Here is a 72,038-nt window from a genome sequence, read left to right as displayed (position 1 = left end):
CATTATGGTGGTGGTGGTGGTGGTGGTGGTGGTGGCGAAAATAACGGAAATTAAATTAATGTACTTATTTACGCATTTACCTCACGTGTCAAGATTAGGACCATTAGCTACAAGTAACGAATGTGCATAAAACGAAAAGGTCGTTTCACTTTAAAGCACCTCCCTAGCATGGCATCAATGAGAAAATCATTTTTATACGGTATACTAGACCTAGCTTAAACACACGCATATGAACACATTCTCTCTCACTCTCTCACTCTCTCTCTCACTCACTCACTCACACACAAACACACACACACACACACACACACACACACACACACACACACACGTGCGCGCGCGCGCGCCAGTAATACCTAAGTGCATTCAGTTAACTATAAACAAACACTGAATGTAAACTGAACATATATGAAAATGATAGTTATAACATCGCGCATCGTGATCTTTGGTGTAAGATGTATTACAGGGCAGACTAAATGCTTGCATTCATAAAAACTCAATACTTCAAGTCGATGTTCCTATACATTGGATATATACATATCATGTGGGGGTCAGAAAAGTTACTGACCAACAATTAGAGTGAAATATTTATTACATAAAAAAGTGAATGTGTGTCACATATCTTGGTAACTACTTCACTCTGTTTGCCTGTATTTTTTTATTCACACTGTGTATATATTACCAATTAATGGACTCATAAAGCTCCAGTGTTCACTTATGTCCACTGTCAAGGCATGAGAGAATTTTATTCCGGAATTTAATGTATCTGTTATATAAGGTCGTGATTTGACACAGTGTAATAACTACCCCCCTCGTGCTCTTAGTACTTATGTTCAGTGTTTGCTCACAGTAGAAACAAATGCACTTAAATACTGTGTGTGTGTGTGTAGGCGTGGGTGTGTGTGAGTAGGTGTGTGCGTGTGTGTGTGTGTGTGTGTGTGTGTGTGTGTGTGTGTGTGTGTGTGTGTGTGTATGTGTGTGTGTGTAGGCGTGGGTGGGTGTGAGTAGGTGTGTGCGTGTGTGTGTGTGTGTGTGTGTGTGTGTGTGTGTGTGTGTTTGTGTGTGCATGCGTGGGTTTGTGTGTGTGCATGGGTGTGTGTGCGTGTGTGGGTGTGTGTTTGTGTGGATGTGCATGCATGTGTGTGTGTGTGTGTGTGTGTGTGTGTGTGTGTGTGTGTGTGTGCATGTGTGTGCATGCGCACATGCGTTTGCTAAAATGTACATTTTCGAAATGAATTTCTAGTGTATGTGCCATGCGATGCAAGCATCATAAAACATTGGGATATTTTCATTTGATACATGCTCGTGTTTCGTTAATTTTGAGTAAGCACTACAACCCTATGTCTAGCTGCACATAGCTCAGAAAATAATATTCCTGCAACATCTCCATCTGATGATGAGTCCGCTATAGCTTGATAAGTAATTAATATTACAATGCAAACTATCAGTGACTAAAATTCCATATCATAGCTACACATACCACTGTTGCACCACCAGACCTTTACCTTAACGGTCTGGGTAGATACAAACTCTAGTCACTTTATTTTAACAAGTAGATTTGATTTTACAAAAGACTCCACATTCAAACACAGCAACATTTAAAGACTGCGTAATGTTTTCACCCATTATTTTTTTAATGGTAGTAGTAAATTTCAACAGTTGCTTAAATCTTGCACGTAATGGGTCACCTAAAACATACAACATATAGAACCTTTCTTAAGATTAAGCATTTCTTTAGTAACAAATGTGAACAACTTCTAGCCAGTTAACATCTCTCGGTTCACGACTCGGTTGAAAGAGATTAGATATAAAGCTGAGCAGTTCATTAACACTTTACAAAAAGCATTAGTAATGTATTGCAATTGAGTAACAAATTGATCAGCTGAACAGAACCGCTGCGAATTCTGTTCTCTGGTGCTACTTCAGCGCAGTGTTCCCTCGACTAAATACTTCTTAAACATCAAATCGGAAATTCGGCTTCTTTGGCCTTACAATGCTTGCATTAGCAAAGTGAACGAACAGTTCTTTCTCACATAAATGTAGACGCCTTAAGGCATGGCGGCATATGCACAAATTTTTAGTTGCAGCGTATGCATTAAAAATCAATATGCAGAAATGGAGCATGTACCAGTAAGGTTTCTTCAAGGAGCAACATTTATATTAACTCAAATGCACTTCTATACTTGCCACTTTCAACATTTCTTGTAACTAACAGATAAGTGTCCAGAAGGCATGTTCAACGTGTACAGATGCTTGCAGTAAGGGACCAGAATTCCCATACAACGAAGAAGTGGAACGAAAATTGCCTCCTAACTGGGTATGTACTGTACTGATATAACGAGTTTCAAACTAATCACTAAAAAGTACAACACGTGATAACAAAGGGCCCGTGTCAACTATAACTTAGAGAGCGCCTCGAAACGACGCATCTGTACTAGTGAAGAACATTTATTGTTTACCTAGCTTAACATCACTTAAGCTGCTTAATGAAAGTACTCACCCACGAGTATGCCATTCTGTATTCAGCAGCATATATTAAAATCAATTCTGTATTCAGCTCCATATATTACACTCCCCACTTGTTGCAGTGTCATTGACAGAGACAGTATGACACCAAAAAGTCTATGGAGTTATCACTAACTGGCATCAAGTACAAATGACCTTGCAATTTATGCTGCTGTGAGTCTCTTTAGCAAACTGTCTCTCGTAGACAGAGGTGCTGATCCGATTATGTCTATACAATTTAGCGCTCCGTTGCACAGGTTACAGTTAATACTTCACACGCCACAATCACAGTATTCAAGGGCGCTTACTCCGGCAGACCGCCGAGAACCACCTTCCTGGCCTTAACCAGTGGCCACTATATCCCGAGTCAAGACGAGACAATTTAATTCACTTATCCTTCATCTTTGAGTTAGTGGTCATGAAAAGTGTGATAGCGCAAGCCTTGGATCAAGATAGTAAAGAGAGGATATGATGATACGAGGGAAGAAAGTGGCAGTGAATTTATTGCACGTATTCAGTTGGACAGTAATTATACCTTGCAGACAGGTGTCTGAACAATATACGCACATGTCATTTAAGAGATGGCGTGTAATTGGGTTCAAAGAAGCCAGTCTCAGTAATCGGCGAATTGCTCGACATTTCAATAGGAGTGATGCCACTGTTCGACGATGTTGGCAGGAATGAGTGAACCAATGTTGGCAGGAATGGGTGAACCACGGTCGAACACAGTCTCAAGAAGGAAGCGGTCGACATAAAGAGAGCAGAAAGAACGTGATAACTTTTGAGCATTAGAGACAGGGCCCTCCAATGGCAAAATATCTGTCAGGACAAAAGTGAAACTCTTTTCATAAAGACTTAGAGGTGGCCCAACGTATTATTCACTTGCTCAATCTGAGATGCTCTTCCTCTTCAAAAATCATCCAGAGTCTCTGAAATTACAATCTTTTGTTTCTTTGTACCTGTACATCACCTACCGATTTGCGTGCCACTCTCACAAAGCCTTCATGTGCGTTGTCTTTCTCTTTTCTCTACAATGTGTATATACACTCTAAGAGAAAAAATACGACGCAGCGCATAGGCTTTGTAGTACATTTATGTGTCTTCAGGTTAATTTATTAATATGTAAACTTTTATATATATTTATATACGGATGCACGTGTATGTGCAAGTATACATGAGTGTATGCATTGAAGACCCAATGAAATTGGTACATCTGCCTAATATTATGTAGGGCCCCCGCGAGCAGACAAAGTGCCTCAACACGATGTGCCATGGACTCCAGTAATGGCTGAAGTAGTGCTGGAGGGAAATTACACCACGAATCCTGCAGGGCTGTCCATAAATCCGCAAGAGTACGAGGGGGTGGAGAACAGCACGTTACAAAGTATTCCAGATATACTCAATAATGCTCATATCTGGGGAGTTTGATGGCCAGTGGAAGTGTTTAACGTCAGAAGAGTGTTCTTGAACCACTTTGTAGCAATTCTGGACGTGTGGGATGTCGCATTGTCCTGCTGGAACTGCCCAAGTCCGTCGGAATGCACAATGGGCATGAATGGATGCAGGTGATCAGACAGGATGCTAAGGTATGGGTCACCTGTCAGAGTAGTATCTAGACGAATCAGGGGACCCATATCACTCCAACTTTACACGCCCCATACCATTACAGAGCCTCCACCAGCTTGACCAGATCCCTACTAATATGCTGGGGCCATGGATACACGACAGAATTTGAAACGCGACCAGGCAGCATGTTTCCAGTCATCAACAGTCTAATATTGGTGTTGACGGGCTCAGGCGAGTCGTAAAGCTTTGTGTCGAGCAGTCATCAATGGTAGAAGAGAGGGCCTTCGGCTCCGAAAGCCCATATCCATGATGTTTCGTTGAATGGTTCACACGCTGACAATTGTTGATGTTATCCGCAGCAGTTTACGGAAGGGTTCCACTTTTGCCACGCCGAACGATTCTCTTCAGTAGTTGTTGGTCCCTTTCTTGCAGGATCCTTTTCCGGTGTCAGCGATGTGGGAGATCTGAAGTTTTAGCTGATTCTGATATTCACGGTACACTTGTGAAATGGTCGTACGGGAAAATAGCCACTTCATCGCTACCTCGGAGATGGTGTGTTCCATCGCTCGAGCGCTGACTATAACACCACGTGCAAACTCACTTAAATCTTGATAACCTGCTATTGTGGCAGCAGTAACCGATGTAACAACTGTCTCAGATACCTGCTATCTTACACGGATGTTGTCGACCGTACCACCGTATTCTGCCTGTTTACGTATCTCCGTATTTGAATCGCATGCATGTGCCAATTTCTTTGACGCTTCAGTTTATATATATATATATATATATATATATATATATATATATTGCCTATTAGCTAATAAGTTGTCCTTCTCTGTGATATAAAATTAAATATAGAGAACAGAAAACCAGTGAAGATAAGAGAGAAGCAAGGCAGTACACATTTCTTCAATCCTTAGGTTCCAGCACTTTTTTCTCTTTAATCTTGCTACGGATTTACAAGGTGTGATTTCCTATCTGCGAATGAATCTATAGCATTATGAACGTTCGTCAAACGTTTTGCTAGACGAAAAATCAAAGTGTTGTCTACTAACGTTATCTAACACGAGTAGCGCTCAAGACTGGTGGGGTTTCTCGATTTCATTGCGTCTGTCTTGTCACTGTCTGATAGATAAAAGGAAATAGCTCCTTCCAATATTGCAGCAGTTGTAACACACATCAAAAAGGCGGGACTGTTTTGGCACAAATGGTCATTTTATGTACCTCTTTACCTAAATAACACGACAGTATATAATTCATGAAGTACCAATATCAAATGGACTACCAACATACCAGGGTCCTGGCACAGACATCTAAATACTGGGACAGCGACGTTAGAGAGGCTATCGAAATTCGTACCAGGGACACACACATCAACCGAGATTGGGGCTGCAACCTTAGCAGAGCATGGGGACCAGCATTAAAAAGACGCTCAGCAAAGGAAACGAACGAGCGACTAAGACGGACGAGGCAATTACACCGACGCCACGACAGACGCCGACGCCAGCGTCTGACCGACCGCTGGCGCGCGAGCTAGGACCGCAGGGAGAAAGCCTCGCTTGGGGAGGGGATTTAAGACAGCCACCCACCCTCAGGAGCACCTGCGCTGTGGCTACCGATGCGTGAGGACGCTCTGTGCTGACGCTACCGTGGCTAACCCTTCGCTCGTGATTTTGTAGCGACCGGTCGCGCGGGTTCACGCAGTCGGCTACTCGTCTAGCGTGTTCTCGCTCACCAGCGTCCTTCCAGAATTGACATCAGCCTGCAAGGGCCTTTAGGGACTCGGATGGCAAAATGCTCGTGGCGTGACCCCCCTATCAAAGAAAGGAAAGATTTTCGTCGCTTTGTCAGCCGGGGTGGCCGAGCGGTTCTAGGTGCTACAGTCTGGCACCGCGCGTCCGCTACGGTCGCAGGTTCGAATCCTGCCTCGGGCATAGATGTGCGTGGTGTCCTTGGGTTAGTTAGGTTTAAGTAGTTCTAAGTTCTAGGGGACTGATGACCTCAGCAGTGAAGTCCCATAGTGCTCAGAGCCATGTGAACCATTTTTTGGAGACGACGCATCGAACCGCCGATCCCCCCTCACAAAGGAGGAAATTGCCCCCGCCGTCGCCAGGCTGACCCCCGAGGAGAGTCGCATCTACATGCAACGTTTGGTCATGGGTAAAGATAAGTGCAGGGAGGGGGTACTCTCGAGGCTCCGGTCCTTGGTGCCCGTGGGTCACGACATCCAAGCGCATGTCGCAGCCGTCACGACAGCTGCCGTGCCCTTAATCGCACCAGCCGACTACAGAAACAGCCACGCCCTCACCAACGTCCAATCTGACTACACTGGACAAGCCTGCAGAGGTCGAGCAAACCTCACGGAAGCGCCCAGCCGCGGCCGTAGAGGACACTCTCTCCCCCCAGGCAAGTTCCGGTAGCGCCAGGCGGAAGAAGAGGAGGGTGCGTCGCAGGAAACCCGATAAAGAAGGCTTCATCGCGCCCTCCCGGCGCCACACAGCGAGAGCCAGGGCGTTCGAACTGGTGACGCCGGAACAGGTCAAGGCTGCAAACCGGTATGCAGATCTGCCGGGAGTAGCCGAGACTGACGGGGAGGACCACATCGACCACGGCGACGAAACCGCTCCGCCGCCCGCCTCTGATCACCATCCAGTGGCGCGAGGGCCCTGGTGAGCTGAGGGAGAAGCTCTACTCAGTCGTAAAACTGCGAAAGATGATGGCGGGGACCGACACGTACAAGGTTAGAGCAGAATGCATAGAGCATAGTGCAGCTCTGAGAAGTGGAACCACTTCACGCAGAACAAAATGTTCAAATGTGTGTGAAATCTTATGGGACATAACTGCTGAGGTCATCAATTTCTAAGCTTACACACTACTTAACCTAAATTATCCTAAGAACAAACACACACACCTATGCCTGAGGGAGGACTCGAACCTCCGCCATGGCCAGCCGCCACGCAGAGCACTGAACGGCTGAAGCAGCTGAAGGTCGTCTTTCACCACCTGCCACTGAAGATGGAACCGGCGTTCCTACAGCGGCAGCTGGAGGAAATCGGCTTCCAGACTCGGCACGTCGGCGTGATGACGTCGTCCAGGACCCGCAGGGACATGCCCTTGTTCATAGTGGTATTGGCTGACTACCGGAAAATTTTTCAGGTTGACAACATTGCCGATTTCGACGTAAAAGTCGAACAACTCCGTGAGAAAGGCAAACGAGCCCAGTGCTTCGTCAGCGCATGGATCACGTGGCAAAATATTGCAGGATGCCTGAGCGCTGCTGCAAGTGCGCCGAGGAGCACCAGTCGCGGGACTGCCCCAAGAAGAACTGCAGCGGGGACCACGTCGCCTGTTATCGAGGATGCGCCGCATTCAAGCACGGGAAGCGCGCCAGCCGCGTAAACCCCAGTCGCAGCTTCGCGGACGTCGCTAATCGGAGGCAGCACCGGCACCGCAGCCATCGCAGCTGCCTTCGCCGGCGGCGTCGCCTGCAGTTGAGGTATCCGGCTTGCCGGCGCCCGCGGCTGCAAGGAGGGTTGCCGCACGCGTAGGTCGTTCCCAGCACGCCGCTCTGCTGCCGACTACGGGAAACGTCGCGATGGGGTCAAACCTTCCCGAAACAGCGAAGGAAGACACCACCGAGCTGGTCGCGCTTCTGCGGTCACTCAGCCAGCTGATGACTCAGCTACCGGTGCTCGTGGAAGCAGTGACGGCGGCCCTCCACGCCACCGCCGAGAGAAGCCAGCCTTACAATGGATAACGACCATATTTACGGGTTAACCATTTGCACGTTCAACGCCAGGGAACTCCACATCCGGCAGGGCGAATTTCGCCAATTCCTACAGGACGAGACGGTCGACATCTGCCTTTCGCAAGAGACCTTCCTCAAACCAGGGGTAGACGTGCGGGCAGCAAATTTTTGATGCTACCGATATGACAGAGCCACCCACGGGGCCGGCACTGCCATCTACGTGAAGTCACTGCGCCACCACCGGGTTCAACTGCCGGCGCTTAATGCACTGGAAGCAACAGGATTGGCCGTCAACACCACCGCCGGAAAGATTCTTTTCGTGTCGATGTACCGCGAGCCTAGACGAAGCTGACTGCGACGCCCTGCTGTCGTTGGAGGGTCGAGCTTTCATTGCCCGGGATTTGAGTGCGAAACACACCGAATGGAACTCGCGAAATGTCAACCGCAGCGGGCGTCGCCTCTCTCGCGCTGTTCACCGTGGGGCCGTGTGACCCCACGATCTTCCTTGTACGGGGACAACCGGACGTGCTCGATATTGCTCTTCTCAAGGGCATCAGGCAAATCACGATCGCCGCGACGCGAAACTTGTCCTCTCAACATGTACCGGTCATTTTTGTCCTCGAAGTGGTCGGTGCTTCTCTTCCAGAGAGCCATCCGAGCTGCCGCAGGCTGGACGCCAAGCGCTTTCGGACGAAAGCCTTCGAACTGCTCGAGGACGCGCGAAACCCCGTAGAGGTAGGGGCAAACGCCGCCCTAGCATTCTTCACCCGAAGAATACTCCGAGCAGCAGATGAAGCCAGGCCGAAACATCACCAAGGGCCACGAGACTTTTCGCGACAGCTACCGTGCCCTATTCTGGACGCGATCACCGAGAAGAACCGACTGTTTCGTGAATGGCATCTCACTCGCCAACCAACACGAAGGGCCGCTTAATCCGCATGAGACGGAAATTAAGGCAGCAGTCGATCAACAACGGAACCAGGAATGGGCAGACCTTGTGTCTACCCTCAATCCTGAGGATGGTAGTGCATGGAGGGTGGTAAGAACCTTCCTACGCCGGAGACAGCGAATACGGCCCTTACAGGTCGGGATCGACTTCGCCAGCAATCCGGACGCGAAACCAGCGTTCTGTCTGACGTATTCGCAGCAAACTTCACATTGGTTGCCGACGTCATCGACGTGGAGCACATACGGTAGGTCCACGAACAACTACCAACCTTCCGCGCCGCAAGGGAGGAAGGCGACGTTATCGAGCAGATAACGGAGGAAGAACTTGCTGTGCAGCTTCACTCGCTGAACCCCAGGAAGGCTGGAGGCAGCGATGGCGTCACAAACATCCTGCTGATCAACCTTCCACCGGGATTACACCGGCAACTTGTCGATGTTTTCAACGAGATCCTCCGCTCAGGTGTCTACCCCTCTGCGTGGAAACACGCGGAGTTTGTGGCCATTCTGAAATCCGGCAAGGACCCACGCCAGGCAACCAGATACCGACCCATCAGCCTGTTCCCGACCCTCTCGAAGATTTTCGAGAGGCTGTACGCAAGAAGACTGATGGGCACGTCGCCCAGGAGGGCATCATCCAGGACGAGCTGTTCGAGTTTCGAGAAGAACATGCCACTTCCCATCAGCTCCTGCGGGTGGTAGAACCGGCAATTAGGGCACTGGAAACAAGGGAATACCTTGGGGCAGCATTCTTCGACGTCTCCCGAGCGTTTGACACGGTGTGCTACAACGGTTTCGAGTTCAAACTTTCTGAACAAGGGATACCGACGTCCCACGTGACGCCACTGCGTTCGTACCTGTCTGAACGAACCTGCCACGTGAGGGCCGACGACGGTACGTCCACAGACCGGCAGATACGTGCAGGAGTTTATTTCAGCCAATAGGACATTTTGTGCCCGCTCCTGACGCCTGAAAGCCACACGCGAACATCATGAGCGTACCACGAGCATTTCACCTGATCAACTGCATCGCTGGTCTTTTTGTATCCATCTGGAAATCCCCCAATGCTGTTTTCTAAAGAATTTCTCCATCGCAAGCAGCGCTGGCCTGCTACCTACTCTCCTCGACGTATTGCCTGGTGCCTTCGTTGCCCTCTCGCTGTGGTTCACGAATCTCTTTTTAGAAGCATTCCGTTGTACTCGGGCCGTGACGGCACAGCTCACGCCTGCCCCAAACTAAAACATTTCCTCCAGCAGCTTTTCCACCTTTTTTCTCATTGACATGCAGGATACAGGTCCAGTTTGTTAATACCGTCAAATTGAGTGTCATCCCCTTGCAGTACATACTGTACATTTTGATAGGCGTATCTGCTCATTATCACCAAAATATGCCAGGTGACATATTCAGCTACTTGTTACGATTTGTATAAATCTCTCGTGTGAGGTGCGAAACTGATATTTATTCAAGCTGCCACCTTACAACTTATTCTGGTTATTTTGTGCCTTGTTCCGTTGTGAAGAGACACTGATGCCTGTAGTACCCCAAGGATTCTTTAACTGATGTGCCATTACTACATTTTATTATTTTTTAGGAAAATTCTATGAAAATGGATAAAAACTCATTAAGAAATATGATGAATTTAATTAGCATTAGGTTCATTGTAAAATTCACCCAAATTAACAATTTTTAAGCTTTCTTTAAGTCTTCAATAGTTAGCGTCATTGTTTTCTTAGTGTGTCTCCAAACTGTGTATGTCACTAAGTTGTATAATGTGACTAACTATGCCCCATGACCTGACAAAGTGTTTACCACTGGATAGGACCATGTCTCTTAACTTCTGCTTGTTGAACAAATACGGTAACTGTAGTGATATTAATATCATGAGTAACTCGGGTAGGAAAATTTATGACACACCAAATCATAAGTGGATAAAAGCACCTCTAAATCAGCTTAATTCGAAAAATGTACACTAAAATGGCCACCGATTAATAATTCCTTCCTCCTGTCTGAAATGTAGCACAAAAATTCATCAAAGCTTCTCATGCAAATTTCCCAACTACCCTGTGGAAACCTGTATACTGTATCAATCACAAATACTACACTTTCCTAAAGCATCTTATAAGCACATGCTTGTATGTCCTAAACTATACAGAATGTATGTATCCCTACATTTTTGTATTTATATGCCTTTTCTATAAATCTAACACCACAGTCATTCAGATTGTCTCTACAAGAATAAGCAGCTAACTTATAACCACATACATTAAGATTTTCTATCCCTGTGTTTATCTGGCGTTCAGAAAGACAAATGACATCAGTTTATTTCCAGCTGCTAAGCTCTTTCAAACAAATTAATTACTCATTTACTCTACTTTTAACCTCCATAATATTCTGATGAAGCAACTGATTTCATTTTCCCTCAGTTATTATAAAATGAATTAGGGTCTCTCTCACTCGTTTCGTGATTCTCTGAAATCTGTATTTGTCCTTATGTCAGAGTCTCCCATGGCCATTTTAACCACAAGGATTTTCCTTTATGTGGCTGTAGCCTGCTTTCTGTTTTTTCTGCATTCAGGTATAGGCTGCGAGGAATATATGACTACCTTCTACAGCAATCACTGGAACAGCACCATTGTGAGACTTTGCATCCATCTAAAGGAGCCGACACAGCTCTGTGTTTACTCGCTCTACAGCAGAGTTAAGCTAGGATTGGCCATAGTACCACAGAAATTCCATAAAACCAACATTATGAGCTGCATAGCTGCTCCTATTTCGTCCATGTCAACCCTAGTATTGTATTTTTCGATTCTTGCCAGGCTGTCTCCAGCTCCTCCAACTATCAGTACCTCACCTTCTTTTTTAAAATCCCTGCAAATTTGTGTTAGGTTTTCTATTATGTAGCTAAGGCTAGCACTTCGTTTCAGAAGTTTGCGACCTCGAACTCTGCTACTAAGTTTTCCTATAGCTGCTGGTCTACACCCCTCCAATGGTTGCTACCTAGCAGCAGAACTCTTTTTTCCTGTTTTGTTTTCATCCGACTTGTCTATTAGATTCTTAGCATTGTTCTATTGTGCCCTAACTTTCTCCACATCTGCGAGGGCCCCTTCCTTACCTAATTCTGAAAGGAAGTGAAGTCCATTGCTTAATGAGTTTCGAATATGCTAACAAAATTTTCCCCCGTTCACCCTCTGTTTGCTGCCTTTCCCCAGCATCATGTCTCTTTTTCGTCCTTCAGGTGTGATAGTTAAATTTTCGTGGTTTCTAACTCTAGCTGAAGGACACAAATGTTCACGTGCCTTTCCTCCGTTTCTGGAATAATCTCAAATTCCATGGATGAGCCACATCGATCACCTCATATTCTTCCCCACTACAACTGCTCCAGTGAAATCCTACCATGCAATGTCCGCTGCAAATTACCTGTTTAACTAATCTAAGACATCATCTACACTTATCACAGAAGGGTTGTTGATTTCATCGCTGGATACTATGACACAACTGATAAACGAATTTTTGTTACTCTTTTCGTACGATTCTCGCGCATGAGTATAGACCTAAAATTAAGACTGTAGATGCAGAAATAAAAATACTTTTTTTCACCGTTTCACTCTGCTTTTCACGACAATAACACTTACGCCAATGTAATTACGCTTCAATATATATACAACAACTAGAAATGTGTATTGGTAGTTTATAATCTATCATTTACGTAATCATTTATGACACTGGAGTGCCCAACGAGCTTGCGGGCGCACTACTGCCAACTCACGCATGAAGTTTATTCGGTGATTTTCGTTTTTGTTAATCAGGTGAAACACCTCTATTAGTCTGAATACAATTCATGAGCCACACAGCATGGATACATATAATGGATGAGATCTAAACGTAATGTAAGCGAACATGTTCGTCTGTTACAGAACAGGAACTTATTTCTGTACCTTATTGCACAGGACATGGGTTCCAGTGCTGAATGTGTGGTGCTGTTGCTGCTGACAGCTCTGGTGGCGGACGAGGTTCAGGCAGTCACCCGCCAGGACGTGCGTGACTTCTTGGGTAACCGCGCTTTTATGAGTAGTTTATTTTCCTGTCTCATGAATTACGGGCGATGCAGCTACATCACACAGAAAATAAAAGGTAAAGGTATACCCAACTGGTAGATTTGTAGATTGATCCGCAATACATCGCACGCACACGCGCACTAGCATGAAAATATAAGTATCACAAGCAGTCCATCAGCTTCGCCTGTACCAAGAAACATCGACGTCTAGTTTTTGTATCAGTTGCCGGAGAGTAGCTCACGGCATATAGACAGTTTTTGCATTATACACTGTTGTCCAAATTAAAGCAACAAACGGATATTTTGTAAGGTCACGTTTATTTTGCTACAAACCAGCATAAAGAGGTGATAGTAAAGTGGAAATAATGTAGAGAATACAGAACGTAAACAACTGCAACATGCATAGAGGTACACAATCACGTTCCTCGTTTTTTCCAACTTGTCAGATTTGCACACACGTTCTGACATCTGGTTAATGTGTTGTTCAGTATGGGGTGTGACCATCTAATAACGACGTGGTGTACTGGAAACGATGTCTTCAGTCTCGTGTTGAGGCAATAACGCCCGTTCTCACTTCAGAGCAGCTCGCAACTCGTGGAGAGTGGTTGGTGGATGGTGATGTGGTGCAACCCGTCTCCCAAGCGCATCCCGATTCAAATCGGGAGAGCGAGCAGGCCACGCCGTACGTCAAATATGTCCAGTTTCCAAGGAAACATCAAACACCCGTGCTTTATGTGGTCGAGCATTATCTTTCATCAGTGCGAAGTCTGGGCTCACAGCTCCTCGCAACAACCACACGTTACGTTCCAAGATCTCGTCACTATGCCTGACAGCAGTTAAACCTTGCTGATTCACCCATACAATTTCATAAAGAGATGTTCGACTGGTCAACTTAATTCCTGCCCACACCATTACGGATCCTCCTCGATATCACTCTTTCCACAATGTTTGGGCCCGGAAATTGTGTTCCATGTTCATTCCAGACAAAATCTGGATTCATCTGTGTCAAGAATATTGGCCCACTGTTCGACCGTCCAGATGGCGTGTTGACGACTCCGCTCGAGACGTTCTCTTCAGTGAAGACGCGTCAGAAGTACACATACAGCACGTCTCCAACAATGAACACTACTCTGACGACGCCTTCTGTGCACCGTTTGCCTCGATGCAACACGTCCAGTGGAGGCTGCAAGGTCAGATGCCCGTTGCTGTGTAGTACTAAGGCGGTACCGTCGTGCCCTTACAGAAAAAACCGGTCCTCTCTTTTTATGTCACACGTGTCGGCCCTGCCCTGGTCTTTGGGGTACAGTTTCGGTCTTTATGAAATGCCGCCACGTCCGAGAAACAACATTACGATTCACATTAAGCCATCGGGCTTCCATTCTTCCTATGGCCCTCCACCGCAGGAAGTCTGGTAGGCGTGTTCTCTGTGCAATACTGCACCGTCTGTGGCTGTATACACGGCGATTGTGGATGTGGGACTACCCGGCAATCACTACCGCGTTTGAGAGATGCCCTGAAGCAACCGTTGGCGTGGTTGTCCGTTGACATGAATGCTACCTTCCGTGCAGAACACAATCGTACGGACATCTGTTCACAATTTGTGTGGTTATATCGTGAATTACATACCGGACGGGGAAATAGAAGTTTGTTGCTCTAATTTTGGACGCCAGTGTACATTATACTGTGAAGATTCTACCACAATGGATTAGCACAAATATTTAAGAATATGGAATTTTAAGCGGTAGATTCCTACAAAAAATGGCACGCCAAATTCACTGCAAGACATTCGCCACGTCCTGCCAGCCAATTCTGCAGAACGTAGGACGTTTTCACTGTTACGACATTCTCTCGCTTGGTTTACCAGTGATGCTTTCAATACTGTTAAAAGGCCAATGCGCTCCGTTTTGATGACGTCGCTGCATATCTTCATAGTGTCATCATTCTTGTATTACTTAGTTTACTGTACTTCCTGCTTACCGTTTGTGGGCAAGAAATAGCTCCACAGGTACTAAAATATTACTAATTGTAAATATGTACGCCCTGTATAGCGCAATTGTCCTGCTACCTGTATAATTACCGTTTCAAGAAAACAGTTCCAACATGACTATTGTACTGTGTTGTTAGGACCTCACTCTAGCTCAAGTACTGTTCCTGTTTGGCTTCCCTAAAGCAGACTGCTGGAATCAAGTAGTTTTACGGTCAACTATTTGCTTCTAAGCAAATGCTACCTCAGTGAATATTGCGTACCAGAACAGCTGTCAATAAATACCGTTACTACTCTGTTTTCGTGAAAGTAATCGACGTACAATATATGTTCCTCACAGAGTATGCTGATACAATAGCTCCGTATTAACAATTATATACAACCGCTCGCTCACAGAAAGATCCCTACCTAAAGACTGGAAAATTGCTCAAGTTACATCAATACCCTACATTAGCGCTGAATTACACGCCCATATCACTAACGGCGATTTGCGGTAGGGTTTTGGAAGATATAGTGTATTCGAACATTATGAAGTACCTCGAAGAAAACGATTTATTGACACAGTCAGCACGGATTCAGAAAATATTCTTGCGAAACACAACTAGCTCTTTATACTCACAAAGTAATGAGTGCTATCGACAGGGGATGTCAAACTGATTGCATATTTTTAGATTTCCAGAAGGCTTTAGACATCGTTCCTCACAAGTGTCTTCTAACCAAACTGCGTGCCTATGGAATATCGCCTCAGTTGTGCGGCTGGATTCGTGATTTCAGTCATAAATGTCACAGTTCGTAATAATAGACGGAAAGTCATCGAGTAAACCAGAAGTAATATCCCGCGTTCGCCAAGGAAGTGTTATAGGCCCTCTGTTGTTTCTGATCTATATTAACGACACAAGAGACAATCTGAGCAGCCGTCTTAGATTGTTTGCATATGATGCTGTCATTTACCGTCTCGTAAAGTCATCAGATGACCAAAACTAATTGCAAAATGATTTAGGTAAGATATCTGTATGGTGCGAAAAGTGGCAATTGGCCCTAAATAGAGAAAAGTGTGAAGGTATTCACATGAGTACTAAAAGAAATCCTCTAAATTTCCATTACGCGAGAAGTCACACGAATTTTAAGGCTGTAAATTCAACTAAATGCTTCAGGAATACAATTACAAATAACCTAAATTGGCATGATCACATAGATAATGTTGTGGGTAGACCAAACCAAAAACTGCGATTCATTGGTAGAAGGAGCAACCGGTCTACTAAAGAAACTGCTTACACCACGCTTGTCCACCCTCTTCTGGAGTATTGCTGTGCGGTGTGGGACCTGCATCAAGTGGGGCTGCCGAATCACATCGAGAAAGTACAAAGAAGTTCAGCTCGTTTTGTATTATCGCGAAATAGGGGAGATAGTGCCAGAGACATGATACGTAGATTGGAGTGGCAATCATCAAAACAAAAGCGTTTTTCGTTGCGACGAGATCTTCCCATGAAATTTCAGTCACCAGTTTTCTCCTCCGATTCCGAAAACATTCTGTTGGCACCCACCTGCATAGAGAGAAATGATCGTCACCATAAAATAAGAGAAATCGGGACTCGCACAGAAAAATTTAAGTGCCCGGTTTTCCCGTGCGCCGTTGGAAAGTGCAATATCAGAGAGACAAATCACAGGCCGTTCATTGAACCCTCTGCCAGAGTAATCACGTAGATGTAGGCGAACATTCATAAACAATCTTTCTTTAAATAGCAAATTGTACTGTTTTGCAGAGAAACACGCGCACTCAGTCAATCCCACGCACAATTACAGTTGCGTCCGACTTCTTGGACACTGAGGTGGTCAGCAATAAAACAGTAAAGTAGATCGCTCTGAATAAGTAACACTTTATTAATTACGGCAAAACTTATCTTTTCTCGCCAGGCTGGGCTGTAGCTATGAAACTACATACGCGGAAGTAGGGATCAGAACACACTAAATGATCTTCGATTACTGAGGGGGGAACTGATACAAGTTCAGAATGGACGTGCTGCTGCTTCAGTACAGTCACTAGAAAACAAAGTTCGCAGACACTTGTTGATACAATTCTGATAGCGCTAGCGCCTAGGTACACTTCAGAGGAGACGAAGTCTCTTCACTCCCCGGCGGTGGACGCAGGCTGCGTCACAGCTAGTAGCTAGCAGAACGACGTTATTGCGACACGAAGTTCCTGGAAGTGGGCAGGATGCGACCTCGAACAGAACTGCCTTCTTGGCCTCTGGTGATACTATTTCGGGCCAGAGGCGCGGAGGAAGCGCCTCGGAACTACGGGAGGGACGGCTTCGTCCTGGCATTTCATTGGCGCCTCGTGATACCGCTTTGCTGTGCAGTATCTCTTGCAGTGGTCCATACTTCTTGAGCCTCTCGCGATACCAGACAATACATTTACAAAGCCAGGGGAACATAAAATAAACAGTAAAGGATTCCAGTGGTAACGATAATAATCACAACAATAGATAAATGGCAGTCTGCGCCTGTACATATTAAGCCAGCCTATAGCAAAGGCTGAGCATTCTCTTGCAATATCACCTACGCTTTGAGAACAATTGACACTAATAGAATCTGGCGATCCGCTTCAATCCTGTATAAAAAAAATATCATTTGAACAACTCCTCTTACGAATGAACGGTGATTCCTTTGCACTTCTGAGTATGAGCAGAATGGTTACTACATCCATAAATGACGCGAGCTGGCATATTTTATCTCAACACTTCCACGACTATCTAATGTTTGGGGAAACTGACATGGCTAACGTCGGCTTAAAGTTGGTGAAAACATTAAACTTCCCATAGACTTTTATATCTCCATATACAGACCTTCCTAATATCACATCGCTGGTACCCAAATCAAAATAAACAGACATCTAGTGCACAGTGATATCAAAGCGGTTAGAATATTCTATCCTCCTGAGTTATACGAACACTTTAAATTTGCAAAGGTAATTTCAACCAGGTTAATGAAAACATTCTGATAGCCAAATTTGAAAGGCAGTGAACAGCTTATCAGTATTCGTGTGCTACAGTATACACAAAACTTTCCGATCACAGCTAGTTTTACAATCTTGCTGTAAATTAGCTTATATTACGCAGGGTTACTTATGAGAACAAACTTTAATTACGGATTTTTCTTTGTTGTCAGTTTACAGTTACATTAGTTAAAAACTGTACCTGAAATGCGAGTAATTAACTACTGCATATACAATGTCGTATGAAAATCGCAACACCAAAAAGTAATTAATGTTGGGTGATGAAATTTCGGAACACATTTGTTTGGGTAACACATTTAAGTGATTGACATTACAAGAGCACAGGTTAATGTAAGAGCGTGATAAGCCATTGCACATGTGAAATACTGGTACACTAATAACCGGTATAGCCTCCAGAATTTTAGTCCAACCGCGCAAACGTTCATGTGTTGTACGGGTGCCAGATGTCACTTTGTGGGATGGAGTTCCATGCCTATTGAACTTGGTCAGTCACTCAAAAAATGGTTCAAATGGCTCTGAGCGCTATGGGACTTAACATCTGAGGTCATCAATTCCCTTGAACTTAGAACTACTTAAACCTAACTAACCTAAGGACAGCACACACATCCACGCCCGAGGCAGGATTCGAACCTGCGACCGTAGCAGTCGCGCGGTTCCAAACTGAAGCGCCTAGAACCACTCGGCCACACTGGCCGGCGTCAGTCATTATATGGACGGTTAATGTTGTTTGTGGATTACGCTGGAGTTGTCTTCCGATAACTTTCCATGTGTGTTTGACTGGAGACAGATCCGGTGATCGAGCAGGCCAAGGCAACTTGTCGACACACTGTAGAGCATGCCGGATTACAACAGCGGTATGTGTGGGAACATTATCCTTTCGGAAAACATCACTTGGAATGCTGCTCCACGAATGGCAACATATCAGACCGAATCACCACACTGACATACGAATTTACATTCAGGATGCGTGGCATAGCCGCGAGAATGTTCCCGCTGTCATACGAAATCGTACCCCAGGTCATAATTCCAGGGGTATGCCCAGTGTGTCTGGCACGCAGACATGTTAGGAGCAGGCTCTCAACTGGCCTTCTTCTGATCAACACATGGCCGCCACTGGCACAGAGGCAGGACCAGATTTCATCAGAAAACACAACAGACCTCCACCCTGCTCTCCAATGAGCTCTAGCCTGACACCAAAAAAGTCGCAAACGGGGTTGTCCGATGTCAGTGGAACGCACACTACAGGGCGCCTGTCCTTGAAGTATCCGACTTGTAACGGTTCATTGTGTCACTGTGGTGCCAACTGCTGCTCAGATTGCTGCTGCAGATTCAGTGTGTGATGCGTCAGACCCACATGCCGAATACGACGAGCTTCCCTCTCGGTAGTGCTACGTGGCCGTCTGGAGCCCGGTTTTCTTGCGACTGTACGTTCCCGTGATCAGTGCTGGTGGCCGTCATGTGCAGTGACAATTCCTGTCAAGTCTTTCTGCAATACCACAAATGGAAATTCTAGTTTCTCTTAGCCCTACTACGTGACCCAGGTCATACCCTGTGAGTTGTTGATAACTGTGTATTGGTCGCCTTTAAGGCATTCTTGACTAGTATTAACTCCCACGTCGAATCCCAAAGGTAACTAACTCTCACGACCGTTACAGTGTGTGTTTAAAACGAACCTGATTCGCTACTAGCGCCACTCTTATTCGTCATCTGTCGTTTTCAGACACAGACCTACCAACTTCTGTTAATGTTGCACAACTCCTTCTTTGTGTTAAGATTTGTTTCTGTCACCATCCAAGGTCCAATTTTTGTATCGCTCTCTTGTTCTGTTTTAGGAAACCAGCGAAGTACATTTTTGGCGACTGAAAATACAAATTTTGGGTGCGCTCTTCACTTTTGCTGTATCGGTTTTATTTCTGCCTTGTCACGTTAAATTTCCTATCAGTCCAACTCTAAAACGTGTCTGAACTAACACTGTGAGTTGGAACGATTAAAAACCTACCAATCATAGCAAAATTCAATGACAAAAAAATCGCAATATCGAAAAGTAATTAACGTATAGTAATGAAATTTCGGAATTTCGTTTGTCTCGGTAAGAAATTTCAGTGGTTGAAATTGTAAGATCATAGGTTAATGCAACTGCACGATAAGCCGCTGTAGATTCGAAATGCTGGTACATGAATAACCAGTGTAATAGTCAGAATGTTGAATGCAAGTATGTAGACGTGCATCCATTGTGTTGTACAGATGCCGGATGTTAGTTTCTGGGTTTGGAGTTCCCTGCCTGTTGCTGTTGGTCGACTACTGCAAGGACAGTTATAACTGGTTGTGGATTACGCTGGAGCTGTGGTCCGATGATGCCCATATGTGCCCGACTGGAGGCTGACGGGTGACCAAGCAGGCCAAGGCAACTTCTCGACACACTGCAGAGCGGGCTGGGTTAAAACAGCGGTATGTGGGTGAACGTTATCCTTTGGCAAAACATACTCTGGAATGCTGCTCATGAATGGCGACGTAAGAGACAGAATCACCGCACTGACGTACGAATTTACATTCAGAAGGCATGGCATAGCCACGAGAATGTTCCCGTTGGCATGCGAAATCGTACCCCAGGTCATATCTCGAGGCTTACGCCCAGTGTGTTAGGAATGCAGACAGGTTAGGAGCAGGCTGTCGACTGTCATTCTTTTGATCAACATACGGCCGCCATTGGCACAGAGGCAAAATCAGCTTTCATCAACAAACACAACAGACCTCCACCTTTCCATCCAATGGGTTGTCACTTGACACCACTGAACTCGCTAGTGGTGGTGATTTGGGGTCAGAACAATGCACGTTACAGAGCGTTTGGATCGGAGCTGTTCTTGAAGTAACCGACTTGTAAGAGTTGTGTCACTGTGGTGTCAACTGCTGACCAAATTATTGCTGCACTGCAATACGGTGCTCCAGAACCATGCCCCAAAATGATGGTCTCGCTTCCAATAGCGCCACGAGGCCGTCCTGAGCCTGGTCTTCCTGCAACCGTTCATTTTCGTGACCACCGCTGCCAGAAATCGTCTACAGTGGCTACATTTAAGCCAAATCTTACTGCAGTATCGCAGAACAAACATCCAGCTTCTGGTACCCCTATTTCACGACCTCGTTCAAACTCAGTGACGTGTTGGTGTCTTTGTCACCTTCAAGGCATTCTTGACCAACATCAACTCACCACGTCCAGTCTCAAAGGTAATCAACGCTCATGACCGTTACAGCGCGTATTTAAATCAGACGTGATTTTCACCCTCACAGTGGCGCTACTAGCTTCACTCTTACTCGACTGGCTCGAAATCTGATTAGTCGTGATCTTTCAGATGTAGAGACACGCCTACAAACATTCGTTTACGTCGCACAGCTTCTTCTTGATGTTGTGCTTTTTTCCGTCAATGTAAGTTATCAGCAATTTTGGTAAAAGGACCTAGACCGAACATCACTTTCGACATAAGCGAAATGCTGAATTATATAAAAAAATTTTCATAACACATACTCTTCTCCTTCGTTATTCGAAATTATAACAAAAGGAAGTTACATTAACGAGGCGAAATGCGTCGTATTACTGGATCAGTTATGCATTTAACACCAGAAAAACATCTGAAAATAATTTCCTGATGCCGGCCGAGCGGTTATAGGCGTTTCAGTCCGAATCCACGCGGCTGCTACGGTCGCACGTTCGAATTCTGCCTCGGGCATGAATGTGTGTGATGCCCTTAGGTTAGTTAGGTTTAAGTAGTTCTACGTGTGGTTGACTGACGACCTCAGCTGTTAAGTCCCATACTGCTTAGAGCAATTTCAACCATTTTGATTTCCTGATGCTGTGTTATTAACGAGAGGACTGGGACATTTTTGTTTAGAGCGACTGTTGCTTGCACACGAAGAAATTGAGAAAAAGAAGCAATCTTAAACAGTTGTCTGCAAATGATCTGGGGCATCTAACATGGCGGCGCCGACTTTAAAGCGACTTAGTCTAATTCTTTAGCGCCATCGCCCCTTATTACGAGGGTTTCCCAGAAATCAAATCACCGCATATCTTTTCGCAGCTAAAAAACATGCTACGAATGCGAAACGTTACGTATGTATTATTTGAAGTCTTCTGAATAAGCGCGCCAAATTTCCGTTACTTCCGACAGATAACGTAGCTGCAGGACAGTTTCAAAATGGCGTCTGTAGGTGATGTACATTACAAGCAACGTGCCGTCATTGAATTTCTCTTTGCAGAGAAAGAAACTATGGGGAATATTCAAAAACACTTTTGAAAACTCTATGGAGCGTATACTGTAGACAGAAGTATAGTTAGTCATTGGGCACGAAGGGTGAGGTCATCAGAAGACTGCTCGGCGGTGCTCCACGATTTGCAGCGATCAGGGAGAACATCCACGGCTGTGACAACTGTCATGTTGCAGGAAGCTGATGTTGTCATTCGCCATTAAAAGATGCTGTTCGTGGAAGACATTTTGAGAACGATCAGGGGGTGATTCACACAGTGAAGCGTTGGCTTCGCCAGCAGCCAAGGACTGGTACCGACAGGGCATACACGCCATTTCTTTGCGCTGAAGGAAGGCCATAGACCCGCGCGGGATTAGCCGAGCGGTCTGGGCGCTGGGGCGCTGCAGTCATGGACTGCGCGGCTGATCCCGGCGAGATTCGAGTCCTCCCTCGGGCATGGGTGTCTGTGTTTGTCCTTAGGATAATTTAGGTTTAATAGTGTGTAAGCTTAGGGACGTACCCGTGGTCTAGGGGTAGCGTCTTTGATTCATAATGTAAACGTCTTCGGTCCCGGGATCTATACCTGCCACTGCCTAAATTTTGATAAATAATCAGCATTGGCGGCCGAAGACTTCCGGCATAAGAAGTCAGCCTCATTCTGCCAACGGCCTTGTCAAAGAGGGCGGAGGAGCGGATAGAGGTTCAGGGCACTGTCTTGTCCTAGGGGTGGGAAATTGCCCCTAAAGGCGGAAGAATCAGCAATAACCAACGGCATGAGGTTGCAGAAGGCAATGGAAACCACTGCATTAAAGATACGTAACGTGTATCCACAGGACATGTGGCCTGTAACTGAAGAAGTGTCATGATGATCTCTCCATTGGTAAAAGATTCCGGAGTAGTCCCACATTCGGATCTCCGGGAGGGGACTGCCAAGGGGGAGGTTACCATGAGAAAAAGATTGAATAATCAACGAAAGGATAACGTTCTACGAGTCGGGGCGTAGAATGTCAGAAGCTTGAACGTGGTAGGGAAACTAGAAAATCTGAAAAGGGAAATGCAAAGGCTCAATCTAGATATAGTAGTGGTCAGTGAAGTGAAGTGGAAGGAAGTCAAAGATTTCTGGTCAGATGTGTATCAGGTAATATCAGCAGCAGCAGAAAATGGTATAACAGGTGTAGGATTCGTTATGAATAGGAAGGTAGGGCAGAGGGTGTGTTACTGTGAACAGTTCAGTGACCGGGTTGTTCTAATCAGAATCGACAGCAGACCAACACCGACATCAATAGTTCAGGTATACATGCCGACGTCGCAAGCTGAAGATGAACAGATAGAGAAAGTGTATGAGGATATTGAAAGGGTAATGCAGTATGTAAAGGGGGACGAAAATCTGATAGTCATGGGCGACTGGAATGCAGTTGTAGGGGAAGGAGTAGAAGAAAAGGTTACAGGAGAATATGGGTTTGGGACAAGGAATGAAAGAGGAGAAAGACTAATTGAGTTCTGTAACAAGTTTCAGCTAGTAATAGCAAATACCCTGTTCAAGAATCACAACAGGAGGAGGTATACTTGGAAGGCTTGGAGATACGGGAAGATTTCAATTAGATTACGTCATGGTCAGACAGAGATTCCGAAATCAGATACTGGATTGTAAGGCGTACCCAGGATCAGATATAGACTCAGATCAAAATATAGTAGTGATGAAGAGTAGGCTGAAGTTCAAGACATTAGTCAGGAAGAATCAATACGCAAAGAAGTGGGATATGGAAGTACTAAGGAATGACGAGATACGTTTGAAGTTCTCTAACGCTATAGATACAGCAATAAGGAATAGCGCAGTAGGCAGTACAGTTGAAGAGGAATGTACATCTCTAAGAATGGCCATCACAGAAGTTGGGAAGGAAAACATAGGTACAAAGAAGGTAGCTGCGAAGAAACCATGGGTAACAGAAGAAATACTTCAGTTGATTGATGAAAGAAGGAAGTACAAACATGTTCCGGGAAAATCAGGAATACAGAAATACAAGTCGCTGAGGAATGAAATAAATAGGAAGTGCAGGGAAGCTAAGACGAAATGGCTGCAGGAAAAATGTGAAGACATTCTAAAAAATATGATTGTCGGAAGACAGACTCAGCATACAGGAAAGTCAAAACAACCTTTGGTGACATTAAAAGCAACGGTGGTAACATTAAGACTGCAACGGGAATTCCACTGTTAATTGTAGAGGAGAGAGCGGATAGGTGGAAAGAATACATTGAAAGCCTGTATGAGGATGAAGATTTGTCTGATGTGATAGAAGAAGAAACAGGAGTCGATTTAGAAGAGCTAGGGGATCCAGTATTAGAATCGGAATCTAAAAAAGCTTTGGAGGACTTACGGTCAAATAAGGCAGAAGGGATAGATAACATTCCATCAGAATTTCTAAAATCAATGGGGGAAGTGACAACAAAACGACTATTCACGTTGGTGTGTAGAATATATGAGTCTGGCGACATACCATCTGACTTTCGGTAAAGCATCATCCACACAATTCCGAAGACGGCAAGAGCTGACAAGTGCGAGAATTATCGCACAATAAGTTTAACAGCTCATGCATCGAAGCTGCTTACAAGAATAATATACAGAAGAATGGCAAAGAAAATTGAGAATGCGCTAGGTGACGATCAGTTTGGCTTTAGGAAAAGTAAAGGGACGAGAGAGGCAATTCTGACGTTACGGCTAATAATGGAAGCAAGGCTAAAGAAAAATCAAGACACTTTCATAGGATTTGTCGACCTGAAAAAAGCGTTCGACAATATAAAATGGTGCAAGCTGTTCGAAATTCTGAAAAAAGTAGGGGTAATCTGTACATCGAGGAAGCAATGATGGAAATAAAAGAAAGTTTCAGGAGTGGAATTAAAATACAAGGTGAAAGGATATCAGTGATACGATTCGCTGATGACATTGCTATCCTGAGTGAAAATGAAGAAGAATTAAATGATCTGCTGAACGGAATGGACAGTCTAATGAGTACACAGTATGGTTTGAGAGTAAATCGGAGAAAGACGAAGGTAATGAGAAGGAGTAGAAATGAGAACAGCGAGAAACTTAACATCAGGATTGATGGTCACGAAGTCAATGAAGTTAAGGAATTCTGCTACCTAGGCAGTAAAATAACCAATGACGGACGGAGCAAGGAGGACATCAAAAGCAGACTCGCTATGGCAAAAAAGGCATTTCTGGCCAAGAGAAGTCTACTAATATCAAATACCGGCCTTAATTTGAGGAAGAAATTTCTGAGGATGTACGTCTGGAGTACAGCATTGTATGGTAGTGAAACATGGACAGTCGGAAAACCGGAATAGAACAGAATCGAAGCATTTGAGATGTGGTGCTATAGACGAATGTTGAAAATTGGGTGGACTGATAAGGTAAGGAATGAGGAGGTTCTATGCAGAATCGGAGAGGAAAATAATATGTGGAAAACACTGATAAGGAGAAGGGACAGGATGATAGGACATCTGCTAAGACATGAGGGAATGACTTCCATGGTACTAGAGGCAGCTGTAGAGGGCAAAAACTGTAGGGGAATACGTCAATCAAATAATTGAGGACGTAGGTTGCAAGCGCTACTCTGAGATGAAGAGGTTAGCACAGGAAAGGAATTCGTGGCGGGCCGCATCAAACCAGTCAGTAGACCGATGACCAAAAAAAAAAAAAAAAAGGTTAGGGATTGATGACCTTAGCAGTTAAGTCCCATAAGATTTCACACACATTTGACCATTCATTTTTTAAAGGCCATAGAACGGGATGGGGATTAAGTGGAAAAACAGGGTGTGTAGATAAAACACCATCCTTTCGAGTGTGTAATTCTCATTAAGCCCAATAAAGAATTCTTGATGAAAAAATGCGGTGCATTACTTTCTGGGCCACCCTCGTATATCTCTGTGGTTCTACATCTTCCTCTGTGGAAATTCTAAAAATTTTCATGATGACCTCTGGGCCCCAACTCCGTCGTTGATTAACAATGACTGCTAGCTAATATGACTATGTACCGTCCTGAAAAGTAATTAAATCCGCTGAAAATTTATTGAGCTCAAAGTAAAACTTCGTAACACTTCCGGCAGCAACAAACGCTATAAGTCACCTCTGACAGGTTAAACGGATGGGATGCAGTGAGGTACTTCATAGGCCACACACGCAACTGTTATTAACGACAGTGTACACCCACACATTTATTATTTTAGCTGGTGGGGCATCAGTTAACTCAAATTTTTTACTGTACAGTAGTTGGTATGCCCATACAATCAGAAATGTAACTCCAGTTTCGTTGTGAATCACATCAATCCTCACAAAATCCTAATATTTTTCGAGATAGAGTAACTGCTGTCTGCAATTAAACTTTCTTGCATTGTATTCTTCTCTTCTGTCTTCTATATTCCGTCTGCGACGACTTCAGTTTCTTCTGCTATCTTCTGGCCTCCTCTTCTTTCTCGTAACGTACTGCTCTGCATCGAATGCTTTAGAAACCTGATGTTCTGCCAAAAATATTATTACCTCATTACAGTAATGCCATTACACCCTTTCTGATAGTTTTCCATAACTGCTAAAATGTAACACCTACACATAATCCTACCTCTCTCTGCTTCTGCTTCACACGTCACAGTCCATAACACTACTCAAAGAACCTCTTCTCCCTACCATTACGGGAAACATACTTTCCTGAACGCGTTTCCATTAACATTTCTCTCACTAGACTCCCTCAACTGTCTTCCTCTGAGTTTTAATAACATATCTAGGGTATTAATAAACCGCTCCATCTGTATATAGTCCTTTATTGAAGGTCGTCTGCAGTTTAATTACATGATAATTTTTATTCTACTGGCTCTTAGCACTACTTTTACATGAAGCACAAAAAGTGACATTACATAAAACGTAACAACAAAACATACATTTACAGATAATGTACAATCCGTATAGTAAAAAATCGGTAAAACATCTGTCATAAGAAATCAGAATTACAATCATGGACAATAGATGAATAGGGTACTATTCAAATCGATCTTACAGAGGAGAAAAAGTCTGTTACAGTATGGGAAGATAAATTTTGCCTTATGCAATACACGTTTTTTCTGTTTTCCTTCAACCAGATATGTTTCAGCACTTTTTGTGGTATCTTCAGTGGGCTATCTTTTTATTTAAAAAAATAAAAATAAATTAATAGAAATAAATATAATAAAAAATACAAAATAATAAATAAATTAATTAAATAAGGCACTGGAGATAGCACAAAAACTGCTGAAACATGTCTGGGTGAAAGAAAACAGAAAAAAGGTGTCTTGCATAAGACGGAAGTTCTCTTCCTATTTCGTAGCAAGCACGGAGATTTCAAGAAGAACTGCAACACCACAAGATGACAATCTGTTACAGTACCTTGTAGCGGACAGCTTCCTCAGTTCCTTCCAGCATCACATGTGCGTCATTTCATTTTCCGTACACAACGAGAAGAAAACTTTTAGTATGACCAGTGCTGATGATATTTCATCATTTGCTATCTTATTACTTTTTATGTACGTATGTTCTTATTACTTCTTATATAAGTGTGTTCTTCATGTTTAGTGATAAAATTTCTGCCGATTTGTCCCATACATCATGTGTCTCCCCTAAGAGTCGTCAGGAACATTTTCGCTGATGTTTCGGCAGATATCTATATTTAGTTTCTGCTCTGTGTAGCTGGAATAAGCCCAGGCACTTACTACTCGTCAGGTCTTTCATGCGACGCGTGATGTCAACATAAAGCGTCGGTATTTCCCATTCCAAACAATTTGTAAATCGGAATTTTGCGGGTCCATTCTATAGAATGGTCCCAGATTAATCGAGTGCGATATTCGTTTTATCGACATGTATTAACAGATGCAAACAGCGGTCTGGACTGCGACTGAGCAGCGCTTCTGCGTTACAGTGGCACTCCGAGCGGGCCAGTGCGGTGCTGTCCCTGCTGGAATACTGGTTGATCTTCGAGCTTTACTGTCCCTGTTAATACATACAAATGTCGCACTAGACTAATTTCGGACCACTCTAACGTAAAATTCGAATTCCAACTCAAAAATAATTTTGCTTGTCATGGCGAGCAATTCGACGCTTTCTGTCGACGCTAGATGTCACACGAATGACGCGAAGGGCACTAATTGTTTGATCTGCCACCAAATACACAATGCAAAAACAAAACTGCAAATATCTGCTGAAACACCAGAGAAAATTCAGCTAGTGACTCTTAGGAGAGGAATTATGTATACGTCATAATTTCTTTTGCGTAACGGCCTTTGAAGAACCACGGGCAGCCTCCCAGAACCTTTCCATCATCCCTTTTCTCTTCCACTCTTCTTCCAAGATTTGCAGAATCTTCTTCTCTTCTTTGTTATGCTAGTGGCTATCCTTTCCCTGTATCCTTCTCTGACACCGATATCTGGCATATTGGTCGGTAAGTACTTGCTTCTCTAATTTTTGTTCTTTTTCACATTAATCCCAAATTCGTCCAACGCTTACTAGATTCCACAACACAATTGGATCCTGCATTTCCTCTTACCCTTCCTGTTGTTGCCCTACCATTTTCGTCGTCATATCCATATTCATCCTGATCATATATCCCTAGATCTTCGTAGCTACCCCTCACCATCACTTTTGTGTTTCATATTTTCCTGAGTGTTTTTCTCTTCTTTCTCTAATCGTTCTGATTTATTTATTCTTATTGTTATCGTCCCAACTGTATCTAGTACCACACTCCTCACAATTGTATTTTAGTGTCCGATTTTGCGGTTGTAGATATATTCTTCTCACTGTATACCTCAAACAGAAGGCTGACTTCTTCTTCTTCTTCTTCTTCTTCATCATCATTTCTGTTATTCCCTCTTTCCTACCGTCTTTTTCCTGTCGCTACCAGGAGAAACAAAACTGGTGTTCTACGGATCGGGGCATGGAATGTCAGATCCCTTAATCGGGCATGTCAGTTAGAAAATTTCAAAACGGAAACAGATAGGTTATATTTAGATATAGTGGGAAGTAGTGACGTTGGATGGCAGGAGGAAAAAGACTTCTGGTGGGCGGCTTTCAGGATTATAAATACAAAAGCAAATATCGGTAATGCAGGAGTGAGTTTAATAATGAATAAAAAAGTAGCAACGCGGATAAGCTACTACGAACAGCATAGTGACCGCATTGTTGTAGCCAAGATAGACACGAAGCCAACACCTACCACAGTAGCACAAGTTTATATTCCAACTAGCTCCGCAGATGATGAAGAGACTGAGGAATTGTGTTATGCGACAAAAGAAATTTCATATAATTAAGGGAGCCGAAAATTTATTGGTCGTGGGGGACTGGAAGGCGATTGTAGGGAAAGGAAGAGAAGGAAAAGTGGTAGGTGAATATGGACTTGGGGTAAGGAATGAAAGAGGGAGCCGCCTCGTAGAATTTTACACAGAGCATAACCTAATCATAGCTTACACTTAGTTATAGAATCATGAAACACGGCTGCATACGTGGAAGAGGTCTGGAGAAACGGGAAGGTTTCAGATAGATGATATAATGGTAAGACAGGGATTTAGGAACAGGCTTTACATTATAAGACATTTTCAGGGGCAGATGCGGACTCTGACAACAATTTATTGCTTATAAACTGTAGATTAAAACTGAGGAAACTACAAAAAGGTAGGAATTTAAGGAGATGTGACATGGATAGACTGGAAGAACCAGAGGTTGTAAAGAGTTTCAAAAAAAGTATTAGGGAACGATTGACAAGAACAGGGGAAAAAAATTCAGTGTAAGAATGGGTCGCTTTGAGAGATGAAATAGTGAAGGCAGCAGAGGATCAAGTAGGTAAAAAGACGAGGCTAGTAGAAATCCTTGGGTAACAGAAGAGGCAGTGAATTTAATTGATGAAAAGAGAAAACATAAAACTGCAGTTATGAAACAGCGAATAGGGATACAAACGTCTCAAAAATGAGATCGATAGGAAGTGCAACAAAGCTAAGCAGGGATGGCAAGAGGACAAATGTAAGGATGCAGAAGGATGTATCACTAGGGATAAGGTAGATACCGCCTACAGGAAAATCAAAGCGACCTTTGAAGGAAAGAGAACCACATGTATGAATATCAAGACATGAGATGGAAAACCCGTCCGAAGCAAAGAAGGGAAAGTACAAAAGTGAAAGGTGTATATAGAGATTCTATACAAGGACAATGTACTTGAGGGCAATATTATGGGAATGGAAGAGCACGCAGGTGAAGATGAAATGGGAGATATGAAACCGCGTGAAAAATTTGGCAGAACATTGAAAGACGTAAGTCGAAACAAGGCTCCGGGAATAGACAACATTCCATTCGAACTACTGAAAGCCTTGGAAGAGCCAGCCATAACAAAACTCTTCCATCTGGTAAGCAAGACGTATGAGACAGACGAAATACCCTCAGACTTCAAGAAGAATATAATAGTTCCAATCCCAAAGAAAGCAAGTGTTGACAAATGTGAAAATTACCGAACTATCAGTTTAGTAGGTCACGGTTGCAAAGTACTAACACGAATTCTTCACAGACGATTGGAAAAATTGCTAGAATCTGACCTCTGGGAAGATCAGTTTGGATTCCATAGAAGTGTTGGAACAAGCGAGGCAATACTGACCCTACAACCTATCTTAGAAGACAGTTAAGGAAAGGCGAACCTACGTTTCTAGCATTTGTAGACTTAGAGAAAGCTTTTTACGATGATGACTCTTTCAAATTCTGAAGGTGACAGAGGTAAAATACAGGGAGGAAAGGCTATTTACAATTTCTACAGGAAACGGTTACGACAGTCGAGGGGCATGAAAGGGAAGCAGTGGTTGAGAAGGGATAGAGACAGGGTTATATCATATCCCCGATGCTATTCAGTCTGTTTACTGAGCTAGCAGCAAAGTAAATTGTGAGTGAGAGATAACAAAGGACGTGGAAGAACAGTTGAACGGAATGGACAGTGTCTTGCAATGAGAATATAAGATGAACATCAACGAGAGGAAAACGAGGATAATGGAATATAATCGAATTAAAATCAGGTGATGCCGAGGGTATTAAATTAGGAAATAATATACTTAAAGTAGTAAATGAGTTTCGCTATTTGGGGAGTAAAATAACTGCTGAAGGTCGAAGTAGAGAGCATGTAAAATGTAGACTGACTACGACAAGGAGAGGGTTTTTGAAGAAGAGAAATTTGTTAACATCGAGTATAGATTTAAGTGTCAGGAAGTTTTTTCTGAAAGTGTTTGTATGGAGCGTAGCCATGTATGGAAGAAAGATATGGACGAAAAACAGTTTAGAAAAGAAGAGAATACAAGCTTTCGAAATGTGGTACTACAGAAGATTAAATGGGTAGATCACGTAACTAATGAGGAGGTACTGCATAGGATCGGGGAGAAGAGGAATTTGTGACACGACTAGGAGAAGGGGTCGGTTGGTAGGACACGTCCTGAGGTATCAAGGGATCACCAATTTAGTACTGGAGGGAAGCATGGAGGTTAAAAATCGTAGAGGGAGACCAAGAGATGAATACAGCATTCAGATTCAGAATGATGTAGGTTGCAATAGTTATTCGGAGATGAAGAGGCTTGCACAGGGTACAGTAGCATGGAGAGCTGTCGAATTTTGTCACGTGTCTTCTTCCGTCTAACTTACCATCGAAAAGTCGTCCGCGAGAGGAAGGCATTCCACTTGGATCTAACTGCCCTTTTGTCCCTCAAGTACCTCTGTGATATTCGCGTTTGTTTCATTTATAGTTCTTGGCTCTCATCACTTCATCTATCGTTATGATGAACGTAACTGGTGTCATTTAATGAATGTAACTCCATCTTCTGGTGGATAGCAATCGCTGTTATATATGTTTATTTCTAGGCAACGAGTTTTGACGTTACACTATATCATCTTCAAGCCAAAACTTCTCCGATCCAGTTACCTTCGTGTTACAAATATAGCAGTGCCTTTAACTGGTCTCGCAATAGCTGTTAGGGGCATACGCATTGAACATTGAACATAGTTGCTGAATGTTGTCCTATGAGCACGTATGCACGTAGTAGCTATTACGAGACCAGTTAAAGGCACTCCTATATTTGAAACACAAAGGTTACTGGATTGGAGCAGATTTGGCCTGAAGATGACGTAGTGTAACGTCGAAACTGGTTGTCTAGAAATAAACCTATATAACGGCGATTCGTATTGTTTTTATAACTGTTGTCAATCCGTCTTCTTGTTGTACGCGCGGGTCTTAATCTCAGACACTTCCGATAGTGCTTCTCTGAATGTTACTTACCATTGGATTCATGTCTGTCAGCATTTCTGTTACTAATTCTCATTTAGTGCTGTCTTGTCCTCTGTTTCACACGATCCTTCCAAGAATCTCTTTTGAAGGAGCCCTCTTGAAGTCTGTAAGATTATGACTGTCTTTTTGATCTCTAAATCCCTATGCTCCATCAGTGGTTTCACGGCATATTTCTGTTCCACACATCCTCTTCTCTTCCTAAATTGCTCTGAAAGATACCAACTCCATTTTCCATGTGTTCTTCTCGTCTCCACTGGAATTTCGACAGCACCCTGAAATCCAACTTCTACTAGCAATGATCCTCTGGAATTGTTTGCATCCCTTTGGACACCCTTCTTATCAGATTCGTCCGCGGTCTAGGTAACTTCTTTGTTCTCCAAATCTGGTACTTGGCGTTGGTCATTTTGTCCACCGCCTTGTCGCCTCCCCACTTTATTATGGCGGCTGTTTTTCCATCTTCCACCATGGTCTTATTATTCGTCACTTATCCCCTGTGCGACCTCGGCCCTGGTTGAAAGTCGTGACTGTCTTTTGTGCCCTTTCGCAATTGTAGCTCGTCTTCAGCTGCTTCGCAGTTAACAGATACCACAGTTTTCCACTCCAGAAAACGAATACCTATAATGTCACTGCTTAATGTTTTTCATTGTTAAATCGTTCTTCTGGGAGCTAATATTTCTGTTCACCTACCTCTTTTTGAGTAACTATCACTTCCTGAAGTGTATAGTTTCATAGCGGTCAAAGCCTTTGTTCGTGTGTTGCAGACAACACACACAACGCGTTGCATGGTCGGTGCCGCGGCTGCTCGCGTGACGAGCGGAACCTCATGATGTGGGCCATCAAGATGGCGCGCCGCAGTTACCCGAAAGAGTTCCGGAAGGTGTGGCGCCGATACTACTAGTGGGTAGTACCTCGTACGAAGATGACACAATCAATACTAATTATTATCTCGTGTTACCTGAGAGACCAAAGTTACCGCCTTATGCGTCTACAGTGACGGAGATGGAAAGCGTTACAGCATAAAGAGCCTTCCCAAAATTTGTCAAAATTTGCAGAGGACCCTCGTACAAGACTAATAAAAGATTAAAGATTCATTTCTTTCGAAAATGATTGTCTTTAACGTCAGCATGATGTGTGACACCACTAGCACGAATACACTCTTTTCGTGTTGTGTCATAGAAGCAAATAGCGTCCGAATTTCATCTCGAATTTATGCCTTGCCTGAATTAGACTCTGCGTCAGTTCATCAGTATTACAGATCAGAGTCTGGTATGAAAGTATACATCTTCCCATCGCATCTCAAACGCGCCCTACGGGTAATAAATCAGGGGCCTTGGTAGGTCAGCCAAGGACCCGTATGAAGTATTCCTGGTGTAAACTGCACTGCGAGGCCTTGTGCACTCGCCACAAAAGGTATGACGCGAGGATTTATCTTTCTCGCCAAGTAATGGCCAGCATTAGGCCTCCCTTTATCGACTGCCAGATCTGCTCTTCCTCACCATGAATCCAGGAGTCTACCATACCCGGAAGCACAGTTCCCAACTATCGCTGCTTCCTTTGACATTTCATGAGGTTGTAAACTGACACAGTGGAATCAATCTAACGGCCGCAAACAGGATCGAGACTCGTCGCTGAAGAGCAAAGAATGTCAGTAAGTGTTCCATTTGACGATAGCTTCACACATATAAGTCTCTATCATTTGTTGGCTGTGCTAAACAATGTTTACAGTCGATATTTCAACGCATCTTCCAGTAATGTCTGACGGCGGGTTCCTGGTGACACTCTGGTTGTAACCTTCGGCGGATATCACTCCTCTGTCTTTGAAAGCCAGTCCAGCAATTCTACGGTCTTCTCCTGATGTGGTTCATCTGGAATGGACTGTGGATGTCCACACCGTATTGGTGCACTCAGCTTATGTCGTCAGCACTCTGTCTGGAGTCATTACACAACAGCCAACTGTCTGTGCGACCTGTCACTTTGATGTTCCCATGTCTCTTGTGCCAATAATTGGAGCCTTCTCAAAGCCTGAAATTTGGCGATTAGTTGTGCACGTCCTCTGGGCGTGTTGTGTTGCAATCCTCAGCTGAAAAGTTTCTGTAACGTGGACATACCCTATGACCACCGTGGAGTCACACCATCCTTCAGCTGTAGGAAACGGTTTCAGCTGTCTTTAAAACTCTGAAAACAGTTGCGCAAAGGGTGAATGTCTATTGAACGTACCTCACAGGAATGAAAATACTATCGTATCTTCTTTGGTAGTGTTCACACAAGGTATTCATAATGTAACGCTTTCCTTTTCCGACAGCGTTGTTCTTGTAGAGCAAAAGCTTAGACACAAAACATGATGGGTGTTTTCTTATAACTGACTTATTTTGTTACATTTTTCGTTATTGTGGTCACTGATATACGGTGAAAGGAAAGGAGGACAAAAAAAAAACCACTGCCTGCTATCGTTGGACAAAAGCCGGATCTTTTCTTTCTTACATGTCTCTCTTGTTCAATGGACTTTCATCTACTTGTCAGTATCTGCTGCTGAAAGAACTTTTGTCACATTATTATAGATGAAAATGGTTTTCAGTCATATTAAATAATTCGTTACATTTATCACTGATAATAATGAAACGTAGTCTTAATTTGGCCCATCACCTAATGTTACCTTGTATAATTTACACATGGGCACAGAGGAAGTCAAAGCAAGCTGTCTTAATAACAGAATCCTTTCTTGTGTAGTGACTTTGTTGTGTTTGTGTATAAAACTGCACAGAAGTATACATTACATTGTAAGTGATATAGTACAGAACTAACTGATACAGAATGTAATGATCTTACGAGTGTGCCTTGTTCTTAGTGTACGCCATCTAATAACAGAATGAAATAAAATATATAGCATTTTGTCTACTTCCTTACGAACTATCATCAGTGTCTCAAGATCAACACAAATCACTGGTGAATATATTTTGTACTCACAAGGGATGTATCCCAGGCAGAAGACGATAACCTAAACATATTACTTTAAAAATACTCGTAAGTGTGTTCTACCATCCGTCAAGGTTATTAAAGTGTATAACTCTGTACACACGTATTCGCTGTTTGAAGCCTAACGTATCTAATGATATAGTTCTCTGAAGAAACAACAGGGTCTAACAGACCATTACGAACCGCAGATTCACAGTCATGAAATGGTTAATATTCACCAAAGAAGTAAGTACTTCCTTCAAACAACGTATGTTAACACATGAAATACAAACAGAGTCATATTTTCTAAAACTGAAGTTTCTGGGTTGTCGTACGTTCTTTCCTCAATAGTCATGGAGGAGTAGAGGTAAATTTTCAGTAAAGTGATTAAAACACAATACAATGCAACAGCTTGTGGTAATGAACTGTGTAATTTGATCATCCTGACTTTCCTTTGATTTCTTTAGTGCTCATACAATGGTATACCCTACCATGCCCATATCTCGCCCTTCTGAGCTGTGTACATTGTTCCATTCCACTGTGTATATTACCTGTGCTTTTCTGTAGGCTATACCTGTTGATCTGAAGATTTCAAACTTTTTACCTTTTTTCGTTATCGAATACTTTTTCTACGTCAAAATTTACTGCAAACGAGTCATGAATTTCCTCAAGTCTACCTGCCATCACGATGTGTAACGTCAAAATTAATTCTCAGCTATTTTCAAATCCAAAGTGACTGTTATATCACAGATCCTCAGTCATCTATTAATTTGTGTAACCTGAGTCTGTCCACACGAAGCACCGTACCATTGGCGTTCAGTTTGATATCATGTTCCTTACATTCAGGAAAGCATTGTCGTTTATTAAAAACTTTCGAACTTGCGGAGAAACTGACCAGATACGAGGCTGGTCTCAAGTCCTTGTTGGTAGAACTCAACACATCATTCTCAACGAAACGAGATCGACAGTTGTAAAATATTATACGTCAAGGAAGTGTGATAGCTTAATTTTTCGAATATGGTCGTGTTAGCGGTATAGGTACAAATATTTTGACAACTGGTACCTTAATACGCACCCACTACGGTGTTTTAGGTGTTTTTCCTCTATGTCTAACAGTTTTCCCGTAATAACATCAGAAAAGTTGATGTTTACTGTACAGTCGTAACTGAGCCACAAAATGGACAATGCCTGTCAGTATAGACTAACCGTTGTACATCCACACATTTACAGCACCTGACCAGCTGCGCAGGGGAAAGTAAAAATTAGTTACGTGCTTGTGCTACATGTGCATGGAGGCACTAGCCAACCTAAGAACATACTATTCATAGTAGTTCCTAGTACATACATCAAAAAATTTTTGTATCACCCCAGTTCCCACAACTCAGGATAGACGTTGACTGGGGGTATCGTGCCCGCATCTCGTGGTCTTGCGGTAGCGTTCTTGCTTCCCACGCACGGGTTCCCGGGTTCGATTCCCGGCGGGGTCAGGGATTTTCTCTGCCTCGTGATGGCTGGGTGTTGTGTGCTGTCCTTAGGTTAGTTAGGTTTAAGTAGTTCTAAGTTCTAGGGGACTGATGACCATCGATGTTAAGTCCCATAGTGCTCAGAGCCATTTTTTTTTTTTTTTTTTTTGTGGGTATCGTATCACACACACAATCCCTTTGACTGTCGAGAGATGTCAATAAATCCGCCCAAAGATGTAAACAACCATGCTTCAGCAGCGCCTATTATACTGAGGGCTCCGACAGGCGTTCAGTTCGAGTCATTCAACCAGGAAGGAGGTACACAGCTCATGTTGTCTGTAGTTCAACCATCTCTAAAGGGTCAATACCAGTGTTCGATCGCGTCGTTAGGATAGTTTAGATTAAGTAGTGTGTAAGCTTATGGACTGATGACCTTATCAGTTAAGTCCCATAAGACTTCACCCACATTTTAACATTGTTACTTTGTGAGAGGAAGGGCTCTCAACAACGGAAGTGTCCAGGCGTTTCGGAGTGAACCAAAGCGATGTTGTTCGGACATGGAGGAGACACAGAGAGACAGGAACTGTCGATAGAATGCCTCGCTCAGGCCGCTCAAGGGCTACTACTGCAGTGGATGACCTCTACCTACGGATTATGGCTCGGAGGAACACTGACAGCAAAGCCACCATGTTGAATAATGCTTTCGTGCAGCCACAGGACCTCGTGTCACGACTCAAACTGTGCGCAACCTCACTCCCGACGTCCATGGCGAGGTCCATATTTGCAACCACGACACCATGCAGGGCGGTACAGATGGGCCGAACAATATGCCGAACGCACCGCTCAGGACTGGCATCACGTTCTCTTCACCGATGAGTGTCGCATATGCCTTCAACCAGACAATCGTCGGAGAAGTGTTTGGAGGCAACCCGGTCAGGCTGAACGCCTTAGACACACTGTCAAGCGAGTGCAGCAAGGTGGAGGTTCCCTGCTGTTTTACGGCGGCATTATGTGGGGCGTCGTACACCGCTGATGGTCATGGAAAGCGCCGTAAAGGCTGTGTGATACGTGAATGCCATCCTCCGATCGATAGTGCAACCATATCGGCATCATATTGGCGAGGCATTCGTCTTCATGGACGACAGTTCGCGCTGCCATCGCGCACATCTTGTGAATGACTTCCTTCAGGGTAATGTCATCGCTCGACAGGAGTGGCCAGCATGTTCTCCAGACATGAACCCTATCGAACATGCCTGGAATATATTGAAAAGGGCTGTTTATGGACGATGTGACCCACCAACCACTCTGAGGGATCTACGCCGAATCGCCATTGAGGAGCAGGACAATCTGGACCCAACAGTGCCTTCATGAACTTGTCTATAGTATGCCACGACCAATACAGGCATGCATTAATGCAAGAGGACGTGCTACTGAGTAGGAGAGGTACCGGGGTGTACAGCAATCTGGACCACCACCTCTGAAGATCTCCCTGTATTGTGGTAGAACATGTCATGTGTGGTTTTCATGAGCAATAAAAGGGGCGGAAATGACGTTTATGTTGATCTCTGTTCTAATTTTCTGTACAGGTTCCGGAACTCTCGGAACCGAGGTGATGCAAATCCTTTTTTGATGTGTGTATTTGTCTGTAAATGAATTAGATACTGTTCAGTACACTGTGTTCAGTTATATAGAAATATCTGCACTTATATCCCTGACACCCTATATAGAAATGATGTAGTGGATAACGTCGGAAGACCCATGGGGCTGTTTGTAGATGATGCGGTTGTCTGTAAGAAGATTGTAATGTCAAAAGACTGTAGTGAACTGTAGGAAGACTTGCGGAGTATTGATGTATGGTGTATTCACCATGAACGTAAATAGGTGTAACATATTGAGCAGGCACAGAGGAAGAGAATCACAGATTTACAATAACATTGTTGATGACAATCTGCTGGAATTAACTACAGTAAAATACTTACGAGTGACATCTGGAGCGATCTTAAGCAGAACCACCATATAAAAGAAATAATGGGGAAATCCGATACCAGGCTGACACTCACAGGAAGTATCTTAAGGAAATATAACTCACCCACGAAGAAAGAGGCTTACAAAACACCCATTCGAACGATGCTTGAGTATTTCTCATCAGTCTTGCACTAACAGAATAGATACAACGGATTGAACTAAGAGTGGCGAGCTTCGTCACGGGATTGTATTCTGCAAGGAAGTGTTGTGCATCACGGAGAGATTTAGTGCTGCAATTCTAGCAGTTTCCAGAGACAGTCGAACAACATACTACTTCTCCCCACAAACGTCTCGCGAACTGATTCCACCGAGAAAATTCGAGAAATTAGAGATAACACAAGAATATGCTAACAACATTCTTCCCGAGTGCCATTTGCGAAAGGAACAGGGAAGGGGAAATCAGCTTTACGAGAAGTACCCTCCGCACACAGCGTCAGGTTGTTTACGGAGTATAGATCTAGATGTAGACGTAGACACTTCATCTCATGAGCGTGTTGTAATCTCGTCAGGAGTATTCTATAACGTACTTATTTGACGTTTTATGATTGTGACACATAACTCTTACCCCAAGTATTATAGGGGCGTGCTGAAAAGCAAAGCTTCAGAACTTTTTGGTGAAAAATCTTAAAGCTTTTCAAATAAAACAATGTTATTAACATTTTGCATTTTTCATGTCAACAAATCTGCAGCATTATGCCGTTAAAGGGCTTCGAATTGTAGCGTGTAAAAAGTCGGTGTGTAACACAACTGTAAGTCGGTGCGTGAGAAACAGCGAGTTTCGAGTTCGAAGAGTTCGTCCACCCATTGAGCACCCTCTCCTTCAGCATGACATTGCCAGACAACACACGAGCGCAGCGATTTGTCCAACAATCCGACGCCTTGGGTTCAATATCTTCGATTATCATCCATACAGACCCGATTTGGCCCCATCTAATTTTCATCTGTTTCCAAAACGTAAAGAATACCTTCGAGGACTTCACTCTGATAGTGATGAAGTGGTGCAATGAGAGGTGAAGCCTTGGCCCCATCAACAAACATTCTAAAGTAACGGCACCACCAAACTGGTCCCTTGTTGGGTTAAGTTTGCCCGCCGTCAGGGTAACTTTGTTGATAAATAAAAATGCCAGCATGAAGAATAAGGGTGAAGAATGTTAATAAAGTTTGTTTTATGTACAAAAATTTAAGCATAATCACCTAAACATTCGGAAGCATTACTTTTCAGTAGGCCCTCGTATTATCATTAATTTAAAAATCTTCGTCAAAGGAACCAAAATATTTTGGCCCCACAAACGCAGCTAATAACATTGCACCTTTCAGTTACTCTTCAGAAATGCACACCTCCTCAGTAATAACGCTAAGTCTTCCATTTACTAGAAACTGATTGTCAACAGATATCATACGTATTCATCTTATATTCTGTATGTACCTACGTAGAATACAAACGCAAAATTATTTTCACAGCCCAGTTCATCTCTGCCTAAAATACAAACTGATGTCCTACATTGCGCCAATATAAACTGAGTCAAAGAAACTGGTGCACCTGTTTTGATATCGTGTAGGGCTCTCGCGAGCATACCAAAGCACCGCAACACGACGTGGCATGCACTGACTAATGTCTGAAGTAGTGCTGGAGGGAACTGACACCGTGAATCCTGCAGGACAGGCGTAAATCCGAAAGAGTACGAGGCGATGGAGATCTCTTCTGAACAGCATGTTGCAACGCATCCCAGATACTCTCAATGATGTACATGTCGGCAGAGTTTGGTGGTCATTGGAAGTTTTTAAACTCAGAAGAGTGTTCCTTCGAAATTCTGTAGAAATTCTGGACGTGTGTGGTGTTGCATTGTCCTACTGGAATTTCCCAAGTTCGTCGGAATGCACATTGGACATGAATGGATGCAGGCGATCAGAAAGGAGTATGGGTCATCTGTCAGAGTGGTATCTAGACGTATGAGGGACTCCATATCACTCCACCTGCGCGCGCCCCACACCATTACAGAGCCTCCACCAGCTTCAACAGTCCCCTGCTGACATGCAGAGTCCATGGATTCATGACGGCGTCTCCATACCCGTACACGTCCATCCACTCGATACAATTTGAAACGAGACTCGTCCGACAGGCAACATGTTTCTAGTTAACAGTCCAATGTCCTCTCAGGGGCTTGCAACTCTTTGGCGGGTCCGTGCTTGGCTACCACGGGGCCCCAGCCTTTGCAGCATTTCTTCTCTTTCGTGCTGCATATCTATCCTCTTGCTATTCTTTTTCCCCTCCCTTGGGAACATCTCTGTGGTATTATTGGGAATGTTCAGCATTCTGTCGATGACCGTGCTAACAGTCTCACCTATGTTTTCCGCTCCCTTTTCCTTTCTTTGTTTTCCTTCTTGTCTCGTTCTTCCGCTTCGGCATTTGAGGATGCTCTTTTTTCTTCTTCCTCCCTGTGTGCTTCTGAAGGCGTAACAGATGACTGGGTAAAGTGTGGTTCCCAGCCCTGGGTCGACAGGTAGGGTTCGCACGTACTCCCTGGTACAAGCCAGGCCCAGGGAGGCGTGACTGCCTGCTACGAGTGTCATCGCTTCAACAACGCTAGAAACTCTTGTCGACGCCCAGCCAAATGGGTAAGATGTGGTAGGGATGGACACGAGGGCGTTTGTTCACCTCCTTCTCCCCACTTTCGGGATTGTCCAGTGTATCTTGATGAGTGAGCTGTTCAGGAGATCTGGGTAAAGGAAAAGGTGCCTTTCCCAATCGCTCACAAGTTACCGGCTAGTCGCAAAACCTGCGTTTCCCCGCCCAGTACCTATACTTACACAGACCGACCGCACAAGCAAGCTGATGTTTCTGTGGACCCCATGGAGCTGGATCCTCCTGCTTCTGTGCCCTATAGTAGCGCTACTTCCTCAGCTGTCACTCGGCAGTCGTCGAGGTCATACCTGTACATCTCTTCCTCATCATGACTCTCCTCCAATGCCCAAATGTTCGTAGCCTTCAGTCCCAAAAAGAGGATTTATGGCTGCTTTTAGCGTCGCAGCGCTCCCTTGTACTCTTCCTTCAGGAAACTAAATTGCACCCTCATGACCACTTTGAGCTTTCACATTTCTTACCAATTCGTTTTGACCTTCCCCTCTGAGGTTGACATTCCATCCCGTTAGTATGTCACGCTGCTCATACAGGATGACATTCATAGTTAACCCATCTCCCTGACTACCAATCTTCAAGCTGTTGAAGTTCGCTTTTTCCTTCCCCACCTGACTTTTTCCCTCTGTGCTATATATGTCCCTCCATAATCCGCTGTCACCAGCGCAGACTTCCTTCAACTTATAGGGTAGCTGCCTACCCCATTTTTGCTATTCGGTGACTTTACTGACCATCATCCCCTTTGGGGTTCTCCAAGGACCTCCTTGGCTGACCTTAACCAACTTAACCTCTTCTGCCTTAACACTGAAGCACCCACTTTCCTTTCCTACTCCTGGCACACCTATTCCTTTTCGGACTTCTTGTGCACTGACCAGCTTGACCCTAGTCTTGAGTGGTCCGTTCTTTCTAATACCTACTCGAGCGACCATTTCCTGTGTGCTATCCGTCTGCTGACTCCTACCCCATATGTGTGCACGCCTAAATGGCAGCTTCCTTAGTCTGACTGGCAGCTTTACTTCTCCCTGGCCGCCTTCGAAGCACAAGATTTCCCCAGTTGTGATGACCAGATATAATATCTTACAAACATTATCTGTACTCCTGCAGAACGTTCCATCTCCCGCACTTCCTCTTTACCACATCGCGTCCCAGTCCCTTGGTGGACTGAGGAATGCCATGACGTAATTCGCACATGGAGACGTGCCCTCCGCGTTTTCAACCGCCACCCTATAGTGGCAAACTGCATTCATTATAACAAGACGCGTGCAAAGTGTCGACACGTTCTTCGGGATAGCAAAAGAGCTAGCTGAATATCATTCACTAGTTCATTTAACAGTTCCACACCTTCCTCTGTCGTGTGGGCCCATCTCCGATGGCTCTCTGGAACCAAGATCCATTCCCCAGTTTCAAGCCTGCGGTAAGTGAGGATGTCATCGTGAACCTTATTGCTATCTCCAACACCTTCGGCCGCCATTGTGCGGAAGTTTCGAGCTCTTCCCACTGCCTTCCTTAATCGTAAACGAGTGAAGGAGGCTCGGGCGACACCCTTCTCTTCTCTGGATCGTGAATGCTACAATGCCGCATTTACTGAGAGGGAAATAGATCATGCTCTCAGTTCATCCCGACCGTCCGCCCCAGGGACAGAAGCCATACACATTCAGATGTTGCAGCACCATTATCTTGCGCGTAAAAGTGCTTTCTGCTTAACACGTGCAACCTAAGCCCGGTAAGGACAAAAACCTTCCTTCTAGCTACCGTCCCATCTCTCTTATCAACTGCGTTTGCAAGGTAATGAAACGTATGATTCATGCCCAGCTGGTGTAGTGGCTCGAGTCTCGCCATTTCCTAACGAATGCACAATCTGGATTTTGAGTGTGGCGTTCTGCTGTTAAACATCTCATTACTTTGTCCACCCATGTCATGAATGGTTTTCTGCAGAAATCTCCGACTGTGGCAGTGTTTTTCGATTTGGAGAAGGCCTACAACACCTGCTGGAGAACTAGTATTCTGTGTACTCTTTACACGTGGGTCTTTCGTGAGCGCCTGCCCTGTTCTCTTCAGGCATTTTTACAAGACCGAGTTTTTAAGGTGCGTGTGGGTTCTGCCTTGTCGAACACTTTTATCCAGGGAACTGGTGTGCCTCAGGGTCCGTCCTGAGCGTCGTCCTCTTTGGTATCGCCATTAACCCCATAATGGCCTGTCTCCCGCAAGGCGTCTCCAGCTCCTTTTTGTTGATGATTTTGCCGTCTATTGCAGTTCTTCAAGGACCTGTCTTACTGAGCGGCATCGTCAGCGCTGTGTTGCCTCCTGGAGGTTCGACAATGACTTTCGCTTTTCCACTGACAAAACTGTCTGTATGAATTTCTGGCGGCGCAAATGGTTTTTCCCACCGTCTCTACATCTTGGGCCTGTTGCCCTTCCATTTGTTGAAACTACGAAATTCCTGCGGCTCATGCTCGATAGGAAACTCTCTTCGTCCGCCAATGTATCTTACTTGGCAGCCCGCTGTACGCGGTCCCTCAATGTCCTGTGTCCTGAATGGTACTTCCCGGGATGCCGACTGAACCGCCCTCCTCCGTTTGTACCGGTCCCTTGTCCGTTCGAAACTCGACTACGGGTGCTTTGTTTATGCGTCTGCACGCCCATCCCTCTTACGCCATCTCAACACTCTCCACCATCATGGCATCCATTTGGCCACGGGTGCCTGTTACACTAGCCCAGTTGAGTGTCTGTATGCTGAAGCTGCTGAACTACCACTGTTCTACCTCTGTGACTTTCTTCTCAGCAGGTATGCATGCCATTTGTCTGCCATGCGTGGCCACCCCTCCTATGCCTCCTTCTTTGATGTTTCCTTTGATTGTCAGTAAGGGGTTCGTCCCTCTTCTCTGATACCTCCTGGAGTCCGCACTTACTACAGTGGCTTAACTTCAAACTACCTGCAACTTTCCCATTGGGTGTGAACCCTTCACCACCTTGGCTTCGTGAAGCGGCCCATGTTAACCTTAGCCTTCATTCGCTTCCTAAGGACACTACTCCACCCTCGGACTATCGCCTTTAGTTTCACGACCTTCGCATGGAACTTCGCAATAGTACCTTTGTCTACACTGGTGGCTCTCGGACTGACCGTGGGGTCGGGTGTGCCTTCGTCATTGGCACCCGTGGCTTTCGATATTGGCTTCTGGCACACTCCTCAGTATTTACAGCCGAGTTCTTCACCTTGTATCAGGCCACGGAGTACGTCCAGCGACACAGCCGTTACAATTGTGTCCTCTGCTCAGACTCACTGAGGGCCCTTCGAAATCTACGTGCGTTGTGCGCTTTACACTGCCCATCCCTTAGTGCACCGGGTCCAGGAATACTCACTTGCTCACTCACGGTGGAGCCAGTATTATGATTTGTGGGTTCCTGGTCATCTCGGTCTGCCAGGAAAAGAGGCTGCTGATGCTGCCGCCAAGGTTGCAGTCCTCGTACCTCAGCCCGGTAGCACCTATATTCCCGTCCGATGATCTCTGCGTTGCCGTCTGTCAGGAGGTGGTGTCCCTTTGGTATCACCAATGGTACTCCCTTCACGGGAAAAAACTTCCGCTTATTAAGCCTCTCCCAACACCTTGGACGACTCCTCTCAGCCCTCCCGCCGGGAGGAGATTATTTTAACTCGCCTGCGTATTGGGCACTGCCTTTTTAGACATCGTCATTTGCTAAGTGGCACTACCCCACCACTTTGCACAAATTCCGGCGAAATTTTAACTGTCCGCCAGTTCATGATGGAATGCCCTTTTTTAACCATTTACGTTCCGGCTTGGGTTTGCTGTCTGATTTACCAGCCGTTTTACCGAATGACGCGTGGGCTGTCGACCGCGTTTTACTTTTTATCCGTCGAAGCAATGTGGCGAAGGCCATTTAACTTTTAGTTTTCGACTTCTCTTTCTGTATGGCGTCTTTTTCAGCCCTTTTTCCACGTGCCTGTTTTTAGCTGTCTTCTATACTGTCAGTTGGGACTGACGTATAGTCGTTTAACTCCTTTCTGTGTTCGTGTTCTATAGTTTTGACTTGGGCGCGTATGACCCCAGTCGTTTTTTGGCGCCCTAAAGCAAAACAAAATCAAACAGTTCATTGTCAGTGTTGAGGGGCACACGCGAGGCGTGAAGCTTTGTATCGTGCAGTCATAAAGAGTATATGAGTGGGCCTTCGGCTCCGAAACCCAATGTCCATGATGTTTCGTTGAATGATTCGCACACTGACACTTGTTGATGGACCAGCACAGAAATCTCCAGCAAGTTGCGGAAGAGTTACACTTCTGACGCATTGAACGATTCTGTTCAGTCGCCGTTGTTCCTGTTCTTGCAGGATCTTTTCCCGGCAGCAGCGATGTCGGAGATTTGATGTTTTACCGGATTCCTGACATTCACGGGACACTCGTGAAATAGTCGTGCGGGAAAATCGTCACTTCATCGTTACCTCGGAGATACTATGTCCCATCGCTCGTGCGCTGACTATAACACCACGTTCAAACTGACATAAATCTTGATAACCTGCGATTGTAGCAACAATAACCGATCTAACAACTGCGCCAGACACTTGTGGTCTAATATAAGCGTTACCGACTGCAGCGCCGTATTCTGGGTCTTTACATATCTCTGTATTTGAATAGGCATGCCTGTAACAGTTTCTTTCGAGGTTCAATGTATATCCTTCATTCACCACCAAGTAATATTCCTCTTCAGTGAGCAAAAGTAGAAAAGAAAAGTTACATCGAGTTCAGATGTAGCTGCATGAGACAAACCAATACGCACAATGTTAGAGCTACAGAAAACACCGAAGGTATTTTGTGGATGAAAATACGCCTTACGGGAATGCTAGGCTGTTGGAGCTAGTGTAGTCTACACAGATCCAGTGGAGCTCATTTGCGAAAAGCGCAAGTTAATTTGGTCTATGTATAAATTATTCTGTTGATCAAAGACTCATTTTTCCTTTTAAATCTCCCACCTGTAGACGTAACCTTTCAGATTTATGCTTCGCATACTTTCCGTTTCACCGTTTGTCAGCCTACAATTTTCAATATTACTCGCAATTTTTGCACGTTTCACACAAGAAAATGTGTCGAGCTGAGAGCTGAGTGCATCTGCAGTGGTACTCCGGCGGCGAGATAATGTAAGAGGAAACAGGCGCCTAAATGTGTGCCGCATCCGAGGCTCGTTTCGCTTAACACTCGGCTCTGCGCTTGAGTGCCGTGCTGCCAAGAAGAGCCGAGCCCGTAAGACATTGCGACACATAGAGAGGGGAGCAAAAGGGAAGTAAGGAAGGCGAGCCGGCGAGCTCCTAACGAAGGCAATTCCGTTTCGCTGAGGACAGACGGCGGGACCGTCTTCAAGACCGCGGCCGCGTTTGCTAGCGACTTCACACGCGGCGCGCAACTTTCACGTACTTTTTCGGCTGTATTTCAGAGCACACCAGAAGATCGCTTTTATGCGTTCGTGGTGCATACGTGACGTGATGGCGGAAGAGGCACCCATTACTGTACATTCCTAGACTTTTTAACCCAACGGTTTTCTGTTCATGTACTGGAACAAGGAGGCAGTGTCAGCAAATCGTTGCTGGAGACATAATCTAACGGAAGTACGATGTGCAGATTACAGCTTCCAAGCTAAGATCATTTTTGTCTACTGATGCAAAGTTTTAACACATGTTGTTGTTGTTGTGGTCTTCAGTCCTGAGACTGGTTTGATGCAGCTCTCCATGCTACTCTATCCTGTGCAAGCTTTTTCATCTCCCAGTACCTACTGCAACCTACATCCTTCTGAATCTGCTTAGTGTATTCATCTCTTGGTCTCCCTCTACGATTTTTACCCTCCACGCTGCCCTCCAATACTAAATTGGTGATCCCTTGATGCCTCAGAACATGTCCTACCAACCGATCCCTTCTTCTGGTCAAGTTGTGCCACAAACTTCTCTCCTCCCCAATCCTATTCAATACCTCCTCATTAGTTATGTGATCTACCCATCTAATCTTCAGCATTCTTCTGTAGCACCACATTTCGAAAGCTTCTATTCTCTTCTTGTCCAAACTATTTATCGTCCATGTTTCACTTCCATACATGGCTACACTCCATACGAATACTTTCAGAAATGACTTCCTGACACTTAAATCAATACTGGATGTTAACAAATTTCTCTTCTTCAGAAACGCTTTCCTGGCCATTGCCAGCCTACATTTTATATCCTCTCTACTTCGACCATCATCAGTTATTTTGCTCCCCAAATAGCAAAACTCCTTTACTACTTTAAGTGCCTCATTTCCTAATCTAATTCCCTCAGCATCACCGGACTTAATTAGACTACATTCCATTATCCTTGTTTTGCTTCTGTTGATGTTCATCTTATATCCTCCTTTCAAGACACTGTCCATTCCATTCAACTGCTCTTCCAAGTCCTTTGCTGTCTCTGACAGAATTACAATGTCATCGGCGAACCTCAAAGTTTTTATTTCTTCTCCATGAATTTTAATACCTACCCCCCAACGAAATGCGGGAAATAACTGGATCCAGACCGCCCAGCAATGACTTACATAGAAATATTTTGAAGGCGCCTTTGTCCAGTAGTGGATATCTAGAGACTGAAAAAAATCAAGAAGAAGGGTGTCGACAAACTCATGTCATACAAAATTTCTACTTTATGGCTACTTCCACTAATGTCTTCCATCAATGTATCGCATTTTCCTTGTCCGTTGCCTGTGCGGTTTAACACGTTATCCCGACGGTTTAGGACCAAACTTACACTCTCGGCACGGGGACTAATGACCTCGGCAGTTGAGTCCCATAGTGCTCAGAGCCATTTGAACCAGCCTAAATGTTATCGGTGTAATAAATATGGGCATTTATCATCGCAGTGTAGAGAGAAAATAGAAAACTTCCGAGAAAAAGGGACGGGAAACGAAACAGGTAGTATGGGCAGCAGTCACACGTAGCCACCGTTAAATGGCCCAAGGTGAGGGTAGCAGGCTGCGAAGCTGAAAATGATGTAATGATGCCTTATTGCAATGAATTGGGTAAAGAATTGATGCTTTTAATAGATACAGGAGCCCACATCAGTTTAATCAAAGAAGAAGTGATAGATAGTGGAATGCCGGTGAATAAGGACGAGGTATGGACGTTAAAAGGAGTAACACAGGATACGATGAACACGTTGGGTACAGTGACGTTGAATTTACGAGTAGCTGAAAGGGTGTTAGGCGAGAATATCTTCCATGTGTTAAGAAAAGACACAGATCTCCCATATGGTGGTTTGGTGGGTAGAGATTTCCTACAAAAACAGAGAGCAGTCATTGATTATGGCGATAGCCAACTAGAAATAAATGGGAGGAGTATTCCGTTGATCACAGCACTTGAAGGCGAGTTACCAAAGGGACGGAGGGAAATACGAAAGTTTAATGTACCGACGGGAGCACGGCAAGGCCGTCAGAAAGATAAGAGTAAGCTGAACGAGTTACATGAATGGAAATATTGGAACGGAGAGTCAAAGTGACAACGCGTTATCAGTAGTAGTAACGGACTGATACCATGTCAAGTGCGGCAGGGCCACACACGCTGACTCAAGGCCAGGCATGTGAAGGTCGCAACTGCATGGAAACAATTGGTCCCAGAGAAGAAAAGGTTATGAGAATCCGATTATTAGAGCATAAGATGATTTCGGAATGCGAAGAGATTATAGTACCGAAACAAGAAGTAATTAAGGGTGTATACATTTCGGAAGCTCTGGTACGAAATACACGAGGTACGTGTATTATTAGTGTGGTGAATACGAATGAAGTAGAATGTGATGTTAGTTCACTGTGTTTAGTTAATGAACCCTTACACGAAGAAGCAGTATTAAGAAGAGTAACAGAAACACCGGAACAGGCACCAGATTACAAGAATCGTATGGCACAGTTCAGAGATGCTTTGCGAACAGAACACTTAAATGAGGAAGAAAAATATGAGGTAGAGAAATTGTGTAGTGCGTATTGTGATATATTTCACTTAAACAGCAATAAATTATCGTACACGGAGACAGTAAAGCATGTACTTCCACTATTGCCCGAGCATACAGGCAAAATTATATATGTCAGACCACATCGTATAACAGAATCCCAGAAGGAGGTATTACGTGAGCAGATAGAAAAAATGTTGGCAGACGTTATCATCATAGAAAGTCAAGTCCGTGGAATGCTCCAGCATTGTTAGTTGAGAAAAAAGTAGATGTCAGTGGGAAACGAAAATATAGGTTGGTGAGTGATTACCGTAAGGTAAACGAGATTTCGGTAGGAGAAGCGTTCCCAATCCCAAATATATCGGAGATCCTAGACCAGTTGGGGAAGGCTAAATATTTTTCCACTCTGGATTTGGCCAGTGGATATCACCAGATTTTAATGAATCCGCAGGACAGGGAGAAAACAGCATTTAATGAGTACAAGAGGATGCCTATGGGATTGAAAAGGGCACCTAGCACATTTCAAAGACTAATGAATGTTGCATCGTCAGGATTACAGGGAACGAAGTGTCTAGTATATTTAGACGATATTATTTGCTGTGGAAGTTCTTTAAGAGAACACAGTGATAAAATGCGAGAGGTTTTTGATCGACTTAGGGAACACCGGCTGAAATGACAGCCAGACAAGCGTGAATTTCTGAGAAAGGACGTAATATTTTTGGGACATAAAATAACCGATAACGGCGTACAGCCAGACGAGCGATATGTAGAAAAAGTAAAGAAATTACCTGTACCGAAGACAAAGAAAGAATTAAAGGGTATTTAAGGTTAGCTGGATATTATCCCAAATTCATAAAAGATTTCAGTAGAAAAGCAGCTCCTTTGCATAAATTACTAAAAGATAATTAGAAGCCGGCCGGTGTGGCCGAGCAGTTCTAGGCGCTTCAGTTTGGAACCGAGCGACCACTACGGTCGCAGGCTCGAATCCTGCCTCGGGCATGGACGTGTGTGATGTCCTTAGGTTAGTTAGGTTTAAGTAGTTCTAAGTTCTAGGGGACTGATGACCTCAGATGTTAAGTTCCATAGTGCTCAGAGCCATTTGAACCATTTTGATAATGAGAAATATGAATGGGGAAGGCCACAACAAGAAGCGTATGAAACACTGAAAGAGAAGTTAATAAATCCTCCATCACTACAGTACCCTAATTTTGAAAAACATTTTGTGATTACAACAGATGCATCTGGAATAGGAATTAGTGCTGTTCTATCACAAGGCAAAGTTGGCAGCGAACTACCACTAGCATACGCATCTAGGTCACTGAATAAAGCAGAAAAAAAATTAATTCAGCTACTGAGATGGAACGTTTAGCATTAGTATAGGCAACAAAACAGTTTATACCATATGTGCACGGAGGGAAGTTCTCATTAGTCACAGATCACAAACCATTGACAAGGATGTTTAGTGTAAAAGACCCATTCTCACGTTTATTAAAATGGAGACTGAAACTATAATAATATTCATACGACGTTATATACAAGCCAGGCAGACTGAATGCTTACGCAGATGCATTAAGTAGAATACCTCGACAAGATGAAGAGCCCCGCGTAAAGGAAAATCCAGTAAGAGTGGTAAGAGAGACTAACAAGCCAGATAAGGAACCAGCAGATCTAAGTGAGGAACAGAAAGCCGAAAAAGTACACGACAGTCCATTGTGTGGACACCAAGGGATCCACCGAACGCTAGACAGGTAGTAAGGTACGGTTCGTGGAAGGGAATAAAAAGAGATGTAGAGGAATACATCAGGAAACGTGATAAATGTCAGCGAAATTAATTTACTCAGAGTAAGACCAAAATGCCATTGGTAATTACAGATACAGCGGAAACCACGTTTGACAAACGTTATATGAATGTAATCGGTCCATTAGATGTAATTGCTCAAGGCAAAAGATATATTTTAACTTTTCAAGATGATTTGAGTAAGTTTACCGTATCAATACCATTGGAGAGACAAGACACAGATACAGTAGCAGAAAAGCTTGTAGAAGAAGTTATCTTAAGGTGTGGTATTCCTTCAGTGTTGTTGACAGACCAAGGTTCAAATTTTTTAAGTCAAGTATTTAAAAGAATATATACATTATTGAGAATACAGAAGATAAAGGCAACCGCTTTCCACCCCCAAACGAACAGAGGTTTAGAGAGGACACATCGGACTTAAGTGTAATATTTGAGACACTTTATAAAGGAAGATCACAGCAATTGGCATAAGTGTATTTCTTACAGTGTGTTTGTTTTAAATACTACCCCCCATAGCAGTACAGGATGTACTCCTTTTGAATTGATGTTCGGAAGAACAGTGAACTTACCAGGAGTGCTACAAAAGGAAGCAGCCACAGCAGGATATAATTATGAGGATTATGTGCACCAATTCAAAGCTAAGGTGCAAGAGGCACATCGAGTAGCGACAGAAAAAATAAAAGAGGCCAAAAAGAGAAGTAAAGTGTATTATGACAAAACAGAAAAGTACAGAACATTTGAAATAGGGCATAAAGTACTTGTAAAGGACGAATCAGTAAGACATGGGAGATCAAAGAGCTTAGACTCTCAGTTTAGAGGCCCAGACGAGGTAATAAATGTAGAATTGCCTAATGTAACATTAAAGACAAACAGGAGGCAGGATTTAACGTTCATGCCGATAGATTGAAACCGTATTACTGAGATCAGGATTTCACTTACAGACCCATCATGATACCCTCAACTGCAATGATGTGGATGCTGTGTTTCATTGGCGGATGGTGGACCAATAATTGGCAGGTGTGTGGAGGCACAGACAGGATTGTGGACCTTCACACAATACAGACATCACCAGGGGTATATTACCATCATAAAGGCGACATCGAGATAACCAGAACAGCCCGGAAACGGGTAACTTACGTGAATCTGAGAACCCTAGATGAAAGGTTTCACTCGGTAAGGCGAGTAGGACTAAGAGCGAAACAACAGTGTAAAGAGAGATTAGAGCAACTCAATAGCAGTCAGAAAGTAATAGACTAATTCAAGGGGTATCGCACAATGTAGATCGATTACAAGAGACACAGTCTTTAATACATCAATTAACAAGACCAGTAAAGCGACAGAAAAGAGGAGTTCTCAGTTTTGTAGGAAAAATCAGTAAAATCTTATTTGGAACCTTGGACGAGGCAGATGCTGTTTATTATAAAAAGCACATCTATCAGATGGAATCTAGATCAGAACAATTACTGAGACTCTAAAAAGAACAAGTGGCGTTAGTCAGGGCCACATTGTCAGGTTTAAATAGAACTGTGGATTCAGTCACTACAAACGAGCAATTGCTTAAAAATGGAATGGATAAACTAGAACAATTTATTACGTACTCTATGAAGACTACAGATTATGGTCTGAAGAGAATTGCTGCATTAATGACGATCAATGATCAACTCTTACAATTACAAATGTTGTTTAATGAATTAAGTATCGAATATGATAGCCTTGTAAACGCAATAGTTCATGCACAGAAGGGAATCTTAGCCCCTCACATTGTAAATCCAGTGCAAATTGTAGAGTATTTAAGATTAATACAAAATGAGCTGAGAGAAGTAAAGTTTCCAGTACCGCTCATGGAGGAGTATGGATACATACTGTTAAGAATTATGGAATTTGATGTATTTGTCACTGAGGACGTATTAGGTTATGTAATTAATCTTCCATTCATTGAGAATAATGAGTTTAACTTATATAAAATGTTGCCATTACCAATTAAAATGACCGCAGGTGACGATCAATATGCTTACATACAACCAGAGAAAAAGTATTTGCTGATTGATAATTCTAAGAAACTATTTGCTAAACTGTCCTCTGGTCAGTTAGATTGTAAGGAAATGGACAAGCAAAGAGTATATGTAAACAAACTTTTGGGTTAATTTCAATGTACAATCAGGCAGACTGAGGTGAAATCATTACACGACAATCACATCCCAAGTAATTGTGTCAAGAAAATTATCTCATTAGAGAGAAGTTTGTGGACTAGTTTAAGTAATAACGAGTCCTTATATTTAATACCTAAGGAAGAAGACATGATCATTTTGTGTAGCACGTATCCAGCTCAGGATATAAAATTAAGGGGAATGGGAATAATCACATTCAAGAAAAACTGTAAAGGTTATGGATCACACACACACACACACACACACACACACACACACATATATATATATATATATATATATATATATATATATATATATATATCCAGTCAGACAAAGTAATCTAGACGAATTACAGCAGGAGAGGCAAAATACCAGCTGTAGATATGAATTTAGATTGTTGTGATGAAATAGAGACAAAAATTAATACTTCAACAATAAAACCTGAATTACCTTTGAAGCACATCACATCCAATGTAGATGATTTAAGAGTAGTAGGTAAAAGACTAGAAGACATTGATAAATTCATAGATAAAGAACAAATGGAATTGGAACGGGACAAGAAGGTCCAAACCTATTCTGTTGTTACCAATATCAGCATAAGTGTAATCATTTTTGTCATTGTATTTGTATGCTGTACCAAATGTAATTGTTGTAAATATTTTTTCAAAAAATTCTTTGATGAACCAGGAGATGGGAACTGCTGTTGATCTATTTGTGTAAAGACGACAGTAGTACAGACAGCCAAACTCAATCGAATACCATTAAGATCAGTAAACAGAGACGAGGAAATGGTCATATATGAAAGACATCCGAAACACATGGATGACTGTGTAATTATAACCAATAGACGTTAAAATGTTTTTGTAACTATATTTTACAGGTATTAATGGCACTCTGGATAAGTGCACGTGAATGTTATTTTGGGGGGAGGTTTTGTGACCGTAGAAAATTTTAATTTTTATTATTGCTTTTGTGACCATAATAAGAGTCCAGGTTCCATAGGCAAACAGCCAGCCGACATTAGGAAACAATCGACCAGGACGTAGGGACAATATAAGCGGCAGAGACTGCCAAGTATGGCTTGTTGATCAAATAACTTAGTGTTGGACTTCCTGCCAAAGGAAGCAGAATGAATCAAAACTTGCACAATGGAAGACACAAACACCAGGGCGATAATACAGCAAGAAAGAGTGTCAGTCACGTGCGGAAAAGACGTGTGCAGCCAAATTAAGTTGTATGCAGCTAGAAACGAAAGTGTCGTGTGGAACCGAAGGCATTCATGCGCAAGCCGACCAATTAGAAACGAGAGTGTCGTGTGAAACCATAGGCATTCTTGTGCAATCCGATCACTTGAAAGGGTCGTGTGAAACAAATTAACTCTTGTGCACCCAAGTACATGAGAAACGAAATGAAAGGCCAGGCAGCGGAATAGCTAGAAGCAGAGATTCAGATGCAGATTCAGAGCCAATGCCGGCAGTTTGGAGATTCCGCAGCGAGACGCCAGCGGGGCCGAGTAGGCCCATAGCAGCCGATACAACTGATAAAGACTTCAACTACGGAAAGACGGTGGTAGACTCTGGTGGACACTCAGGAACTGAAGGTCAAGTAGGATTTTTAGAGTTTCATTGGAATAGTGTTGAACAGAGGCTGTCAGACTTTGTCTCAATTACCCAGAGAGATTTCAGTGCTAACCAAGAACAAGTGATTGCTTTGTACTTGTTTCTTTCTTATATGTACCGGCAATTAGCTTTGATAGCAAGTCTGAACAAATAGACTGAATCTTACTAAGGGCTTTATAGTCCAACACCTCACATAAGTATATGTGAGAATAAACTTGATAGAAACTAACCAATCTTTTCTGCCTAATGCAATTCTGTAACCTATTTTCAGGAAACTTATCTGCTTCAATCCAAGGAGATTCTCTCCCTCTCATCTCCGATATAAAGGTTGACAGCAATTTATTACTAACCCACTGTCATTAACGTCCCGATTGCGCTATGCAGTTTGAACTTACTTCATTCTGGTATAGTGAGGCTGTGCCGGGACACGACAAAGTAATGCAACAGAAACGAGATTAGCGGAAATCATAACATCGAAATTAATATCCAGGAAGTAGATGGTGCAAAGGAATTCTGCTTTCTTCGAAGCAAAATAATGTACGGTGGATGAAGCAAAAACTATTAAAAATAGGACCCACACAGACAAAGAGGGCTTTCCAGGCCAAAAGAAACCAGAACGTATCAAACACTGACCTTCATTTGAGGATGAAATTTTCTGAGAATGTACGTATGGAGCACAGCATTGTACGGAGATGCCTCATGGAATGTCAGCAAACTGGGAGAGAAGTTAATCGAATCGTTTGAGAAGTGGTGCCATTGAAAGCTGGAAGAAGTTGAAAATTAGGTGAACACATAGTATAATTCCTGAAGAATGAAATGCGTGAAAAAAATTTACATGAAGAATGGTAGAATGGTCAGGATGGTAGGAGGAGATTTAAGACTTCAGACAATAATTCCTAAGGCACTTTAGCATGCAGTAGAGGTTAAAAATTGATTAGAAACAAATTTTAATTGTGGATGTTAGTTGTTAAAGTGCTAGTCTGAGATGAGGAATATGACACAGTAGGGAAATCCTTGGTGAGCCAGCTCAAACCCCACAGAGGACTCATGAGGCAAAAACGAAACAATATTAAATGAGGTAAATTTGAAAGTGACAGGCCATATCTAATAGTATCCAATAAAGGTAATATCCAAAACAATAAGACAAATATGTTAATATGACATACGCAATTGAAACAAGATAAATTTTGTGTATTCACAGTCCAAATATTTCCTAAAGATAAATTTGTGACATACTCATTAGTAAAATCCTTCTTATTACATCATAGAAGTATATGAATTTCTTACACCTTAATATAAGAACAGTAGGTACTTGTGAAGTAAGACAGGAAGATGAAGAGGCTGGCAGTCCATTTCACGGAATAAGAAGCGAAGTGCAATACTGGATAAGTAGAAGTTGTAACTAGGAATAGGGATAGCATGACGGCTGAGGAGATAGGTAAATAAAAGCGTAGGTAAATGGTTAATAGAGATGAAGCGAAATGACTAACAGTGGTTACAAAAGTTATGGGATAACGATATGCACTTATGGCGTTACTATCGTGTACGATAGGTATAGAAGGGGGTGCATTGGCGGAGCTATCATTTGTACTCAGGTGATTCCGACATGATTATAGCCGCAAGACGGGAACTACGACTTTGAAAGCGGAATGGTAGTTGGAATTAGATGCATGGGCATTCCATTTCGGAAATCGTTAATGACTTCAACATTCCGAGATCCACAGTGTCAAGGGTGGTCCGACGATACCACACTTCAGGCATTACCTCCCACCACGGACAACACACTGGCCGACGGCCTTCACTTAACTACCGAGACCACTGGCGTTCGCGTAGTCAGTGCTAACAGACAAACAACACTGCGTGTAATAACCTAGTTATCACTGCGGGACGCAAGACGAAAGTATACGTTAGAACAGGGTGGCGAAATTTAGAACTATGGCACCAAACAACCGACGAGAGCGTCTTTTCTGACAGCACGACATCGCCTGCTGCACCTCTTCTGGGCTCGTGACCATATCGGTTATACTCCAGAAGACTGTAAAATCATTGCCTGCTCAGTTGAGTCCCAATTTCAGTTGGTAAGAGCTCATGTGGGCTTCGAGTGCGGCGCTGAAGACATGGACCCAAGTTGCCAATAAGCACTGTGAAATCTGATGGTGGCTCCACAATGTTGAAGGCTGTGTTTACATGGAATGAACCGGGTTAGTTGGTCCAATTGAACCATTTTTTGACGGAAAAATTTATTCGTGGATTTCATGTTCCCCAAAAACGACGGAATTTTTATGGATGACAATGTGCCACAATTATTAGCTTTTGATTTGAAAACATTCTGGATAGTTAGAGCTTTGACCACTATTATCAGACGACATGAATCCCACTGAACATTTATGGGGCGTAATCGAGACGTCAGTTCGTGCACGAAATCCTGCACCGGCAACACGGTCACAATTATGGACGCCTATAGAGGCAGCTTGGCTCAGTATTTCTGCAAGGGACTTTCAACGACTTACTACGCCGTCAAAAAGGAGGTCCGACACGATATTAGAAGGTGTCCCATGACTTTTACCACCTCACTGTATATGGGCTCAACAATATGTGCCTGAGCGGAGTATAGTCTCAGCACTGCCATTAAGCGAGAGCTAGATCTTGTTACTGAAATAATTAATCAATGCCAGCATAACGTTGCGAGGCAGGTTAGGTTGTAGAAACACCGAACTCACCGGTACCGCACAGTGCAATAAGGGGCAAGACAGATTTCCATACTGACAGCAGCAGTGATCTAAACTTGAATGTGACTGACCATGTCAGGTTAACTTACTGAACCAGCGAACACAACGGTACTGTACAAACAAGCGCAGAAACGAGCAAGGCAAATTTCAACACTGGCATTGGCAATGAACTTAACTTGAAAGTGACTGACACATCTAATGATACCAAAAGTACATAATATCGGAAGCAATCTGACAAATGCATTGATGCGACCGTAGCGGTCGCGTGGTTCCAGACTATAGCGCCTAGAACCGCTCGGCCACACCGGCCGGCTAAGCAACTGAAATAAGACACATCTTGTATATTAGGATATGTTACAGGCAGTAGCAAATATGCACAAGCAGCATGCCGCTGCCGACTGTGAGTGCTGGTCACTTTGGTATTAAAATTAATTTGTCTCCCAGTCCAAGCAGGACGACAGTGCAGCCGTTGCCGACGACGCCAAATGGACCTCCCAGTAGTAGTCACTGCTCTGAGGCCAGTACAGCAACAGATCTATGCCAAAAGTCCCTCCCAGGTTAGTAACACGATGCATTGGGCTACATCAGGTCAACTCCAGCAGCACAGCTGGCTTCTGCCCACGGGGTAGCGGGTCGCACCCTGTGTATTATGGAAGCAGGCCATTGTCTCTGGCACGGTGAATACAGCAACCATCTGTTGCCATCGCTATATGGGCATCTCAGCGTCGTGGCCATCCACTGTCAGATGACACCTGGGGTCTGTAGAGTATACAGCATCATCGGGTATATATTGCTGGCACGGTGACTGCATAGCCAGCTTATGTAACGAAGCTGCTGGTGCTCGGTGGTGTAGCTTCAGAAATGAAGGGCATGAAAGCATTTACAGTTGCCTTCTTGAAGCCTCCTGGGCCCACCCCTCGCCTTCGTCACCAGCTCACTCATCCTGGCTCACAGCCGTCCATAGCCGCCCCACCCAGCACCAGGGGCCTCTATTGTTTGGAGTCAGACTTTACGGCATCATCTTCAAGCCACACAATGCCTGAACGAGGAGATACGCTTTCAACTCACTGGAGCCATTTGGTTATGTTTGGAGGGTGTGAAGACATGGAGAGGTGCGACTGTCGTTACCACTTGAAGGTCTAACTTACTTGAAGTTAAGGGTAACTGTAGAGGGCACTATACGGCCCGTGTAAGGTGCATGTAAGTAACTTACTGGGGCGTATTTGCTATGATATTTTGGAGCTGTAATTTATTTTTGTATTACTGCATAAGAGAGTCATAACGTCAGAGGCAGAAGCAAAAGGCGTGTCAGAGCCAGAAGCAGTATTCTTAGAAGAAGTAGACCAGATAACACTGGACAATACCCAGCTGCATAGTTAAGGACGAAGAGTTAGCTTTCCTTTAGGTATCATAGGATGAAGTGGATCCAGTTGCTGCAGGAGGGATAATTTCCTTTTCTGGAAAATCGTCAAAGGCTGTGCGGTCATTCCTAGAGGACCTTATAAGGTCAGCAGAGATGGGTGGCTGAACTGATACTCACTTGTTTCAATTATCAAAACTAGGACTATGTGAGAAGCAAAAATGTGCATACAGTGTGCGAAAGCATTAAAGAATGCAGCAAACTTTGAACAGGTGGACAAAGAGCTTTTGAAAAGATATAATAAACCAAGTATTGTCATATTTTTTGGGGAGCAGCTGAGCACAGTTGTGAAGAGACATGGGGAAACTGTTGAAGCTTTCACAGACAGGATAAGGAAACGTAACGAGGGCATATATGAGTTAGGGCAGAGTGAAGTTTCGTTCGAAGAATATGCTTTTCTGGTGGGACTGACATTAGACATGCCAAGGAGGACATGTTCAGGTGCACCAAAGGATCTGTATTCTCCTGTTCGGTTAGCGATGGAATTCGAAGAAACTGACATATCATCGGGGGTATGAGGCAGACATGGAGTACTGGCTGCAAACATTAAATGTTACAGGTGTGGACAGAGAGCGCATTTACAGAGGCAGTGTCGCCATACACAGGGAAGTAGAGAAGATGGATGATATCAGCAGCAGAATTTTAGTAATGGATATAGGAGTGAATGAGGAGGTTGTAGGCAGTTCTTAAACGCAGTAGGGAAACCTAAGACTACATAAAGGTGTTAATATTATAATTAGATGCAACGAACATGTATGCAGAGTTTGAGGGTGCGATAATAGTTGTTGTAACAGATAAAGTGTACAAGTTCTTCAAAAGGTTGAAAAAATTAGCCAACCAGTTGCAAGCTTATTTAGCCCTTGACCTAGGTTTAGATATTTCTAAAAATACCTTCTTCATAAGAGTGATCCCTGTTACATCATATGGTGGCAAATTACATTAGCTGAAGCTAAGCAGCTTTTGCCATATATAAAAACCAGCACCATCACATGCCATGGCTTAAAACAGCAGCCAGATTACATTCAGCATACATTGGAATAAATGCACAAATGTATTCTCCCACTGGTAAAGGCTCTTGTCAACATAAAATTATAACCGAAGTTCAAAGGATAAAATATGTACATAACCTAAGTATTCACCGTGCAAGAGACAATGGCCTGCTTTCATAATATACAGTCAGTTTCATGATAAATTTGACAGTCAAATCAAAGCTGCATAACATTTCAACACAAACAATCATAGCTCTACCTTCAATAGTAATCATTTCTGTTTATGTTGCTAATAAATCCTAATTATTAATTTTTACATCGAAACAAATTATTTCGAATAAATCAACATCTACTACATTAATATTAACTTCTTCCCACTTTATTTTAAATTGCTTACGAAGTACAATCCGATACTTCTCCAACCAGTCAAGGTGATATTTACTGAAGGCAATATCAGTTACGTTTGTGAAGGAGAGAAATCTCCCTGTCCGTTAGTCGGTACTAGATAAACAGTACCTGGGGGTTGCGAAGACCAGCCTCTACTTCTCATAACATTCGACTACCTCGATTAGGGTACTGCCTGTTAACTCAAAAATTAAGCACTAATTAAATTTGGTAATAAACATTTACACAACGAATAGAATGCTTGGGATCATGTAGGACCATGGGGGTTGCAACCATTTCTCAATGGATTCATTTCTTCTATTAAGAATAATGTATTTCTCGGATAATCCTACTACTATGAGAGGGACCTCTCGGGAAGCGTAATTTCACTTTCATTTTGCATACATGGCAATATTTAAGGAGTGGAGAACGTGAATAGCTGAATCAACCAAGAGACGGTTCAGGCAGCTGAACCTTTATTTACAAAGAGTTACCTCTTCAAATTGAAAAGAATCAGTATTATCTTGAACAAACGTAAATTCACTAATGTACCTTACACAAACAAGTATTTACGCAATTAATTAAGTGATCATCTGGGATTGTTGAATCTGATATGCTGGAAGTTAATAATCAGTCAAACAAATGAAGAAGAAATTCTAAGTTCGTCATACCTAACAAAACCCCATGATATCAGTACACATGAACCACTTAACGGTAATCGTACAAATGTGGATTTGTTATGGTCAGTGCAATTAGTACTATGCAATTAAAGAGGGAGCATATAGACAGACAAGGGGAAGCCAGATCCACCTCAGAAAATAAAACGTTAATTCCAGTAAGTCACTTTGCCGAGATACATTATCATGTATATAAGGATTCTAAAATTTCGAACATGGCAATAATCAGCAACTGTAAAGCTATAGTCTTGGAAAGGGTGACATATAATCAGCCTACGAGTTACGTGACAGAGGTTTATGAGATATTTTGACCTAGGTTTCGATAATTACAAAATTACCTTCTTCAGAAGTAGATGTAACGCCTAGAAATTAAACATTGGTTACAAAAGGTTTAAGTAAAACAGAAATAACAAATGCGGATGAAATACTAGGAGGCAAGAGTACACACTTACATGTTACATATTGTGTTGAAAAGGACAGTGTGATGTTATCTGCTGGCCATGACCTGCTATTTTATTGTTTCTGAGGTGACATTTTGCTTGATAAATGTCAAGAGGCTTTATTTTAAGGTGCCATTTTAAAACAAGAAATAACAAGAAATTGTTTTTCCATGGCTTCTAGTACTTTATCCGAATTTTTTGGTTCTGTTTTACTTGAACCTTTTGCAACCAATGTGTAATTTCTATGCCTTACATCTCCTTCTGAAGAAGATAATTGTATAATTATCGAAAACTAGATCAAGGGTTCTAATACACCAGTGTCATGCAACTGATTGGCCGATTTTTTTTTCATTCTTTCCGCGAACGTAGGGATTCCTTGCACTCAGGGAGTTGGGCATTATCTAATACAAGGGATATCTAAGTGGGAAATCACAACTGGAATACAAGTGGTGAATAGTGCTTGAAACAATGAAGAAAGAACGCTAAAGGCAGTTAGCTGAAAGAATAGAAAAGGGAAATTTGGACTACAACGAAATAGTACGGTGAGTTATCTCTCATGATGTACAAAAAATTCTTTCACGATACTTATTAATTTACTCTTCACTCACAACTGGAGTTGAACACTCATATCGAAACATGAAATACTAAACTTAGTAACATCTAACATGCTAACTTCCCGTGGACAGTAAGTAACTAAGGACAAGCATACCTGCAATATTACACTACATACACGAATTTAATTTGATTTAAAACGTATACCTCCCTAGAAACATTAATAATCAATAGCTAGACATGAAAGCGTGGATTTACTCACAGCTAGACAGTGTAAGCTGACTTATATAATCGAGTTCCAGAGGAACATGCACAAGCACACCAGATCGACCACAGCAAATGAGACTCCAAAAATTATTCTCGAGGCGTCTGTTGAAGATGGAGCGTCTTTTTCGGCAAGGAGAGGAATGGCGCCTTTCGGCTAGCCAATAGAGTGGGCACAATAATTTGGGAGGACTCTGTATTTGCAGCATGCTTTGTTAGGGGACGTCTATAGTACAGAATAATTTTGGATGGTATTTCCATGACTTTACACTTTTTCATGTTTCCCCGTGCAACCCTCGTTATTCTCAAGTGACTCTACATTTACTGTTGATGGCTACTATGTACAAAGAGATGACTTGCCCAGTTCAAACACTAGATGAATACTCGTTCCACACAACTGAATCTCTTTTCTTCTTCATTATGTTTCCTCCGTCCTTCATTCATATGAAATCAAGTCTGGCACAAGCACCTTCACAGCTTTGACAGCAAGTAAGCACTCAGCGAATGCTTCATCATCTCGATCAATGCGCAAGTTGAACACCTGAACTACACTCCTGGAAATGGAAAAAAGAACACATTGACACCGGTGTGTCAGACCCACCATACTTGCTCCGGACACTGCGAGAGGGCTGTACAAGCAATGATCACACGCACGGCACAGCGGACACACCAGGAACCGCGGTGTTGGCCGTCGAATGGCGCTAGCTACGCAGCATTTGTGCACCGCCGCCGTCAGTGTCAGCCAGTTTGCCGTGGCATACGGAGCTCCATCGCAGTCTTTAACACTGGTAGCATGCCGCGACAGCGTAGACGTGAACCGTATGTGTAGTTGACGGACTTTGAGCGAGGGCGTATAGTGGGCATGCGGGAGGCCGGGTGGACGTACCGCCGAATTGCTCAACACGTGGGGCGTGAGGTCTCCACAGTACATCGATGTTGTCGCCAGTGGTCGGCGGAAGGTGCACGTGCCCGTCGACCTGGGACCGGACCGCAGCGACGCACGGATGCACGCCAGGACCGTAGGATCCTACGCAGTGCCGTAGGGGACCGCACCGCCACTTCCCAGCAAATTAGGGACACTGTTGCTCCTGGGGTATCGGCGAGGACCATTCGCAACCGTCTCCATGAAGGTGGGCTACGGTCCCGCACACCGTTAGGCCGTCTTCCGCTCACGCCCCAACATCGTGCAGCCCGCCTCCAGTGGTGTCGCGACAGGCGTGAATGGAGGGACGAATGGAGACGTGTCGTCTTCAGCGATGAGAGTCGCTTCTGCCTTGGTGCCAATGATGGTCGTATGCGTGTTTGGCGCCGTGCAGGTGAGCGCCACAATCAGGACTGCATACGACCGAGGCACACAGGGCCAACACCCGGCATCATGGTGTGGGGAGCGATCTCCTACACTGGCCGTACACCACTGGTGATCGTCGAGGGGACACTGAATAGTGCACGGTACATCCAAACCGTCATCGAATCCATTGTTCTACCATTCCTAGACCGGCAAGGGAACTTGCTGTTCCAACAGGACAATGCACGTCCGCATGTATCCCGTGCCACCCAACGTGCTCTAGAAGGTGTAAGTCAACTACCCTGGCCAGCAAGATCTCCGGATCTGTCCCCCATTGAGCATGTTTGAGACTGGATGAAGCGTCGTCTCACGCGGTCTGCACGTCCAGCACGAACGCTGGTCCAACTGAGGCGCCAGGTGGAAATGGCATGGCAAGCCGTTCCACAGGACTACATCCAGCATCTCTACGATCGTCTCCATGGGAGAATAGCAGCCTGCATTGCTGCGAAAGGTGGATATACACTGTACTAATGCCGACATTGTGCATGCTCTGTTGCCTGTGTCTATGTGCCTGTAGTTCTGTCAGTGTGATCATGTGATGTATCTGACCCCAGGAATGTGTCAATAAAGTTTCCCCTTCCTGGGACAATGAATTCACGGTGTTCTTATTTCAATTTCCAGGAGTGTATCTTCTCCAGAAGCCTTATTCAAAATAAACAAGCTCTGAAACCTGATAGAAATGTCAATAAAGTTCTCACACTTAGAATAAAACATTACATCATCGGATGGCCTTAAATGAGGACGTCAACATGCCTTCCTTACTATGCAGTTACTAACATCTTTACAAAATTGCTTCTGATGGGGACAGGGTAATTATGTATGTTATCCATATCTGTCTCATGTTCCTTCCTTTCTCGGTTGGTCGATCGTAACGTCAACTAGGTTCTGACATCTCGGGTCTCCTTGACATTCTTCCGTTCTGGAAAAATACCAACATCATTACATCTGTAGCATCAGAGCCGGCCGGGGTGGCCGAGCGGTTCTAGGCGCTACCGTCTGGAACCGCGAGACCGCTACGGTCGCAGGTTCGAATCCTGCCTCGGGCATGGATGTGTGTGATGTCCTTAGGTTAGTTAGGTTTAAGTAGTTCTAAGTAATAGGGGACTGATGAGCTCAAAGTTAAGTCCCATAGAGCTCAGAGCCATCTTTTGTAGCATCAGATATTTAATAAATAAAACACGATTATTACTTGGTCCCCTTACAGAAGTCCTTCTAAATGCCTGAGCGAAGCTTCCTCGTACGTGATTTGATGAACACTATTCCTCTAACGAACACCCAAATAACTCTCATATCTCTACATGACGTTCCCAAGCAAACAAAAAAGTTCAGATATTTCCTCTTTACAATAAAAAAGAGACCAAGCAGTACCAAACCACATTCACGAACAGAAGAAATAGACAAACTACCTTTCGCATCATACCAAGGAAATAAACAAGTTTAGTTATTACATATGCCTCAATTTGGGGAAGAAATTTCTGAGAATATACGTTTTGAGCACAGTATTGTAAGGTAGTGACACATGGACTGTGGGAAACAGAAGAGGATCGAAGCATCTTAGATATGGTGCTACAGACGAATGTTGAAAATTGTGTGGACTGATAAGGTAAGGAATGAGGAGGTTCTGCACAGATCCAAAGATGGAAGGAACATATGGAAAACACTGACAAGAAAAAGGGACGGGAAGCTAGGACATCTGTTAAGACATCACGGAGTGGCTCCTATGGTATTAGAGGGAGCTGTAGAGGCTAAAAGCTGTCGAGGAAGACAGAGATTCGAATACATCTACCAAATAAATTAGGACGTAGGCTGCAAGTGCTAATCTGGGATGGAGAGGTTGGGCCATGAGAGGAACCCGTGGTGGGCCGCATCAAACCAGGCCAATAACTCAAAATAAAGTAGTGATTGGTTACTCCCTCAACACATATAACAAGCCAAAAAGAAAACGTTCATAGTAAACATGCGAATGTTAAAAGGGCCACACTCACACAGATACAGAACAGTAAGATAACTGATAGCAGCATATAAAACAGAAATGGGAAACGATGCTACTAATAGCTGGGACCAGGACTCAAACGTTCAAACACGCACAGACTACAGATTCCCCTGAGGTGATCGTTGTGATAATAAAATTCCATCAACGAGTAGTCCATTCGGTGTAGGTGAGGGGAGGGAGGAAGAGGTGACAACATTTTTGTGATGGTGTCCGCGCCCCACGTTATGTCTGGCATAGAACTTACACGCTCTAACCCAGAACACACCATGTCCCTGGCCAGGCGCCATTTTCTAGTCGCCACAGCCGGCTTTTGGTAGATAACATCATCATTTTCGCTCTTTCATCCTTTTATGTTTGCATGACCACTCGCTTCTTGTTCATTATGTATCACGTCAAACAGTTTGTAGATGGCAAGAAACGTGCTTCGTAACTCCGTAGCACTAAACATACCTGGACTCTGCGTCTGAGCATGCGCTTTCAGGTCGTCGTACTCTCGCGAATTAAGCAACTTACGAAAGTGAATTACGAGCAAGTCTGGAGTATTAAAGTCTCCGGCAGCTACAAATTCTGATTGCGACACAAGTATTTTGATCACTACCACATACCTCACTTAATGTACCAAAGATTTAATTAGAGTACGTATCTCCCAACTATGAATTACAGTGATCTTTCCGAAAATTTTTGAGTAAAAACTATTAAGGTTTTTTAATTATAGCAAACGTTATTAATATTCTACGTCTTTGTTCTTCATGTCCACATTCTTATTTCTCAGCATAGCCACGTTTCTCCTAACGAGTGACCAGTTTCTTGATACCCTCACCTAAGGATGTTTGATATTGTTGACGCAGCCACAACCTCACCTCTTCTTACATCGCTTCATCTCTATCAAAGTGAAGTGCTCGAAGGTGTTCTTTAAGTTTTGGAAATAGGTGAAAATCGAATGGGGGATCATTTATGACACTGAAACGAAGCCGTTAGATTATAGGGGATGTCGCAGAAGTCGTGTGTGGTATGGCGTTGTCATGCTGAATATGAAGTTGTTCCGTGTATGGACGAGCTCTTCTAATTCGAAACTCGATTGCAACACTCTGTTTTTCATTTACAGATATAATTACACTACACACCGCCGTGCAACACGCTACAATTCGAAACCCACTACCAGCAGAGCGTTTATTTTATTTAAACGCTCTAAGAGTTTTTACATTAAAAATTCGAAGGCATTATTTTTCAGCAAGTACTTGTACTCTGCAGACTCTCAATTGGTACGATCAGTTCTTTGCTACACTTATCACGTTGCTACTTCCTTTCTGCAATAAGTTCCTCATGTCGTCTCTGCAGTCTTCTGTTTCGCTCGTCAAATACTTTATCTGCGTATGCTAATTGTACTTAGAATTGCTGCAAAGCCGGGTTTGAAAAGTTTTAAAATCACGAATGAGAGTCGAAACACTTGTTTCACAAAACATTGATCCACAGGCTGATGGGTGGTTTATCTCCTTTTCTACCTGCCGTGGCTGACGAGTCGTCGACAAAGCCACACCATCGTAAGCCTGCTCTGAACATGACCTGGGGGACCACGATTCCTAGCTAATGACTGCATCACTCTCTCTGTCGTGGGCCAACTGGCCACCAATCTCCATTGTACTTCCTGCCGTAAGAATTTCATCTTGTCTCAACATCTCCACCATACCAATAAACATGTCCTGGCCTGCCATAACTTCTCTTAAGTAAGCTCCTTGCTCTACAGTGAATTGATAAATTCATCCCTCTGAAGATATCGCACAACTTGCTTGATTAATTACAGCACTATCACTAGCTAACCATAATTTATTTTCCTCACTCCGCATTCACACACAAAATTTGATACACAGTCTACAAAATTACCATCAAAAGAGACACAAAATCACACACATAAAAAAAACCAATGCTCTATTTCAGTGCTTTACGTCATTACACTAACTGTTCCGTATAACGTCTGTGGGAGAAGAAAATTTGCACAATACTCTTTACACAGCATAAAAGCAGTCGCACGCATATGTAATTTGTAGCAACTGGTTTTGTATTATTGTTATATCAAGTCCCATGTAAATGTTTTTAAAAATCTTTTAATAATAATCTTTCATAAAGATAACTTTTGACATTCATTCATCTGAATTTAAAGATTTTACTAATTTCCTCTATCCATGGTTATCCCGATTATCGTAAAGAAAAATTAGTTGTTTCTTTTTATACGAGACAAACCTAGCGGCCAGTAATGTACTGGGCTGTGCCAGAAAAATTTCTTATAAGAGCAGATATATACGCGTTATCCGACGACTTCATTGAGGTCAGAATTTTCAATTTATTCAGAATGAATTTTCAGGGCCATGACGCAGCATTGCTGATGTCCAGATTTTCCAGTTTAGGTTCACAATCAGTTAATTATTGACAGAGTATATATGAGTTACAGTTTTATTGAGAGGTTAGTTACATTATTATTCCGAGAATACAGAGATAATTTAACCTGTTGGGAGGTTACACTTGTGGCGAAGTGTACCCTCCCAAAAGAACTGTATTTGATATCATGCAAGTGACATAAGACACATTTTAAATGTAAGACACTGGAACTAGTACTCAAGGTGTTTAATGGTTCAAATGGCTCTGAGCACTATGCGACTTAACTTCTGAGGTCATCAGTCCCCTAGAACTTAGAACTACTTAAATCTAACTAACCTAAGGACATCACACACATCCATGCCCGAGGCAGGGTTTGAACCTGCGACCGTAGCGGTCACGCAATTCCAGACTGTAGTGCCTAGAACCACTCAGCCACCACGGCCAGCTCAAGGTGTTTAGTCCAATAATACATAGATATAATGGAATTAATACATCAGAAAAATCTGCATTATATTTAGGACTAGTATGGAATTAATACATCAGAAAAATCTGCATTATATTTAGGACTAAAAATACATCTTAAACTGGTAGCATTATTTAGTTCTATACTGGTAGTAATTGGGACTAGTAATAATTTATTTTTTGTGCTAGCAATGCATTGCGTTGGGATTAATAATCAATTGCTGGGACATAAAAATATTTACTTTTGACTTATTGCTGGAAATAAGGATTATTAATAACATCCGTCATGAGTCAGCTGCAGCAAGGTTATGAAAGAAGTAGAGTATATGTGATCACATTCATGAATGATGGAGACAACTGGGTAAAAAAATGCAAGTACTTGAATAGGTTTAATAACTAGGTGCCAGTAGCATATAACATAGGGACATATTTCAGAAATGATGTTAGTATCATGAAAAGCTTCTCCTGGAAAAAATACAATGAGCTGAAAGAAGAAATGTATTCATATTATGCTGAAAAGTAGTAAATTTCGAATTAACAGATAAATAAACCTGTACTTAATATGTATGTACTCTAGCTGTCTTTCCAAAAACATTCAGTCATTATACAATGCGACATATGACACACTGTCAAAAAGAACTGCAACAAATACTTAAATAACTACATAACATCTCTTAACTGATAGAAAATACATAAACTTTATCATTATCATCATGTGCAAAGAAAAACTTCATTATTCATATTACCATATTCTTCATATAACTATTGTTTATCATTTATTATCATCTGCAAAAAATAGACACTTTATAAGCCATTATTCATAATACCATTTTCTTCATACAACTATTAATTATCATTCATTATTTCATATATTATAGAGTTTTTTACTTCTAGCATATTTCATCGCGAAAATTAATATCTGTAGTTTTCTCTGACAGCCTGTCACAATCGCCTCGTATTCTAAAAGAAAAATAATTAGTCATGACTGCTATCATACGGCGCATATACATTATTTTGGTAATCTTTGTTAATTCTGATCCATTTACTCTTCATGACAAGGTATTGCATTTTCTTTCGTTCATTCCGATGGTAGAATTTCCATTTCTTGGTAAACCACTGTGGTTGTTCAATTTATTTCTTTTACACGGTATTGCTTTCTGAAAATGATCAATATGGATTAGTATCTTGCATTTAAATCATATATCAATTAAATGAAAACTTGTTTCTAGTGATATGATTAAGCATACAGCATAGAATGACAGAAAACGTATTAGCTCAAAACCATAGACAATTTTATGTGCAAAAATGTACACACAATATTATAATGTGGTAGCAAAAAAATTTAGAATAGTCAAAATATTGGGATATTGTAAGGAAAATATGTCAAAGTCAACTGGTATTTGTTATATCTTACAGATTTCATAATGCATGCTGAGAAAATTCTACTTTCGATAGGAAAATCATCATGTATACATTAAAAAATGGAAAATGTGCACCGTCTGATATATAACGACAAGAATAGCGACCTGCTAACCTTACCTTGCCGGGCACTTGCCAAGATAAAATATAATCATTATCAGTAAGTGGTCATATAAATATCTGGAATTAGCATTACAGTGTGATAAGTCATGAAGTATGTTTATTCAATAAATGGTTTAATATTGGAAACATGGTGTTTGCCCTTGGTTTTTCTGGTTCTAAAAGTTTCAACGTGTACTACATTGGGGTGAGGAATGCTGCATATCTTCTGTCCTATGTGAAATTCACGGTGTGTACAAACCTGTTTTTGCTGTCTTCTGCGGCGTTCTGCGGCATGTTTGATGTTGTTGAGAACAATGTCAATTATTTCATGGTGACGTAGTCGACAAGATGTGGGAAAAGACACTAATTCTTTAATTTTGTTGGGTGGTTCAACATTTTTCAATATATAAGTCGGAGATAGCGTAGTAGATTCATTTGGTATGGAGTTAATTACATCCTGGAATGAGAGTATGTGTGTGTCTCAATCGATATGTCTTTTATGGCAGGATATTCTACACAGTTTATCAATTTCTTTCATCAATCGTTCAGAAGGATTCGACAAAGCATGATACCTGGATATATATATATATCGGAGAAATGTTTCCAGCTCGTAACATACGTGTCCATATCGCAGATCGAAATTGTGGTCCACTCTCGGAAATTACTTTCCATACATGTCATACATGAAATAAAAAATGTATTACAAATGCATTCGAAATAGATTTAGCAGTAACTTTGCGTAACGGAGTGAAGATAACAAATTTCGCAGTGAGTTCAACAGCGACAAATATGTGAAAAAAAACCTTTATTAGATTTGGGAATCGGTCCAAAAATGTCTACAGCGGCCATATGTCTCAATTTAATGGTTACAATGGGATTTAACGGAGGAAAATGTGAAGTCGTGTCTGATTTAGCTTTCTGGCAGATTTTACATGGCGCTAAAACCCGTCGGATACGTTTCTCCATATTGGCAAAATAACAGTTCTGTCTCAGTATAAGAAAACATCTTGTGGCTCCACAATGTCTAACTTCAATGAGTATACCAAATTAATGTGTTAACAAGCTCGTCAGGAATGCATAGTAACCAGTTGTTGCTGTCAGGGTAAGAGCGGCGAAACAGAATGTTGTTGTGTACAGTACAATTGTTTCTAATGGTAATGTTATTCATATCTTTCCATATGTTGTCCTTGCTCTGATCATGTGCTATGTCTCGTAGTGACGACGAAATAAAATTTTCAAATGCTACTTGTTGAATATACATGAGGCTAAAACTTGCTTGGCACAAGTCAATTGCGATGTCTTGCTGATTGTTGCTGAGAGAACAGGATAGTGCGCCTGCTACAATATTTTGTGTACCGGGAATGTGAACAAATGTAAAAGGAAATTCCTGTAAATAAAGCTTCCATCTGCTTAACCTGTTCTGTTTTTATATGATCTATATAAACGGTAGTATGACTTCCATAAAGAAAATGCCTAAATCTGGTAAATACCCTTACAACACATAATGTTTCAAGCTCTGTAACACAAAAATTACGTTCTGCGGATGACAGAATGCGACTTTCAAAGGCGATATTTTTAATTACTGTAGTACCATCTTCTTCAATTTCGTGAAAAACGTATACGCCTAGAGCGCTGTTAGAACTGTCGGCGGCAATGGAAAAATTTCTAGTAGGATCTGGGTGTGACAAAAGTGGTGCGTTTAACAAGGCATGTTTCAGATTAACAAACTCAGATTGTGCTTGGCTATCCCAGGACCAAACAGCGTTTTTACCCGTTAACTGGCATAATCTAGGGGTGTCTAAAGCAGAGTATCGAACAAACTGACGGAAAAAGTTAATTAAACCCAGAAAGCTGTGTAGTTGTTTCTTGGTCGTTGGAACAGTAATGCCACGTAAAGCTTGAAGTTTTTCCGGGT

General features: G+C 43.1%; 1 protein-coding gene across 1 annotated transcript; it reads left to right on the top strand.

Moving 5' to 3' along the window:
• Positions 1-12,714: 12,714 nt before the first annotated feature.
• On the top strand, positions 12,715-35,247 carry LOC124622307. The gene is made up of 2 exons (XM_047147981.1): positions 12,715-12,895; positions 33,135-35,247. The coding sequence occupies exons 1-2, from the start codon at positions 12,715-12,717 to the stop codon at positions 33,269-33,271; spliced, it is 318 nt and encodes a 105-aa protein (XP_047003937.1). The 3' UTR covers positions 33,272-35,247.
• Positions 35,248-72,038: the final 36,791 nt, after the last annotated feature.

Source organism: Schistocerca americana, chromosome 7 (assembly GCF_021461395.2).
Source record: "Schistocerca americana isolate TAMUIC-IGC-003095 chromosome 7, iqSchAmer2.1, whole genome shotgun sequence".
NCBI lineage: Eukaryota > Metazoa > Arthropoda > Insecta > Orthoptera > Acrididae > Schistocerca > Schistocerca americana.
This window is presented reverse-complemented; position numbering and strand designations above follow the sequence as displayed.

Coding starts and splice junctions, on each gene's coding strand:
- LOC124622307 (XM_047147981.1), top strand. CDS start 12,715: ATGGGTTCCAGTGCTGAATGTGTGGTGCTGTTGCTGCTGACAGCTCTG. Junction 12,896..33,134: donor CATCACACAGAAAATAAAAG/GTAAAGGTATAC, acceptor CGTGTGTTGCAG/ACAACACACACAACGCGTTG.